The sequence below is a fragment of the Cryptomeria japonica genome, chromosome 3 (assembly GCF_030272615.1).
Source record: "Cryptomeria japonica chromosome 3, Sugi_1.0, whole genome shotgun sequence".
In the NCBI taxonomy this organism is placed as follows: domain Eukaryota; kingdom Viridiplantae; phylum Streptophyta; class Pinopsida; order Cupressales; family Cupressaceae; genus Cryptomeria; species Cryptomeria japonica.
This window is the reverse complement of record NC_081407.1, coordinates 760,255,826-760,327,914: the sequence shown is the minus strand read 5'-3', so window position 1 is coordinate 760,327,914 and position 72,089 is coordinate 760,255,826. Positions and strand designations below refer to the sequence as shown.

The 72,089-nt window shown below is 33.5% G+C and overlaps 1 protein-coding gene and 2 pseudogenes across 1 annotated transcript; all 3 read left to right on the top strand.

Annotated features, from left to right (window-relative positions):
- The first annotated feature begins 12,881 nt into the window (after positions 1–12,881).
- Positions 12,882–14,222, top strand: LOC131855878 (probable pectate lyase 18; annotated as a pseudogene).
- A 10,985-nt stretch (positions 14,223–25,207) lies between these two features.
- Positions 25,208–52,318, top strand: LOC131068863 (probable pectate lyase 22; annotated as a pseudogene).
- Positions 52,319–64,462: 12,144 nt separating this feature from the next.
- LOC131068864 (putative pectate lyase 14) lies at positions 64,463–65,478 on the top strand. Its single transcript, XM_058004142.1, has 5 exons — positions 64,463–64,469; positions 64,620–64,732; positions 64,934–65,037; positions 65,150–65,288; positions 65,371–65,478. Exons 1-5 carry the CDS (start codon positions 64,463–64,465, stop codon positions 65,476–65,478), a joined length of 471 nt encoding a protein of 156 aa, XP_057860125.1.
- Positions 65,479–72,089: the final 6,611 nt, after the last annotated feature.

Here is a 72,089-nt window from a genome sequence, read left to right as displayed (position 1 = left end):
GTGAACTTTGTTGAATTTATAGACCGTTGTATTGACTGCCTCTCTCCAATATACATGTGGTAGGTTTTCTTCTAATAACATACTTCTTGCTGCATCCAAGATAGTTTTGTTTTTCCTTTCAACAACTCCATTCTGTTGTGGTGTCTGAGGTGCTGATAGTTGTCTTCTGATTCCATTCACTTCATAGAATGTATTAAATTCCTTAGATGTAAATTCTCCTCCTTGATCTGATCTTAAACATTTGATTTTCTTACCGGTTTTATTTTCTACCATTGCTTTAAACAGTTTGAACTTTCCAAGTGCTTATGATTTTTCTTTGAGAAAAGTAACCCAACACATTCTAGAATAGTCATCAATGATTAGCATGAAATATCTATCACCTTGTAAAATTTTAGTTCTAGCTGGACCACATAAATCAGTGTGAAACAAATCAAGAGCATTATTTGATTTTTTTGGAATACTTTTGAAACTAGCTCTAACTTGTTTTCCAAATTGACATTACTTACATACTGTATTATGAGGTTTGACAATTTTAGGTAAATCTCTAACTGCCTTAGTAGTACTGATCTTCAGCATGCAATCAAAGTTTACATGACAGAGTCTCTTATGCCATAACCAACTTTCATTTATATGTGCAATTAAGCATGTCTTTTCATTGTTATTTAAATGAAAGATATTACCTCTAGTCTGATTATCGGTTGCAATTTCCAAACCAGTTCTATTCATGATTTTGCATTTCCCATTTTTTAATTGTAACTGAAAACCTTTCTCAACTAATTGACCAACACTTTAAAGATTATGCTTTAATCCTTAAACATAGTAAAGATTGTTAGTGTTATGCTTACCATCAAGAGATATTGTACCCTTACCTTTGATTGAACAAGATTTTTCATCTCCAAATCTCATTAAGCCTCCATTGTATTCTTGAAAGTTCAAGAATTTACCTTTGTCTCCTGTCATATGATGTGAGAATCCTGAATCAATGATCCATTCATCTTTTACTTCAACTTTAGTTGCCAAGGCCTGTACTACCGTTTGAGAAGTAGGTGCCAGTTGATCTTCTGTTATAGCAACAAAAACCCATCTATTGTCTGTTGGATCCGCATCAGAATCATCAGTCACACCTTCATCAGCAATGTAACAAGATTTGTCTTTATTCTTCTTAAATCTGTATCTCTGATATTCAGGGTTAGGCTTGTATGTTCTTCTAGCTTCTTCTCTTAGTCTAGCATGTCTATTAGGGCATCTTGAAGCCATATGACCAATCTTATTGCAGTTAAAACATTTAAAGCATTCTTTACCTTCATACTTACTTCCAACTGGACCTTTAGGCATTTTCCTTGCAAATAGTGCTTCAAGTTCTTCAAGTTATTCATTTTCTTTCCTGCTTTCTTCAAGTTCTCTTGCATAAAAGGCTTTCCAATCAGATTTGTCAAATTATGGGGTAGATGATGTTGATTCTTTGAAGGCCAAATCTATCTTTATTGTAGCAACAGGACCAAATTCTTCAATTTCAAAAGCTGAAAGTTTCCCAATTAATGTATCCCTATTAACTAATGTATTAGGCATTGTTCTTAACTCATTTATAGCAGTGAGTTTCATTTTATATGTTGGTGGAAATCCTCTTAAAAAATTTGAAACAATTTCATCCTCACTTAAGGTTCCTCCACAACATTTAATACCCAAAACAATTTCATTTACTCTTTCCATAAAAGTAGAAATCCTTTCATCTTCTTCCATTTTTAGATGTTCATACCTGACCCGGAAGCTTTCAAGTTTTCCAATTTTGACTATGGAATCTCCTTCATTTAGTGTTTCCAAATGATCCCAAATAGCTTTAGTAGTAGACCTATCTGATATTCTCATGATTTGTTGATCTGATAATGTGCTCAAAAGTGCTTCTCTTGCTTTGCAATCATTTTCCTCATCTTTAGTCAAGTTAGCTGGACTAGGCCGACCTTGTACAACAGTAGTATAACCATTCTTTGTAGCATCCTAGATGTCTTATCCAATGCAATTTATATTTGTCTCCATTCTGATCTTCTATAAGCCATAGTTGGTTCTGTCAAGATTAGGGTTGTCCTTCCTGAAATAATTAGTAGGCATTGGATCTCCTCAAGTTGTTAAACTTCTGAAAAGAGGACTAATCTCGGATACTAATTGTTAGGTCCTGGAGACAACTGAGAGGGGGGGTGAATCAGTTGTCTAATAAATTCAAACCAAAAACAACTTAACCAACTTAATGCTTAATATCGGTAAACCAGTTCAGTATATCGGTAGACAGATTTAATAGTTAATTGCTATACTGGTAAGGATTAGTGCATGAAACATAAAGACAAAGTCATCCACAACACATAAAACAAATATTTGTACGTGGAAACCCTATAAGAGGAAAAACCATGGTGGAAAACCTTACCCACAATCAGATGATACTACTGCAGATAGTAGGTGTACATAAATGGGGTTTGCACATGCAGAAAGACCAACCGCCAAGAGCTCACTAGTCAATCACAAAATGGGAGTCACACTAACTACAGTTGGATGGTTAAATCCAATAAGAATGTACTGCACAAAATAGAATCTTCATATGCTAGATTCAGTACTGGTGTAGATCTGATTGTCTTCACAAAAACCCTCCTTCAATCTTCAAATGATGTCTGCGTGTATAGCTCTGCTTATTCTCGCATATACCTTCACACAATCCTTTTTCGCATTCCACATTTGATCTTACAAATAAGATCTTACATTTATATCATAACCTAAGACCAATTTTAGTAGGTTGGCTCTACAAGATATTACAATAAAAACATTTTAAAAGTAATACAATATCCGATGCAATAACCGATTGAACATGTCGGCTTAATGCATTTACAACAATAATTAATCATCTCCATAGCGTGCCATGCTGATCTGGAAAAGATAAACCTGCCAGTGTAACCCTAGACCTATTTTTTGGTAACAGCAAATATGCAAATATGAATATACCTATAAACAAAGCTCCAGGACAAGATGTCCAAATGATGTTTTTGACATAACCATGTGTTTTCCATATCATTCCAAGTGCCAGTGATCATTATATCTTGCCGGTGTACTAGATACTGGTGACTGTGCATGACTCGCTTGCCGGTGAATGTTGCTGATTCTCCAAAGTGCCAGAGTTGATAAGAGTTTCGTAGGTGTTGACATCAATGACAAAACCATACCAAAATACCAACAGTACTAGTATCAAAACCAGATGGCAGTATCAGAATATGCACTGAATTTAGAGATGTCAACAAAGCCTGTCCCAAGGATGACTTTCCTTTACCCAATATCGACATAATTGTAGACCTCACAGTAGACCAAGCAATGCTATCACTAATGGACGGTTTTTCAGGCTATAATCAAATCAAGATAGCCCTAGAGGATCAAGATAGAATAGCATTTACCTGTCCCTGGGGAACATACTATTGGAATGTCATGCCTTTTGGCTTAAAGAATGCAGGAGAAACTTATCAACAAGCTATGACAACTATCGCATACCTTCATGGAAGAATATATGGATGATTTACTAGCTAAATCCTTCACTAGATCAGATCATTTAAGCATCTTAGAAAAGATTTTTGACAGATTGGAGAAATTCCATGTCAGGATCAACCCTAAGAAGTGTGTCTTCTTGGTTACATCGGGCAAGTTAATAGGCTATATAGTTTCACCTTAGGGTATTGAAGTGGATCCAACAAAGGTACAAGCCAATATGGAGATGCCACCACCAATGAACATCAATCAGCTCAGATCTCTACAAGGACGACTCTAATCAATCAGGCGATTCATCGCTCCATTAGTAGATAAAAGTCTCCCGTTCAATCATTTGCTACATAAAAATGTACCATTCAGATGGGAAGCCAAACGTGTAGAATCATTTTATCAAATCAAGCAATATTTAATGAACCCACCAGTTCTAGTACCACCAATAGCAGGGAAACCCCTTATTCTCTACATTTCAACAACAGACATGTCACTGGGGGCATTGTTAGCACAAGAAGATCAACAGGGAAAAGAACGAGCTATATACTACATCACTAGGACATTGAACGGATATGAACTCAACTATACATTCAATGAGAAGGCTTGTCTAACAGTGGTATTTGCCTCTAAAAAGTTTTGGCACTACATGCTAGCTCACACAATTACGCTAGTTGCAAAAATTGATCCTCTCAAATATTTACTCAGCAAGGCAGCTCTTACAGGCAGATTGGCTAAATGGGTCATGATTCTGAGTGAGTTTGATATCCACTACATAGAACGACGAGCTATCAAAGGACAAGCAATTGGAGATCAACTGGCTGAAGCACCCCTACATGGAAAACAACTTATGGAGATCGAATTTCCAGACATAGACATTCTTACTATCTCTACCAAACAATGAACCCTATACTTTGATGGATCCTATACTCAACATGGCTCAGATGCTGGCATTCTGTTCATCACTCCTAAAGGGCACACCATACCAAGATCATATCGGCTTATGTTTCCATGCACAAATAATGTTGCTGAATATGAGGCACTGGTTATAGGCATCAAAATGGCCGTAGAATGGAAAATCATAGAATTAAAAGTCTATGGAGATTCACAACTAGTCATCAATCAAATCAACAATGGCTATCAGACAAAGGATGACAAGCTACTACCATACAAGCAAATGGTGGATTATTTTAAACAATATCTTATACACATCACCTTCGAGCAAATACCAGGGTTGGATAACAGAGCAGCTGATGCAATGGCTACTATCACTTCACTACTGCAAATTCTAGAGCAACAGAATCGTTACGAGTTTCTGGTAGAGCAACTGTTCTCCCCAGCCTATGACCATTTTGATTCCCATGTTATCTATGCCTTGACTGGTTCGGACTCTCCATTATATGGACCGATATACGGCTAACTTAAGAGCAATATCCTACTCATTGACCTATCCCGAAACTAAAAATGCAACTTTATCCGACAAACCACCCGTTATACTCTTACTGCTGATACTTTGTACCGTCGAGGTCTAGATGGTACTCTTCTTCGTTTCCTTGATCATAATGAATCTTACTCTGATTTACAAGAGCTTCACGAAGGTATCTGTGGCACACATTCAAGTGGTCCTACTCTTGCTAAAAAGCTTCTAAGAATGGGATATTACTGGCCGACAATGGAGAAAGACTCTTACCACTTTGCAAAGAAGTGTCCTAAATGCCAAATCCATGGAAATCTTATACATGCACCAGCATAGGAATTGTAGCCATTCACAACATCCTGGCCCTTTTGCCAGTGGGGACTGGACTTGGTTGGCAAAATTCATCCTTCATCTTCAAATGGACACAAGTTCATTATAACTACAACAGAATACTTTACCAAGTGGATTGAAGAGGTCCCCATGACCACAGTAACTGGGAAACAAATAGCCTCTTTTATCCTTAATTATCTGATCTACAGATATGGCATTTCAAGCTCCATCATCACAGATAATGGATGAGTACCTTTTAAGAACCAAGATGTGCAAGAACTATGTGAAAAATTCAAACTCCAACATCATTTTTCTACACCTTACTACCCGCAGGGAAATGGTCAAGCAGAAGCATCCAACAAGACAATATTGAAAATCCTAAAGAAAAAAGTGAATGATGCAGGCAAAGATTGGCATGTACAACTCAATCCAGCACTTTGGGCATATAGAACTAGCATCTACACACCAATGGGAGCTACACCATATTCATTGGTATATGGATCCGAAGCAATTTTACCCTTAGAGGTAGAAATTTCATCTCTCAGAGTCTCTTTAAAAGGCCTAATTCCAGATGAAGAGTATCGGGTTAACCGACTGCAAGAGCTCAAACTTCTAGATGAACAATGTCAATGTGCCTACACTCATCTGAAAGCATATCAGCAACGCATGTGCAGGAGCTACAACCAAAAGGTCATTCCCAGAATTTTTAAAATTGGTGACCTAGTACTCAAGGAAAATCCTAGGAATCAGTAGGATCGGGAAAAGAAGGGGAAATTTGATCCTAATTGGTTAGGTCCCTATATCATCATATTAGCCTATAAATCATGCGGCTATTAGCTAACAACTTCAGAGGGAGATGTGCTTGATGAGACAACTAACAAAATCCATCTAAAGAAATACTACACTTGAGTAATCTAATGCACGGAAAAGTTAAAAAATAAAAAAACATATCAAAAAATCAAGAAAAGGCAAATAAAAAGGTAAAATAAAAGCAACTGGTGAAAACCTGGCAAACAAGCGCTATTGTGAGAGGATGACTCCTCTATCTATATCCATACCATTATATCCATAGTAAAGAACTCTCGGCCATCGCCCGACATTTTTATCATAATATCCATCTAGGACATACTTAGCGTAGTCACTATCCTGGTTTATCATCATATCCTTTCATCGCATCTCACCATGGCTTGGTAATCCTTGTACATGTTCACATTAAGAGGAACACCCAGCTAGGGGCAGTATTAATCACAACTTGCAGCACTCTCAAGCCATCAAAAACTTGTCGCAAACTCAGAACATCATATCCAGCAAACAAAACTCAGCAATCACAAACACCACACATTGATCACTTAACGGGATTCACAAAATATGATGGATGATTTTCTGAAGTATCAAATGTTGCATCTTGCATAAAGTTTTGACTATTCTTTCACTTATACTTTTTGAACTATTGGATCTTCTACATTCTCTCAACGATGAATCAAGCTAGATAAAGTCATGGGGACTCCAATATTTTTTTAGTTTTTTGTCTGTGAGGCGATCATTTGTATTGTGTAAATACTTGTCCCCAGATGTGATTCACAGCATATCACTGAAGACATGATTCCACTTTACGCATACAAAATGGTTTAATCTTGTCTGTTTATATGCAATCCGCACTCAGGTCATTCTAGTTCAATTATACCTTGATGCTTGTGCTATCTTGCAAAATCAAAAATCATGTAAATTTTTCTCAGGTCATTATGGTTCAATTATACCATTACACTTGTATAAATTTTCAACATATCCCAAAACAAATCAATGCTCAATGATGATACCTATCGAGAAAACAAACAACACGTGGCTATACAGGGATGATGAATGCAAAATGAGGATGCTCAAATCAATTAGTTGCATATCAATTTACAGTTAGTTGCATATCATTTTACAAGTAGTTCCATATCATTTTACAATTAGTTGCATATCATTATCATACATCTCATTTTCAATATACATCTCACGGCATATCATTATCATACATCACATTTTCAAGATACATCTCACAACATATCATTACCATACATCACATTTTCAAGATACATCTCACAACATCATCACATTTTCAAGATACATCTCACAACATCAACACATATCACATCACATGCATCCATCTAAGCATTGTAAACATCATAAATCATCACAAGCATATAGAAAGCACCATCCATAACACATCACATGAGGATAAAAGAAAATGGTGTCATATATATATATATATATATATATATCTGAAAGAGTGATCAATATACAAAATATGTCATGTCTATGCCAATACAACAAAATGATCAAAAATACAATAGAGACAATGTCTCTCAGGTATGACTATCTCTTGAGGGAGATGACCTCACTACAAATGTCCCAACACCTGGATCTCCAAGTGGATCATGTCGAGGAGGCCCTATCACACCTCTGCTCTCTGTCCTCGACCCAGTCTCTCGAGATCGATTCGATCTCAACGCTGTAAAACTCAGCACTCGACGCTCCCTAGGCACTGCATCCTCATAATGATGCTGGTAGTACTCCACCTCCTTGGCTCTCAAAGCCAGCTCTCTCAAGGTGTCACTCATCAGACCAGCTGTTGTCACTCTCTGCAAACTAGCTGCGAGCTCCTCTGCTCGACCTCATTGCTCTATCTCAGTATCACGCTCTATGGTTAGCTGAATGATTTGACACTGATGCACTAATAACTATGTCTACAACTGCTGCACTAATAACTGCAGAGATCTAATCTACGCATCCTGTAGATGCGTCGAAATCTACATCTACAGGGGTACCTATGAAGGGGTACCCCCTGTCCCTCTGCTTGCTCTCAGTACTGGTGGAGGTAGAACATCTGACCTCCTCCTCTGGGCCGGTCGTCTGAAGTCATCATACCCTCCCACTGCTGCTATCACCTCACCAACCCTCTCCTCACCCCTAGCTTTGATAGCCAAAGCTCCTCTTCCTCTATCCATCGCAACTCACCACACTGCTCTCTCCACCCGTATCCCTCTATCACCACCATCTCCACCCCTATCTCCTCTCCTCCCATGATCCAATCTCCCCCTATCCCCTCGATGACCTCGGCCTCCTCCTCCACCATCTTCACCATCATCTCCTCCTCCATCACCACCTCCCTCACCTACCTCCTCACCCACCTCTCCTCTTCTCCCTAGCCTCTCAGGCTGATCATCCTCATCATCAAAAAAAGAAGGAATCATCTTCACCGAATCTGATATCCTGGCCGCTGCACGTGCTACAAAAAGCCCTGCAAACTCGTCAGTCATCCCTGCATCCACTATCTCACGGGCATAATCCAAAATCTAGTCAGCTAAATGAAAGAACTCCTCCATGGCCGTCACACTATCAATCATAGGTCCCCAATCCAGAATGTCCTGTCTCTGTCGAGCATATAGGCATGCTCCCTATGGAATCCCCTACTGTCGGCCATACTACCGCAGAAACCTCTCAATAACAAATGGCATCCACCCTATCAGATACCTAGACATGTAAACATGAGGCATCTCCATCCCATCCTCTGCCATACCTCATAACTTGTATATGGTCGCCAAACGACCGTATCAATATCATCCAACACTCTCCTCCAGTGCTCTAGCTTGCCTAGCTTAGGCTAGACAACTATCCCTCGGTATCCGTATGTGTACGCACACCCAACAACCCTATCTCTATCCACCAATAGCCTCACTGCAGGAATATTCTCCCATGCCCATACCTATAGCAGTGTCACTCCAGCTGATAAACTGCTATAGCCCAGGTATACTACCTAATGCAAATCCCTATAAAAGTGGGCCAGCATAGCCAACCCCCATGCAAAGCGATGACCCTGCATCACCATGTCCTCTAGAATTAACCCCCACCCCACTGCCAGTCCCTTCGACCTACGGTCAGGACATAAGGAACCACCTATAAAACCTGTCAGTACTGATGGTAGGGGAGCATAATCCAAATCTAGGAACTCCTACTAGGGGATCTCGTATCCGCAAACTGTGTCATCCTACAAAATCCGATGCTATGCCTTTGTACCACCCTCCTCAGTCGGCTCATAGGGTAATAGCACCCCTACCACAAGAATCCACAAAATCCGGTAGCAATCCTCAGGCGTGACTATGATCTTGCCTGTCACCAAATGAAAGGTGTTCATATCATTGTGCCACCTCTCAGCTAATGTTGTCAATAAACCCTAGTTCACGATAAACTGAGGCATCTCTAATAATGAGGACAGACCACACCTTTCAATAATATCTTTGTCCGTTTGTGTCAATCGTGGTATCAATGACCATGGTCTTGAAAATTGCTCTCACGACTGAACCACTCCAATGCGATCTTGTCATGCAGCAAAACAAGTCCAATATTAGTTTCCTCATCAAAACATAGATATCAAAATCAAATTCATATAAAAACTTGAAACTTTGAACATCTAATCAAGTTCAACATCATATCAATCCATTTTCATATCAACTTATATCAGCTTGTAACACAACTCAAGTTTCATAATCATATCAGCTTGTAACACAAATCAAGTTTCACATTCATTGCAGCTTGTAAAACAACTCAAGTTCTGCATCCATATCAACTTGTAACACAACTCAAGTTCCACAATCATTGCAGCTAGTAAAACAACTCAAGTTCAGCATATATATCAGACTGAAACAATTCCTATCAAATCAAGTTCATATCCACCATCCCTATCAAAAACCATATCATATCAAATCAGCAACAAATCAATATTAACTTGAAACATTGCAAATCAAATCAAGTTATATCGAAACTCCTATTGGACAAACTTATCAATACAAAGACAACAGGCATGCAGACTGACTATTTTCACCTATCTTGGTAGAACTGGCATCAACACTACAAATTTTCTTCATCCAAAAATCACCCTTTACCAAAAAAATTTCTCCATGCGCTAAACAAGCTTGTCTACATGCTAAACTGCTTACTATGCACTACCTTGTCCTCTCAAAGTGCTACCCAATCCATCCTATGCGCTAGCCAACACCTACACACTATCCTATCCTATTTTTGCATGACCTAACCCACCCCAAGCGCTAAAACTACCCTATGCGCTATCCTACTTGGCTCTTGTGCTATAACCCTTACCCGCTACGCTAGGGTATAACTACGCACTACCTAAGCCTACCAATGCAACACCCTAGGAACCCTATGCGCTAAGTATCTCCTACGTGCTACCCATTTTTCCCTCTGTGCTACCTTGTGATCCTGGTGTGCTAACTGAATCCTAAGCACTACCCTAATTTACCGCTACGCTACCCTAAACTTTTTGGACACCACCTATTTTATTAAAACCTACGCACTACGAAACCTATTGCATGCATTGCGCTTTGACCCTGACGTGCTAAACCGATAATCCACATGACAAAATAAAAAACATGATAAAAAATGACAAAATAAAAAATCCAAAAGGGGTCAAAAAGGTTGACTTACTGGTGGTCCATACGCGACAGGCCTTCGATACCTCCGAACGCGCTCGAATCGATGAGAAGCATAAGGAACCAGCATGTTGACTTCTCTCAAAAAATCACTTTCTCTAAGGTCAACAAGCACAAATGAGACAAAAGAGATCACTTTTTCCCTTTATATAGGGTAAATCAAAATTAGGGTTACATGGAGGGATGTGTAAATTGCTCGCGATGTCTCCTACCACCCTACCAAATGTCAATATCGGGAGATGAATCAAATTACCACATTCAACACAGACAAATTTTTACAATGCAATAAAATTTATCAAATTTATCTAAATCAAATCAAAATTTCAAAATTTTTGATTCATCTCTCGAGGGGGCATTATCAACATCGTTTATCAAATCTAGGGCATGACATGAAAATATCAAAACAACATAAAAATTGATCATAACTAAATCATGACGACACATCATTTTCTTTGAATCAACATGTGCACACACATCACTTCAAAGAGGGGCAAAATGTAGACGTATAAAAATGACCATATTCCTAAATGAATATTTAATGTTCATTTTATTCCCATTCCTCTATTTAGTTAAATTTAATTTAACTAAATCACCCACATTCTGCTATTCAATTTATTTAGTTAAATTCACTAAAGCCCTTTGCATCATTTAATTAAATAAATAATTTTATTTAATTAAATCCCTTCTTCTTAATTTTTAATTAATTTTACATTTAATCAATAGTTTATCCCAAATTGAATAAATCTAATTTATTCAATTTGCCAAATTGCAACCAAATTAAAATAAAGCAATTTATTTAATTTAAATCTATTTTTCCTCACCCACTTGCATTTTCCTACATCTCCCACTTGCACCTTAAACCCTATTCCTAATTTCTACTAGAATCCATTTAATCCTAATCAATTAGCCCAAACTCATTCATTATCCCCTTTCCCAAAGTTTGAGGAGGTCACTTCTCAAATTTGGAGTAAAGTCTTCAAAAGGCATTAAAGCCTTTATCTATTCAACAAGCTAACTTACCCCCAAATTTGGAAGGACTCTTATGAATTTGTCCCCAATGTCTTCAAACCATTAATGGTTAACTAACCCTTAGTGGTATGGTTAGAGACTTTTTGACTAACTTAACCTCCATCTAACCCAGGGGTCTCATCAAGCATTCATTTCTTTGACCATGGTTATCCCTTTAACCTTTGCACAAGAGTTTACCCCTTGGATAAAAGCTTTATCCATTGGATAAACCTAACCTAACCTTAACCCTTACCTCCTAAGGTAACCATAAGGTCTTCTCAAGAATTTAATGCTTCTTTCATCTCCTCTCAACCAGTCTTATGTTGACAATTGTCACCATTTCATTGGTGAAAATTGTAAACATGGATTGATAACTTTCAATCCTGACCCTTGATTAACTCCTTCAATCTTGACCATCCATTTCCCTATTTTTACTATAAATAGAGCTCTCATTCCTCCATTTTAAGGATCCATGCAAGATTTTAGTATCTCATTTATGCTTAATTTTATCAATACATCTAGCTTCTCATTGTAATAGGAATTAATCTAATAAGCACTTAAGACTATTTCCTTTATCATTAGCTTAAATCATTAACTAGTATATCATGTAAGGATAGTATTGCTACTAATCTTTTCATCTTATAATCTAGTTTATTTCATTTTTAGGATCATGCATGGATAGGATGCATTTCATAATTCAAATGAATCATAAGCATACCTCGTTCTTGCATTCGTCATCCCTAATCAACTTTGCTTAGTGATTTGAGAGCAAAGGCATTGGCTTGAGGGACCTTGTGAGATAGAGAACCATGGAACCAATCTTGGGAAGTTGAGTCATTCTTCATGACTCCATAACTTGCACCAAGAAGTCCCGTGGGTGTGTGAACAAGCCTCTTTCGGACTGCATTTTCGCATTTTCAGTTTCATCGGCCCGCTTTTCCTGCACACAAATTCAATATAAGATAAATTCACCGCAGAAAAGATATTTAAGTCAGTTCAATTAATAAAACTTCAAAGTTCTAGCATTTTTTTATAGCTAGCATATGTTCAAGACACTTGAGATTATTTACAAATTTCAAGAACTACTATATAGGAGTCTAGATACTTTGAGAAGGTAGCTAAGCTCGTGAGGAATGGGGAACCCCATTGATGATTGTTGGCGTTGTGATCCCTACTGGGTTAGTAACTGAAAGAGACTAGCTGACTATGCTATCGGATTTAGCAAAAATGCCATCGCTGGTAATAATGGGAGATTTTATATAGTTACAGATCCAAATGACAATGACCCGGTCAATCCTCGACCTGGCACTCTGTGGCACACTATTATTCAAACTGAGCCTTGCTGGATTATTTTCCAAAGAGATATGGTTATTTAGCTCAAGGAGGAGCTTATCATGAACAGTTACAAGACAATCGGTGGTAGAGGTGCCAATGTTCATATAGAAAATTGACCTTGCGTTACAATACAATATGTGACCAATATCATCATACATGGCATCCATATCCATGATTGTAAGCTTGCAGGAAATACAAATGTGAGGAGCTCCCCGACTCATTATGGGTACAGAACCAGGAGTGATGGAGATGGAATATCTGTCTTTGGAGGAAGTGCAATTTGGGTAGATCACTGTTCGCTTTAAACTGATTGTTTGGTCTACCATAAATTTACTTTATTTATAAAAGGTTTCACTATTGTACTTTTATCACATGGATCTTAGAGTAGGGTACTAAAAGGCAATTATTAGACAGAAACATAAACAAATGTTAGTATTAATAAACTTTTCGATAGAGCGCTATTTCTCAAGTCAGCTATATATATTCTTTTTGTAGGTGATGCTTCTTGGACATAGCGATCCCTATACCCAAGATGTCAAAATGCAAGTAACAATTGCATTCAACCACTTTGGAGAAGGGCTTGTTCAGTGTATGCCTAGATTTGAATAAAATTTTATAACTATTGTGTATTCCTTTTACGAAGACCACGATACAACTTACTGAATTTTATTTGTTTAAGTTTAAGAAATGAATGTTATGATGCATATGCAGATGCCGACATGGATACTTCCATGTGGTGAACAATGATTACACCCACTGGGAAATGTATGCAATCGGGGCAAGTGCAAACCCCACCATTAACAACCAAGGCAATAGATTCCTTGCTCCTGATAATCGATTCCAGAAGGAGGTAAAAGATCCTTACAACTCATGTCTCTTATATATTTGGTATTCAAGGGATGTAGAATAGTTATGGTATGGGTAATGTGCAGGTGACAAAGCACGAAGATTCAACAGAAGGTAAATGGAGATCAATGGGAGATCTGATGTTAAATGGGGCATTCTTCACAGCATCAGGGGTTGGAGCATCCTCAAAGTATGCCAAAGCTTCAAGTATGGAAACAAGACCTTCCTCTATTGTGGGCTTTATAACTGCAAATTCAGGTGTTCTCACCTGCACTTTGGTCACTAATTACTAAATGGGAATATGTCAGTAATCTTCTTCTCAAATTTGAAGCGTAGTGGTGGAACATTAAGTCAATATGGTTTTTATTATTTTGATTGCCACTACAAAGAATTTTTAAGCTATGCTTCACAAGGACTATGGTATATAGATGTGAATAGTTGAATTTATGTCCATACCAGTATTTCAGATTACTAATTTGTGTGAGTTTATTTTTTAACTATTAACATGCCTTGTATAATTGCACATGACACAGCTAAATAAATTCACTCTAACGAGACTTGTATTGACCTTTCGAGTTGCGTTGCTTTATTACTATATTATTTAATATAAAATAGAGTATAATTAACTCATAGAAAGTGAGATATTTTAGAGTAGAGTTGCCTTTCCATTTAGGTTAATTAAAAACTAAATATAATTAATTTTTAATATATTAATTTAGATTAAATAGATTGAAAGTTGACAAAAATAAATGGTGTAAATTGATTTTTTTAAAGAAACCTAAGGGTATGGATATTTACTTATTACACTAATGTTTAAGATAATATTGATGCAGTGTATAGTCCACTCACTTCTATATCAAAAATAGATGATTTGAAAATTTTCATTGTCAAAGATTGTATACAAAATTTTAATTGAACTTATGTTAATTATGTGATTGTAGATTAATTTTATATTTTACATGTCTAATTTGTAACTCTAGACCTTATCTATCACAATATATAGTTTTTCTCTTTGATTTGCTAGATTCTATACTCCTCATTGATTGTTAAGGACTTGGTATATTTATAACTACATCATAAAGATAGTGAAATAATCAATGGTCATGTTCTCCTACTCCCTTAATTAGAATAGTTTTTTGATTGTGATAAAGATACTTAGATGTTGATTTTGATACGATATTTTTATTCCATTTAAAGTTCCAAATGAAAATGTTCATAAGTTCATTCTAGATACAAATGAATAGTTAATGATTGCTTAATGGTCAATTAATTTCTTTAAATTTGAAGCCATGCTAGATAATTCCATGTTTTACAAACTCAACTCCCAATGGCTATGAGGAAAGAGGAGAATTTTAAAATTTGAAACAAAATTATTTTTCCTTAAGATTCAAGCCAAGAAAGACCAATCCTCAATGCTACAAAAATGGTCCATTGTAAAAAGATATATAATACAATGATCATGGGTAAATGTATCCAAATATAGGACAAAAAATAATGGGAATGCATGAATATAAATATAGATAGGATATAGATAAGAATGGATATATATTGATGTATGGAAATAGGAGTAGGAGAACATAGATTGAAATTGGGGAAGGTGCCAAACTTATTAAAAATGGTTTTTGCATGCCAAAAATATTTTTTCTTTCTAGTGACTGAAAAATGAGTTTCTAATGCAAAATTTAGAATGGCTCCTATAAAAGTTTTTAAATTTTAACATTTGATTTGTAATTTTGTCCTCCAAGCTTTGATGTTTTTGAAAAAAAAGTCAATTGTGACTTTATCCAACCTTTTGGATGCTTTGGAAATGTTGAAATTTTTGCAAAAATTACCTAAATGCTACAATCACACAAACCTCCCAAGAATATAACTATGCAAAGTAGATTATAGGGAAGCTTATTCTTTTGTTAAGTTGTACTTATTGTTAGGGATATGCAAGGATGTAGGAGAAGAAAATACTTGGTTTTTTAATATTATAGCTATCAGTTAGTCTCAAATATATAAAAACTAGATATTAAAATTAACTCTACTAGACAACAAGTTCCAATACCATGTTAGATTTTTTGGGAAGTGATAATCGGGCTAAAATCTCATGTCTGACCTAGGTCATGCACAACTACAATTAATAGATAATCGAATATCAAATATTAGAGCCAAAATCTGAAATGAAAGAACAATATAGACAATGCAAGAGAACTTGAGAATACTCTTGATACACTCACCAAGCTACCAATAGGTGCATTAACTCCTACTACCCATAAAATATCAGAAGTTTTACCTACTTGATAAATTTCAAAATATGTATCATATCCTCCTTAAGTGAAGATAGAAAAGAGGTTATAATTAGTGGCATAAAAGCCAAAAGAGGGTGAGAAAATCAATTACCCTATAACCTACTAAAGGTAAGAACAAACTAGTGGTTATGAAAGGAAGCACAACAAGCCAAAAGAGGGTGTGTGACTCAATTACTCATGTGTTAGAAAGTGGTACATGTAGATTGTGTTTTTTTCTATGTTTGTTCACATTAACCACTCCTAATAAACCAAAGAAAGCTTAAATAATATTTGTAGGAAAAAGAATAACCCCTAACATATGGAAATAAAAAACCTACACTAACAACTACTATGTGGTAAAAGGCAAGGATTCATTAGCATATAAATTGAAGCAATACTTATATGGTGTCCAATGATCTCCAAAATTATGGTTTCAAAAGTTTAATTCATATGCTTTGTATTATAATCTAGTGTATTTCCTAGTTGTGTTGGTTGCCTATATAGTTGGTCGGATATTGAACTTTGGTTTTGGTGGGGTTAGTTTTATGTACTAGATGGTAGTGATCGGGGTGCCGATAATTGTTTCTTATTTCCCCTATTTTTTGTGTTATGTTGTTTATAGACTTTACTTTCTACTGTATTGGGTGTTGGGCCCCTTAGAAACTATTTAATTATTAAAAATAAAACTTTATGATGGTAATCAATCTCTTTTTATCAATTTATGCATAGATCATATGTTGATATTTGGTAACAATCAATGGATGATTAGAGATATGGTATATCAAATTTCATTACATTTCAATATAAAAAATTAGGGGTTCCTATATGCATCTTAGGCATTGAAAAGAGAGAGAAATAAGAAATGTTTGATTGGGATAGACTAAGTATGTTGAATTTGTGTTGTAATATTTTAGTATGGAGAATTATATACTAGGAAATGTTTCTATTTTTTTGGGTAATAAGTTATTAGTTAAGTAATATATACATCTTCATCATTAAATATAGAGTATATATTGCATGTTCCTTACACTAGTCTACTTCATATTCTAATTTATGTTATGTTTTACATAAAGCTAGACATTGATGATGCAGTGCGAGCCTTGGGTTATTATATGGCTAATATTGGCATAGAGCATTGAGAAACAATTAAGAGAGACTTAAGGTGAATGTAGAACACTAAATTATTATATCTTCTACTATGGTGATTACTCACAAGAGATTGTTGACTTAGATTGGATAGGAGATGTAGATCATGAAATATCTACTAGTGGCTATTTCTTTAGCCTATTTAGTGTTTCTATTACTTGAATGACCAAGTGATGGGTTGTAGTCAGTTATCCATTGTAGAGGTATAGTACATGACAAATAGTAATGCCTATAAGGAGGCAAGTTGGTTTTAGAGTTTTTTGTTGAATTGTTGGCCTTATTCGAGTAGTAGTTTAAATTCAATGTGAGAGTCAAGGTGTCATTAGCTTGACCAAAACCCAATTTTTTGTGTATAAATTAAGCATATAGATGCACAATACCATTTTTCTCATCACATGGTGGAGGATAGTAGATGATGATTGAAAATGTTGACTCTTTGGTGATTATTTTAGATGATTTGATGAAGCATGTAAGCACAAATAACATTAGATGGTGTAATAAATATAATGACCTCATAGTCCTTAATACTTAGATGCTAATATTCCCTTTATGCTTTTTCAAGGTATTTGAAATAAGTGGGAGAATTCTAGAAAACCATTGTCTCAACCATATTTTTTTCATATCTAATTATTTAATAATTAAATTTTACATGTATTTGTGTTGTCACTGTTAGTGTATGGTATGTTTCTACTATCATATTCGTGTTAGACTTGTACCATCCACTTAGAATTGGACAAGCTCTCACCTTATAGTTCTATATCAAAGGTAAAATCAGCTAAATTATGCAAGTCACTTTGGAAAGAGGGGTATATTAAGTTGAATGGCCTTCCTAAAGCTCCTTAATTTTGAACTTTTACCAAATAAAGGAGTACCAACAATCAAAATTTGACTACTTGAGCATTGTGATTATTTCATTGTGCATGCTTGCCTTCCATCCCCAACTAATAACTATACTCAGATTGGAGGACGTGCATGAATTTACTCATGAGATTTCATGGTATACATTATCATCGCACACTGAGTGCATTTGAGTATTATTTTTATTCCTTTAATTCTTCTAAACATACTTTCATCAAGATTTTATTTGCTTTTGGAAAAGAGGCTCTACTAGCCTTCCAGCTTACAAATAATGTAATGGCCCCATGCAAATTCATGTGGCTGCAAAAACTTTTCTTTCTTTTTATTTAAAAACTATATTTAAATTTGTGATACAAAAATAATTTCAGTTGATGGGGGATGGAGAAGACCACCAACTATAAGGAAATGTGGATTCCCATGTCTCACGACGAAGTCAAAAGCTACATGTGCTATATGGAGTTTGTTCGGATCTTTTATCGTCGAACAACATAGGAAAAACAACCATGCGGAATAGAATGTTGGAAAAGCCATGTGCCTTTTTTTCTACACACGACAAATTTGTTATTTCTGAAAAAGCATGGAGATAATCTTCAAGTGTGCACACATAACATCGATAGTCGGCTTTAATTTAAGTTTGATGTAGACGATTAGTGTCTCATACCTATCCTCATTACGACCAGTTGAATTGTTGGAAAGCACATAGTGAGGTCCGTATTGAATTTCTTTGTATTTACTAAATTTAAAGAATATAGACTAGAGTTGGATTTAGTTTATTTGACGCATTATATTTTATGCAGGTTGTAGAGGAGCTAGTGATGCTTGGTAGAATATCAGGTCAGTGGTAGTAATGGGACTGCTTTTCTACTTGAGACGCATGATATCCCTATAGTTCTTGGGCTACCTTAGAGAGCTGGAGGTGGCAGGAGGTTCTCATTGAATTGGCCTTGAAAATGTAACAGGCTATTCAGTTATTTCCGAACTGGGTATGTGAATGGAATCTCTGTGCTATCAGGGTCAATCAGTTTGAGATCTATGGAAAGATTTGACTAGAAGTAAAACATTAGGCATGAAGGATGAAGACTGGGTTGTGTTAGATAGGAAATATAGTAGTCTTATTTGGCTATGTCTGGGAAATTTATTCCACCTGAATGTTGTACATGAATCCTCTGCAACCCCTTTTAGAAAAGTTAGGAAAGTTGTACCACACCATATGGTTGGTGAACAAGCATCTTCTATGTAAGTGGTATTCTTTGAGGCTGGTTGATATGGATTCAGCTGTTGAGCACTTTAATTCATTTAACACTATTGTAAATGAAAGATGGAGGAAGAAGTTATAGGCATGGTCTTATGACATTCTTTTCTACACATATGGAACAATCTATTGATGAAAATTTGAAGCACTACTTTAAATTTTGTGCCTGATGAGGTAGTGTCTTATCTTCTCCCAAATGGCCTTTCTTAGAAAGAATAATACAACTGTCATAGCTTTCTTTCTTGGTGATAGCCTTATATGATGGCTGAGCTAAAAGAAGGATTTGGTATCTTAGTCTATGATAGAAGCAAAATATATTGCAATAGTTTCTTGTTGCATTTAGGTTTTATAGATAAAAAAGACATTGTAGAAGATGGAGACTGAATTTAAGGAACCCATGCCAATCTTTTGTTAAAATACAAGTACTATAAACATTTCAAATAATTGGGTAACACATTCAAGGAAAAGATTATATCTCAATAAAGTATCACTATCTAAGAGAGAAGGTTGCAAGGAAAGAAGTGAAGATAGAATATGTTGAAAAAAAGGAGAGATCATTACAAAAAAATTTCCAAAGTAGACAATTTAATATCTTGGCTAGAATTTGGGAGTGGTATTTTCCTCCTCTTAAATGAAGAGGAAGTTAGTATATGTTGAGGAGGAGTGTTGACTCCTCACTGCAAGTAGTCTTGGTGGTATTGTGAAAAAAAATTACAAAAGGTATTAGTAGATTAATTTTTCCGCACAAAAAGAGCAAGAGTTGAAGCCCAAGAATCAAAGTGGATATTTGTCATTGATGTCAAAGGGGGGGAAAGGAAGCCAAAATTCTACACCATTTGGGGAAGAAAGGATTGAGAGAGAGAGAGAGAAAGAGAGAGAGAGAGAGAGAGAGAGAGAGAGAGAGAGAGAGAGAGAGAGAGAGAGAGAGAGAGAGAGAGAGAGAGAGAGAGAGAGAGAGAGAGAGAGAGAGAGAGAGAGAGAGAGAGAGAGAGAGAGATTCCAAATAAAGGAAGTCAAAATTATCAAGAGCACAAAGCTAGACTTGAGCAGAATGAAAGTCCAATTACAATGGAAGCAAATTTTCTACACAAGGGGAGCCCCTAATTTCCATTATGAAGAGCATTTTATTAGTAGCATTTGTTGTGTTTGGCACCAATGACAAAGGGGGAGATTTTGTTGAAATTTATATTGTCATTAATGTCAAAGGAGGTAGTTAACGATGTATATAAATTATCATTATGTTACCCTCAATATCTAGTTTCCAAAAATTACAACAATTTTAACAAATATTATGTCATATCAAATAATTATTGATCTAGAAAAATAGAGTCAAGTTATGTTAAATACATCATTCAATATAGTATGTCACTATTATCATCTTAATCAATTTTTTATTGTTGAACGATTTGGAAGTATTTGTGATGTGTATATGAAGTCCATTCCTCAGAAACTATATCCACTAGCACAATATTTTATACCACATTCTATCATTGTTATATTTTGAGGCTTGTAGTTTGGAAGATAAATAAGGCTACACACAAAGAAAAATCTATTGAAGTTTCAAAGGTGGACTTCAATAACATGAAAAGTTAGGGCCAACATTATGCTCATAGAGATTGCTTCACAATATATTATGACTTTTTTGATGAATGGGTCAAATTATTGCACTATGAACCAACTATAGGAAGCATGTGAAAGTGTACTAGAGCCAACTATTTTTTTTTTAGTAAAGCATAGCATCATCCAACTCTTGTAGTAGCATGTTGGATATTGGTTTAAGCCTATTACATCTTTGGTCTAAAGTATGCATGTGGTAAACATGTGAATGTTGTGAATAAGTTATAAGATGAGTTGTGATTATATATAACGTAGGGATGCATAAGTGTAATTGGATTCATTTCAAGAGTAATTCTTGCTAGTAGAACTAATAACCATCGCAAAAGCTATGTAAGTTGTCTACTAAATTTTAGGTTAAGTGGGAAAAATCAATTGAAGGTCTCATCCACTTTGAGAGGGTTGTGAAAAATTGATTAGATCAAGTTGACGCTAAAGGTTCATCCTTGAAGGTCTGCATAGCATATCTTTCATGTACTATTATTGTATTTAAGGTTGGCGCCTCATCATCATAGTTGGTGTTCACTTCTTAGACTCGGGGATTGGTGTCTCCTATGGGTTGATGCATACAAAATATTGTAAGTTTATTATTTAGTTTATGAGGCTAGATTTGGATATTGGATCCAAGCAACTTTTCTCACCATGGTTTTCCCCTTAAGTTTCTACATAGATCTAGTATTATTTTCTGTTGATGTCCTCTTATCTTATCGTATCAGTTTCTATGATGTTTGGAGAAGTTATCAAGGGTAATTAATTTGGAATTGGTGTCTACTGATTACCATTCTCTTAGTATCTATGTGTTATTAATGCACATAATATATGCATTCTATTAAGAACAATAACCACTATTTCTTTTATTTTCATTCAAAAGAACTATCTAGATTTCCTGGACTTTGTGCAATCTTCTTATATTCATAATGTATCTTTGTTCAAGACAAAAATCAAATCCTTGTAGTAGTAACAAGTTATCCTATAATGTCTAAAAATGTAAAAGTTTATTGGTTATTTTGGATAGTTTAAAAATTTGGATTTATAAGGTTTGAATTTCATAAATACTTTTCCCTTGTAATAATTCTTTGTAAGTAATTAAGAATGATATTTTTGTATTAAAATTTATCTATTAATGAATTGTAATTCAATACATTAACTCACACTTTAATTATAATCATTAACATATTATTACTCATGGATTTACTTAGGTCAAACCAAGATTATAGTCAGTAATGCTTAGCTTGACTAAATCCATCCATTGATTATTACCATTTATTTATAATTAGATTAGTAGTAGATTAATAAAATAGATATTTATTTATATATTAATAAATGCATAGAGCAGCATATATCAATATAAGAATGCAAGTAGTTATTAAGAGAATTTAAGAAAGAGGTGTAGAGATGTTATTAAAGCTTAAACTTTATTAAGTTATAACATTAAATGTATAGAAGTAAATTCATTAGTCAACAATATAAACTTGAATATATTCTTTTTGTATATCTTAAGGTGAGTAAGTTATTATTTGAATACCTTTAGAATACTTTGTTTAGATTAAAAAATAGAAAGACTTTTTAAAATCAAAAGACTAATATATAAAATAGGATAATAACGATAGCAATGAGAGAAATGGACTCTTGGGTCAAGGGTAAGATGTAAGCCCTTATCCCTTACCACATAGAAATAATAAATTTTCTTTTTATTTTGTGATTGTTGAATATTGAACTCTGACTTAGTGAAAAATCTAAGGATAATATCATAGTTTGTTTTTTAAAATGTAAAGGATAAGGGTGGAATTTCATATTAATCTCATGTTGACATATTTGTATAGTTTCTTGACTAGATGATAGTTCCTTACAATTAAATGGTTAACCATCTCTAAAGTTTATGACTATATATAAATATTAAATGGATTTGATCTTATAATGTGATTGTTTGATCATGATAACACCTTTTAATCAAATGAGTGATTAGATGAATATGATATTGAATATTATAATGAAATCTAAGGTAGAAAGTTTATTCTAAGATAGAAAATATCTTCTATTATCAAAATATTTGAACCAATTAGATTTAATGAATTGAACTAAGTTATTTATGATAATCATTTCTTATCAATTTATATAATGTTAATGATATAATGTCTTTCATGATATTAGGTTAATTAGATAGATTGATAGTTACCTTTTCTTTTGTACTCTTATACATGTGTCTATATGAGTATTATACTCTCAAGATCATGTTTAGATAAATCTTGTTATTGGTATTCTTATGTACTTTTGATCGTTCAGAACTCATACTCTTTGCCATATGATAATATTGTTATATTAGTATGCGTGTGCGTGTGCGCGCCCCCCCCCCCCCCCCCCCCCCCACACACACACACAGAGTATCATGCTACATAGATTCCATCACTCCTACTTGTTTAAGATTTCTCGACATCTTTGTGTTGGGTTAGGTATTCTTCATGCCAAGAAGAGTTTGAGGGGAGTGTAAAGATTTGTGGTTGGGTAGATAACTTCTTCGATGATGCTCTCACCCAATGTGCTTGTTGGAGATAGTGTGTCAAGAGTTCCTGTTAGGGTTACCTTTATTTTTGTACTCTTTGTAATTGACCTTTTGATGTTATGTAAAGGAAATTGTTTCCTTATGATATGGCTTGTCAATGGCTTTTGTATTTAGACATCATGTTTCCATTCTAATATATTTGAACATGTTATTTTAAATGTTTTAGAATAATGCGTATTTTATGCGAGATGATTATTTTAATAATATGGAGCTCCTTATAGTTTGAAATTATTATTGTCTCAAAACATTGAAAAATATCAAAATTGACACATTACTAACTCATGTGAATACACATTGATATATTCAAAGCAATTTCACTCATAGTTGGGTTTGTTTCATGTAAGATAAACAAATTTACCAAATATTTAATATATGTTCAATGTGAGTACATATAAGAGGCATTTTTATAATTTATTATTTTTGTATTTATAATTTAATAACAAGTCATCTAGTGAAAAAATACTCTAATAATAAGAGGTGGTAGAAAATTTTGATAGAATTGATGATATAAGGACTCATGTTCAATTTTAATATTATTTTAAGTGGCATGGAAAGTGAGATGTCTACTTCTAAAAATGGTTTACAAATCCAATCACATAGAACTATTTGGACTTTTGCTGATGCTATTTAAATGACTTTTATTTGATAAAAAAATAAATCTCATATAATTAATTACTCCATCTAATAGTAAAAAAACATAAGTATTAGAAAGCCTTCTATTATTCACAGCTCCTTTTTCTAAGTAAGATCTACACAATTAGAAGTTCTAGAAATGAATGATCTTATTAGGTCAAAATAAATAACAATTAGTTCACCATTCATACTTCTTACAAAGCCTTCTCACTATTAAGTTGTGTGTGTCATACAATTCAATAGAATTAAAAGTTGAATTAATGCACAAAAATGTGTCAATAGTATCATATGTCTTTATTATTTTTAAAAGTTGAATATTTGGTTTGATTAAATATATATTTCAGGTTGAGCTAGCCATCCAAACTTAAAACATAGAATGATTCAACATATTATTTAAAAGTTCATATTATTAAATTGATATGTAGAATTAGAAATAATCAATCTTTTTCAAACTTAATAACCAAAGACAAATATGCTTATGGGCCATATCACTTTTGCCAATGTTTCTCATGTTTTAATGTGAAACCCAAAGAAGTGTTACTTCTGAATAACTCAATGGAGTCACCATGGAAAGCAGACACGAATAAAATGCCGCGTCCACCACATCCATGAAAGTTTCTATATCTATGTTTTTCAAATAGATTTGGAGAAAACTCTCAATTCAGAAAAACGTCGGAGTAAACATTCTAAGAAACGTTGGAGGAATGCTCTATCACATCATTACTCACTATTGTTTATGAGTATAGGTAAGGTCAAGCGCTATAGTCATGTGCATTACCACCGTAATAATCGCACTGAGATAACGTGCATACAACCATATTTTTAAACGGCGGGGTCAAGATTCCCCCTTCGCTACAGATTTTCCACATGATGATTTTGTATATAAGAGAGCCCAAAGCCATAGCATGTAATACAACCATTGCAGGTTTTCTCCTATCCAAAATGGCGAGCAGACAAGTCTTACAGCCATTGTTTCTTTTTCTTGCTGTCTTTTTCTTCAAGTTAGTAATGGTGGAATCAATAAGAAGCCCCTTCAATATGACTAAGGCTGAGAATAGCGATAAATATCATGTTGAGAAGCCGGAGCTTGTAGTTCAAATGGTAGAAAGGTAACCATCTCGCCTTTCAGATGATTTAGACATTTTAGAGAATTTATTTATGGTAGTATAGAAATGAAATCCAATATCTTATTGAATTTAGTACATTAGTATGAAATCCTAAATGACAAGGTTTATTATAAATGTTGGTATGCAGCAGTTATAGAACAAATTTCTATCACCCATATCATCATGCCATTGGATAATTAACAATTGTCGTCGTTGAGACAGATTCAATGAAAGAAAATTCACTGCAGAAAAGATATTTAAGTCAGTTCAATTAAGAGAATTTCAAAGTCCTAGCATTTTTTTATAGCTAGCATATATTACAGACAGTTGAGATTATTTACTTCAAGAACTATTGTGCAGGAGTTTAAATAATTCGAAAAGAAAGCTGAGCTCGTGCGAAACGGGGAACCCCATCGATGATTGTTGGCGTTGTGATCCTAACTGGGTTAACAACCGAAAGAGACTGGCTGATTGTGCCATCGGATTTGGCAAAAACGCCATTGGAGGTAAGAATGGCAGATATTATATAGTTACAGATCCAAATGACGATGACCCGGTCAATCCTCGACCTGGCACTCTGCGGCACGCTGTTATTCAAACCGAACCTCTCTGGTTATTCAGCTCAAGGAGGAGCTTATCATGAACAGTTATAAGACTATCGATTCCTTGCTCCTGATTATCGATTCCCCAAGGAGGTAAAAGACCTGTACAACTCATGTCTCTTGTATCTTTGGTATTCAACCGTTGTAGTATAGTTATAGTATGGGTAATGTGCAGGTTACAAAGCACCAAGATTCAACAGAAGGCAACTGGAGATCAGTGGGAGATCTTATGTGAAATGGGGCATTCTTCACAGCTTCAGGGGCTCTATCACTAATGTTCCTCTATTGTGGGCTCTATCACTGCAAGTTCGGGTGTTCTCACCACAGAAAAGGTTCCAGCTGTTAGACCAAATGCGTGCATTATAGACCAAATTCTTAGGAATCCCTCAATTCTTAGGAATCCCTCAATTCTGTTACGTCAAGCCAATGTTTGTTTATATTATCTCGATTGTCACTTAAAAGCATTTCTTAGGTAAATCTCGCAAGAACTGCAATATATAGATAGGAAATAGTTGAATTTATGTTCATACCAGTAATTCAAAAAACTAATTTATGAACACACCCGGTGTAATTGCATACGACGCAACTAAATATATTCACTTGCATGGGGAATTATTAACCTTTTACGTTTGACTGCTCCTATAAGATTTTTATTTAATATAAAATAGAGTATAACGATCTCACAAGAATGTCAGACATTGTAACGTAGAATAGCCTTTCAATTTAGGTTAATTAAATAAATATAATCAATTTATTATATATTAGTTTAGATTAAATAAATTAGTAGTTGAAAAAAATAAATTGTGTAAATTGATGTTATTTTAGGAAATTAAATGTATAAGGGTATGGATATTTTATTAATATACTTAATGATTAAGATAATATTTGTGCATTATAGATTCTACTCACTTTCATATAAAAAAAATAATAATTTGGAAATAGACAATGTCAAAAATTGTATACAAAATCTTAATTGATCTTAGGTTTTTTATGTGATTGTAGATTGATTTTACACTACACATATCTAATTTGTAATCTTGCACCTTTTCTATTATTATGTAGACTTTTTCTCTCTGATTTTACTATATTCTCTACTCCTCATTGATTGTTTTGATTAGATAAAGTAGGAGAGGGCCCAAACCTTTACATATCAACCTACCAAGCAGCACAGAGGGATCTCATAAGGAGTGAGAAAACCAACCAAATTGAGAAGGTCTAAATCCAACACATGCTGCCCAAAAAAGAAAAGCTAAAAACTATAAAAAGGCAAACTAGCAAGCCAAAGAAGGGACATAAGTGGAACAAGGCTACAAGAAACCTTAAGGAGATGGGAAAGTCCCAGATGTTTGAATCCAAACTCAATTCACGACCTCATGAGAGGAGTAGGTTGAGAAGAAGGAATAGAATTTTGCAAAGAATGTCTCCAATGATCCACAACAAGATTTCTGTTACCCTTATAAGATGAACCCAAGACAAAGGGAAAAATGTCAATCTTTTTCCTAATGATGCCTATCAAAGAGAACCCAATAGTAGGAGACAACAAAGGGCCTTTCACCGTATAGGGGCAATAAAAATAATTAAGATCCTTGGAGGAAGAAGAAGAAACCTACACCAAACTAGCTAGTTGAGGACGAACATTCACTAACTTCTAAACTACATTATAGGGATTGATCTTATGAGAATTGATGAAATTCATAGAGAAAATTCCCATATAGTGGAAATGACACAAATGAGAGTGATCAAAAAGAAAATATTAATCTCAAACTCTCAATCTAGAAGATAGCTTTATGGAGTTAGGCAACCTAAAACCCTCCTCCACACAAACACAAAATCTAGCAGAGCAATATCTTGATATAGATTTAGTGATCTCATCCACAAAACTGAGCTAACCAAAAGCTTTAGTATTGCCATGAAAAATATAGTCATCCCAGTACTCCGAAGGGAATTTTAGGAGCTTTATCCAAATAGGAAGTGAATTGAACATAGAAGGATCAAACCCAACAACCCATCTTTTCAAATTTAGGAACACCTTGTCAGAGAACCAAGGACCTCCTAAAATAACCCTCTCACTATCCTCCAAATAAATTATAGAAATAATAGACAACCATGTGAAAGACCCATTACCACATGAACAACAATAGACCAATGAATAGAAACCCATTCACGTATAGTCTCTATGTTAGGTCTTGGCCTCAAGAACTTACCAATGAGAGTAACCTGCAACCTATAAGAAGTCTTATCCACCCATTGACAAGGGATAGAAGGAACAAGGCATTGCAGGACTAGAGGAAGAGGCTTCAAACACCAAGTATAGTTAGTGGAGAGAGTCAACCTTTAAAGATCTACCAGACAAAAGTCATGGAGAAAAACATAATCTTTAGCAATGATAGCATTAGAACGGGATAGTTGAAGGGCACCTAAAGTCCTCCACCAACAAAGAGAGAGAGGAAGTAGGGGGAATAACACCATCTAGAGGAGAGGTGGTTGGAGGGACATTAAAGACATGCACAACATCTAGAGTAGAGTTGGAAGGAAGGACATCAAAGACACTCACACACATAGTGACATTAGCTTCAATAGGACTCGAAAGAAAGTCCCTAAGTAGTCAAAGATTAGAGGAGGGAGCATCATAGTAGCAGCCTAGCATAGGCTCAGGGAAAGAGCCAACACCAAGGAGCCAATAATCATACAGATGGAAAGTTATTGTTTACAACTTTATTTCAAGTATTATTTTGCCAAATTCTAACACTCAAGGAAAAAATTATGCATTTGTCTTAAAATGTTAAATTTGTCATACAAAAACAACTCTTCTGACAAATATATCTACTTTTAATGTAATTTATATAAAATTTGTGAAATATATGGAAATATACTGGATAGGTTATTTTTAGTGTTGGAATAAAACCTAGATATTTTTTTTTTCTTTCAATTGAGAGGAAGATGAGTTTCTAATACAAAATTAAAAAATAGTTCCATAGAATATTTCAAATTTAAACTTTGATTTGTAACTTTGTCCCCTAATCTTTGATTTTGGTGAAATAAAAGTCAATTATGACTTTCTCAGACCTTTTGGATGCTTTGGAAATGCTGAAAAAACTTCCAATATTACCAAAATGCTAGAATCAACCAAATCTCATAGGAACATAAATATGCAAACTAGAGTATATAGATGCTTATTTTTCCTTTAAATTGTCCTAATTCTCTAAGTCACCCATGGATGTAGGAGAAGAGAATACTAGATTTTGTAAAAAATATAGGTACCTATTAGTCTAAAATCTCTCAAAAAATCATATAATAAAATGAACTATATTAGACACCAAGCTTTGATACCATAATTTTGATTATGGGAAAATAGGTTTTTAGGGGGCTCGAAACCCTCAGATTTAACCAGAATCTGGAACCCACAGAACAACGCTTCTCCAGAAATCAAACCATGAAAACCAGCAGCCCTAACACAGCTGAGCTGATGAAAGCTAGCTGAACACCAGCACTGTCATAGGCAGAAAGAGCCAGCCAGACACTTAAGATATGATAAAGACAAAAAAAATTTGCCACATTGAAAAGGCTACAACCTTAACCTTAAGAAATAGTGATGAGGGTTAACAAGCATGCTCAACTAAACAACAAGAATATTCATGGCTCCCTTAACCTGTGATAAAGACTCTAGACACAAAAAAACCAGCCTAGGCCATAACCAAAAACAACCATTGCCTAAACAAGGCCCTTGAAAACTATCAGCTTACAAAACATGTTGAAAAGAAGCAAGGGGATTTTCAAAGGCTTCCTTAACCTTAGACCTGGGTTTTGAAATGGTTCCCAAAAACACAAAAAAGAGTTTTGAAGTGGCTCCCTCAACCACCTTGGATTGAAATAGAGGCCTTAAAATAACAACATCCAATCAAACAAGAAACACAAAAAAATCCACATCTATAGGAGAAGATAAAAGAGAGCTTGAAAGCATGGATCCATCAACCAGAAAATTGTCTGCCTCAAGAAAAAGCAGGCTCCCACAACCTGAAGAGATGGGTTTAGTAGTAGCACTCATAACCACCAGGGTGAACCCAGCATAAAGAACAACTTCCAATTGAAGAACAAAGTCCAAAAACTTAAGGAAAAACCCATTTCGCCTAGCTGGATCAAAGGGTTTTGGTAGGCCCCCATAACCGAAAGATCTCCTTTAGAACCTCAATAGTCTAGAAAGAGGACAACACCAGCCATCCGCTAGCACCACCCAACCTCCATGGCAACACTCAACTCTACCTCTATAGGAGAGAAGTTGTCTCTAGCACCGTCCTTCTTCACCCCTAAATAAGGAAGGGCCACCTCAATAAGGCAAGCTGGAGAAAAACCTAGGCTGCACAGAGAGGGTGTACTAATAGAATTTGCAAACAAAAACATGGCTGGGCTGAAGAGATGAACCCCTCAACAATTCTTCAACAAAGATTGAGGGAGCATAAAACACTCCCACCCTTAGGGCCTTGAGCCAAAGTTCCAAAAGAACATCTCCTACTTGGCAGAAAAAAGAGCAGCACCAGGAAAAAAAACCCTAAGTCCCAAATCATTAGAAGCCAAAACCTTAGCAAGGAGGCGAGAACAAGCACATACAGGGGCTTCCCTAGCCTCGAGATCATCTCAGGACACATCAATGCAGGGAACCCCAGAAACACTGCGGGGAGCCATCATCACCACAATCCACCAAATGACAAAATGATTTATGGCCAACGGCAGGAAAAGCATGGCAGGAAAACACCATTGCCCAGAAACCCTCACAGCAACCTCTCCGGTCTAAAACCACCAACCACTCTGCCAAAGCACAGAGCGAAGAAAGGGAAAAAGGGATGGCAGTAGGATCATGAAGGAACCCATGACATCCTACCCACCATCTGGGTCGCCTTTGTCCTCCTCCCCTGTAGCTTTGATACCATGTTAAATTCTTCAAAAAGTGCGAATTAGGTTAGGATTTTATGTCAATTATATATCACATTCAAATTCATTCAACAGATGATCAAAGATCAAAATTTCAGACTAGAGATAAAATATATAAAATGAAATAAGAATAGAGATAATGCAATATAATTTGAGAATACTCCTGATACTCTCATTGAGCTATCACTAATTAGTGAAGGTGAGAAAAGAGAGTTGTATACATAGAAAAATAACAGCATATATATCCAATAGTTACATTAACTTCTAAGAACCATAAAAGATGGAAAGTTTTACCTACTTGATAAATGCCATTTAAACATGTGGTATAGATTCCTTAACTGTAGATAGAGAAGAAGTTATGAGAGGTGGCACATTAAGCTAAAAGAGGGTGAGAAACCCAAGTACCTCATAACCTACTCAGGTAAGGACAAAGTCATGGTTATAAGAGGTGGCACAACAAGGAAAAAGAGGGTGTGTGATATAGTTACCCATTTGTGGGAGAGAGTGACACATCTAGCTTATATAGTTTGCCATATGCCTTCATATTAACCACTCCTAATAAACCTAAACAAGCTTAAATAATATGTGTAAGAAAAATAAATACCCCCTAATATAAGGAAATGAAAAACTCACAATAACAAGCGCTATGTGGTATATTGTAAGGATTCATTGGTGTATAAATCGAAGAAATATCTATACGGTCTCAAACAATCTCAAAAAATGTGGTGTCAAAAGTTTGATTCTTTTTAAAGTCAGAATCTATACTTGCTACAAACCATATCATTTTATATATTTTAACTGTATGGTAATCAATTTCTTGTTACCTGTTTGTGTATAAATTATATACTGATATTTGGTGACAATAAATGTATGACTAGAAATATAATATATCAATGTTCACTAAAATTCAACATAGAAAATTTGGGGTAGCTAAGTGTGTCTTAGGTATTGAAAAAGGAGAGCAAATAGAAAGCTTTGGTTCAGATAGGCTAAGAATGTGAATGTATGTTAAAATATTTAACTATAAAAAAATATATACTAGTAAATATTCCTATTTTGGTGGGGACTATGTTATTAGTTAAAAAATGTATTTGTCTTTAGCTATAATGATGGAGTATAGAATTCATGTTTCTTACACTCGTTTAGTTCATAATCTAATGTATGTTATGTTTTACATAAAGCTAGGCATTGCCAATATAGTAGGAGCCCAAATTTATTATATGGCTAATATTGGCATAGAGAAATGCGCAACACTGAATAGAGAGTTTATGTGAATGTGAAACACTACAAACTATTATATTTTCTACTTTTGGGATTACTCACAACCCTTTGAGATCCAAGGTTTTGTCAACTTAGATTGGATAGGAGATCTCAATCAAAAAATATCTACTAGTGGCTATTTTTTAAACTTATTTAATGTTGTTGTTAGTTGAATGAGCAAGTGATGGGTTGTAGTCATTTATCCATTATAGAGGCAAAGCACGTGACAATTATTAAAAATTAGAAGGAGACAATTTAGTTTAATTTTTTTTTTTTCAATTATTAGGCTAACTCAAGGAGTAGTTTAGATTGGATGTGAGAGGCAAAGTGTCATTATCTTTGAGAAACACAACTTTTCATATGTAGGTGGTGCATATAGATGCACAATATCATTATTCTCATGACATGGTGGAGGATAGTGGATGATGATTGAAAACACTAACTCTTTGGTGAGTATTTTAGATGATTTGATGAAGCATGTGAGCATAAATAACTTTAGATGGTGTAGTAAATATAATGGCCTCATAGTCCTTAATAGCTAGATTGATCATTTTGGAAGGTGTTTTAAATAAGTGCAAGAAAATTGGAAAACTATTCTCTTAAACTTTTTTTTGTAATGTTCATGTCTAATTATTCAATGGTTAATATTCACATCTATTTCTCTCATCACTAGTCAGTGTAGGTCATGTTTGTACTATCTTCTTCCTTTTAGACAGGTGCTATCTGCCTAGAATTGGACACAATCTCACCTTAAAGTCCTATATCTATGAGAAAATCAGCTAAATTAAATCATCCCAATGAAAATTCTAAATTGTAGACAACTAGGTAACCTTGATTCATTGGTAAATAATCTTAATGAATTAGTACCATTAGTGAAGTTTTCACTCAAAGAATGTGCCATCATGCTCACCATTTTTTTCTCATTTAATTCAACTACAACCATTTGGTATGTGTTCTCTTTAGCTACCTTTTTAATCCATTCCCTCTTAATCTTAACAAATAAATGAAATAATTTGACATAATTAATCTTAATAAATAAATAAATATAAAAAATAATTACTAAATACAGACTACTTCTCTAAACTAACTTTGTATGCTAAACTTTTAAACACTTGAAAATATTGTTAGCTATTGTAACATTTGCATCTAAATTTCGTTCCTTCTTAAGGTAAGCCTAACTGGACGAAAGAAAAGAATGTATATGGAGGATCCCAATGATTCTATAGAAAGCGCCAGAGGAGCATTACTTATTTCTCTTTCACTATCGATCGACGTATCATATCTAAAACCAGACGTATATCTTCAAAACTAAGAGTTGCTTTTGCACATGTTCGCGAGCAATTTATATCCATTTGCATTATTGAATTTCTATTCTAGTTGTCAAATCATGAACACAAATTATGCCAATCGGTTTGTAGAGAAGGTATATTAACTTCAATGTCCTTCAGACTGGTCCCTAATTTTGAACTTTTACCAAATTAGGGAGTACCAACAATCAAAATTTGACAAACTTGGGCATCTTGATTATTTCATTGTGCATGCCCACCTTCCATCCCCACAAAAGAACTAACAACTATATGTAGATTGGAGGGTGTGTATGAATTTACTCATGAGATATCACAGGCTACATTTTTCGATACTCGACGTGCATTTGACTATTATTTTTACTCCTTTCTTCTCGCATACTTTGGTTAGTGTTTTATCTTGTTTTGAAAACAATGTCGTAGTAGGCTTTCAGCTTACAAATGATGTAATGGCCCTGTGTATATTCATTTGGCTGCAAAACCTTTTGCTAGCTTTTATTTAAAACCTATATTTAGATTTGAGATACAAAAAATAATTTTAGTTTATTAGGAATGGATCAGGAGGCCACTAGCTGAAAGGAAAAGTGGATCCAACATCCCACAAAGAGCCATGACTTTTGAAAGAAGTCAAAAGCTACGCTATATAGACATGGAAGCTTGCGGGTGGGTTCTTGTCAAAATCTATTGGCTACCCCATGTGCTATATGAATCTTGTACTAATCTTGTATCATCGGACAGTATAGGAAAAACAACCATGAGGAGAGATCATTGGAAAATCCATGTGCATTTTTTCTACACGAGAGTGAAATTTGTTGCTTATTTATGAAAAACGTGCATATAATATTCAGGCACTCACACATAGTCGAGAATCAACTTCAGTTTAAGATTGACATAGATGAATGGTGTCTCATACCCATCCTAGTTACGACGAATTGGATTGTTGGCCACCATGTCAGGAGTTCGGTATTGAATTTCCTTGTAGTTTATCCAATTCAATAGAATATAGGTTAGACTTAAATTTAATTTAGTTGACGCATTATAGTTCACGCAGGTTGTAGTTGAGCTAGTGATGCTTGGGAGAATCTCGAGTCCAGTGGTAGTAATGGGATTGCTTATCTATTTGAGAGGCATGATATCCATGCAGTTCTTGGGGTACCTAGGAGAGGGAGATTTTCTTTCAATTGGCTTTGCAAACGTAACCGGCTTTTCAGTTATATCCAAACTGGTTATGGGAATGGAACCTTTGTGCAGTTTGGCACAGTTGGTTAGAGATTTATGGAAAGCATTCCTTAAAAGTAAAACATTACATGTGCAGGATGAATACTGGGTTGTGTTAGATAGGAAATTTAGTAGTCTTGTTTGGTTTTTCTTGGGAAATTTAGTGCTTCTGAATGTTGTAGATGAATCTTCTACCGGCCTTTTGAGAAATGATTGGAAAGTTGTACCAGTCCAAATCATTGGTGAATAAGCATCTTCTATGGAAGTAGTATTTTTTGAGGGTAGGTGATAGGGATTAGGATATTGAACAATGCATTTAATACCATTGTATACTAACTATAATTTTTTATGTAAAGATGGAGGAAGAAGATATATGCATTGTTCTATTATAGTTTTTATTGGTAGACTTGTGAGACAATCTAGCAATGGCCATTTGATGCACTAATTCAATTTTTTTTTCTTTTATTTGCATGATAAGGTAGTGGACTCTCTTGTCCCAAATGATGTAAGTTGGAAAGATTCTAAATCAGATGGTCTAAGGAAAAGAAAAGAAGGATAAGAAAACAAGACTAGATCTAAGTCTCAAGGGAGATCTGAGTCTCCTAGAAAATAAAAGGAAATATGTTGGAGATGTTGTAAGAAAGGTGGAATCAAGAAGGAATGCAAGTAGAACTATAAATGAAAGAATGAATTAAATGGGGAATTATATTTTAAATCCTTTTAGGCTGAATTAAAAATGTGGTACAGATTTTCTTACACATGCATGTGAGGATGAATGGATGGTTTTCTTTGTGTGCTTCTTTGTACATGACTTCTCCCAACGAGTGATTTTCTAACTATGAGAAATTTAATGGTAGAAAGATCTTTCTCAGTGTCAAATCGTTTCTAAGTATTGTTGTGCATAGTTGAGTCAATATTAGATCTTTTGATAGGAGGATACAATTTATTTTGGGAGCTTTGCACATTCCAAGTTCGACACAAGATGTATTGGCTAGTAGTAATATAAATGATGTGAGTGTGTAATTAGTGTTCATTGAGTGATGTTGTTGGCAAATGGACTTTGGTTTAGAACTCTTTTCGACCTTTATGTTAGCACCCATATTAGTTTAGTGATACCTCTTAATATATGCTTACAAGACCAATAATTATAGAAAAGGGAATTTAGGAATTGTAGTAAAGGCACACATGTCAAAGACCTATGGTAAGGTTGAATGTTGCATGGGTTCACATGTTCTCACCTTAGAAACCAAGCTACTAGCTAAGAGGAATATGTTGTGGCATGGCCACATGGGCCACATTGCTGTAAAGGGTCTTAGGAATTAAAACCCAAATCTTGTATAAGAGTTAACTAATTATTTTCTTGATTCAAACTATTGTGAATATCAAATTTATTGAAAAAAAATAATGTTCAACTTTATTCATAGTGATGTGTCAAGTCTTGTAGACATGCTTGATTGGAAAAAACCATGTATTATTTTACTTTAATTGATGATATCTCAATCAAGATGTGGGTCTATATTATAAAGAATCAATCCAAGGTCTTCATTAAATTTGAAGAGTGTAAGGATCTTTTAGAAAATTAGGCAAGTAAAATGATCAAACCGTTGAAAATAAATAATGGTAAATAATTTATTTATAAGTAAAATTTGATAGATTCAATAAAAAGCAATGATATTAAATGTAATATTACAACTCCATAGACTTCTAAAAAAATAGAGCTGTAGAGGAAATGAGTAATTTTCTAAGGGAAAGGATGATAAGTATGTTTAGTGGGGGCTAGTTTAGAATAGGGAGAGGTGATTAGTACTACATGTTACTTAATTAGTTGGTCCCATTCATTAGCAATTATCGATGAAAACAACATTGTGGTTTGGATAAGAAGAAAGAGCACAATTAAATATCCTTTAGTATTTGGTTGTGATGCATATGTACTTGTGTTCTCATAAAGAAGGGGTCAAAATTGTAATATAAAGTAGTAAAGTGTATATTTTTTAGTTATGGTAAAGATAAAATAACACAAGTTATGATTGACATAATGTGAAATTTATTATATAGCTAGAGTATGATCTTGAGAGAGATTGGGTATTCTTCAATAGTTGAGCAACTAGATGGGAGTGTTAATTCTACAATGCAATGATAACCAAAGGCCAAGATAATTACACTTGAAGGTGAAATAAAATTTTTGGATGTAATTTATGAGGATGCTAGTATAAAGAGATTAAAGAAATTAAAATATAAAAATAAAATACTAATTATGGTGAAAATATTTTATAACAATATTCCTTTATAAGGGTACAACCACCTAAAACAACTTGGATTTGGATAGCTCCAACAGGCTTTAACAAGAACATACTATTTCACATGATGATAATAACTAACCTACACCTCCTATATGCACCTTACTTATGTCTTGGATGACATCCAAGCTAACTTTGATATGTACTTATAACCCATAGGACAATCTAAATAGCTATATATGATTATAATAATGATTATATAATTTTGAAGAGCTAAAGTAGCTACAAGATAAATATTCATAACCTAATACATGCTATAAGGAGAGAAGAGTTATGGGAAGGATAACTAGAAGATACAAAGTATAAGGAGTTATAATGGACTGTAATTAATGCATTGAGATATAAATATAGGATACTTGGTTATCGAGCCCAATATTGTGTATTATGTTTTCTTTCTATTTAAGTACCTAAAATAGATCCAAAATAAATTTCAAAATTACTTCTATAGAACTAAGTTTGGGGTTATTAGACTACAATTGTAGTCTAAACCCTTTGAGAAAAAAAATCTAGCCTATCTCCTTTAGATTTCTTGCTACTATTAGTTTCATTGCTAGGAAATTGGTTAGGTTATGTTGGGGTTTCTTCTAGGAATAAAGTTTTCAAATTGTAACCATTACCAATCAAGAAGAGAGCAAGAGATAAAGGATGACAAACAAGGGTGTGTGTTAAGGAAATTAGGCCAAAGCAACATCCACAAATATTTAAAGAGTGAAGGGAAAAGATGGATGAAGAGATGAAAGACATAACCCTTGATAAGGGAAGAAGATTTCTACAAGAGGAAGGGGTTTCAATTTTACCTGGATGGATAACTAATGCAGCCATAGTATTTGATAATTTGAGATCCAATTGGAATATGTAGGTCAAACTAAATGCATATGTTGCTGATTAAATTTATACTAGATCAAGATAATATTGATGATAAATCTCTATTTGTTTGGGCATTATACCAAATATGAAAAAGGCTACTAACAATATATGATCCAAGTAATATTTATGGACAACTTCTTGTGCAAATAATTAAGGACACAAATCTAGTGCATGCAAATAACTTGATAATTAATGCAACAAATTTTACTAAAGATCATGTGGAAAAATTAATAAAGTAAAACACATGGTGCAAGGCAAATAATTAATACTTGAGAGAATAAAATATGTAGCTAAGGGATAAGTTGGGATCTTCTACAAGGCCTCTCCCATTGCCATCAATTGATGCATCCAATTATTCAAGAGAATACTCTTAGAAGTCTCGATAGAAAAAATTCATTGGAAAAAAGAGATTGAGAAGCTTTAGATTGAGAAGCTTAGAAAAAGAGAAAAACAACTAAGCATGGAGCTAAAGACATCTAAATCTAACATGGTCATAGAATTAGTGAAATTAAGATTTAAAAAAATGTTGACACATGTTGAGAAATTTTGGCTAATATATGTTGGGACTAGGAAGGATTTTGATGAGTAGAAGAGGTAAGAAATGAAATAAAAAATGGGACCTTTGACTATTTTAGATGTAATGCTCAAAACAAAGGGAAGAAACAATAAAGAGGTGCATGAAAAGATTACAAATGTAACTATCGGTAGCATGAAGAAGATAGACAAATAGATGCAACAACAAAAAAGTTTCATGATAAGCCTGTAAGAAGCTCAAAAGATATGACCAGATAAAGGATACATTGATCCCTTCATTCCTCAAGAAAGATACAATACTATTAAAAGAAACCAGAGCTTGTAGCTGAGATTGTAGAATGGTAAGAATGTTGCGTTTCATATACTTTAGATAATTTATTAAAGGTGGTATGGAAATGAAATGTAATGTCTCACTCCATTCAGTACATTAATATGAAATGCTAAATCGCAAAGTTTATTATAATACGTTCTATTCATTCTTATGTTGTTGCTTGGCATTTTATTTACTGTATATTCTATACTATTATTCATTTATCTATACTTGGCACGTAGCTGTTATAGACCAAATTTCTTTTCACCATATCGTCATGTCATCAGATAGTTAATAATTGACGTTGTTGAGATATATTCAATATAAGATAAATTCACCACAGAAAATATATTTAAGTCAGTTCAATTAATAAAAATTCAAAGTTCTAGCATTTTTTTATAGCTAGCATATGTTGAAAAGAGATTATTTACAAATTTCAAGAAATATTGAACTCGTGCGAAACAAGGAATCCCATTGACGATTGTTGGCATTGTGATCCCTACTGGGTTAATAATAGAAAGAGAGTAGCTAACTGTGCTATTGGATTCGACAAAAATACCATCAGAGGTAAGAATGGGAGATTTTATATAGTTACGGATCCAAATGACGATGACCCGGTCAATCCTCGACCTAGCACTATGCGAAATGTTGTTATTCAAACTGAGCCTCACTGGATTATTTTCTAAAAAGATATGGTTATTTAGCTCAAGGAGGAGCTTATCATGATCAATTACAAGACAATCGATGGTAGAGGCACTAATGTTCATATAGCAAATGGACCTTTCATTACAATACAATATGTGACCAATATCACGATTGTAACTGCAGGAAATACAAATGTGAGGATCTTCCCGACTCATTATGGGTACAAAACCAGGAGTGACAGAGATAGAATTTCTTTGGAGGAAGTGCAATTTGGGTAGATCACTGTTCCCTGTCAAGCTACGCAGATGGACTGATAGATGCTATAATGGGATCCACTGCTATAACCATTTCAAACAACTTTTTCACTCACCATCACATGGTGCTTTAAACTACTTGTTTGGTCTGCCATAAATTTACTTTATTTATAAAAGGTTTCACTATTATACTTTTATCACATGGATCTTAGAGTAGGGTACTAAAAGGCAATTATTAGACAGAAACATAAACAAATGTTAGTATTAATAAACTTGTCGATAGAGTGCTATTTCTCAAGTCAGCTATATATATTCTTTTTGTAGGTGATGCTTCTTGGACACAATGATGCCTATACCCAAGATGTCAAAATGCAAGTAACAGTTGCATTCAACCACTTTGGAGAAGGGCTTCTTCAGCATATGCCCAAGTTTAAATAAAATTTTATAACTGCTGTGTATTCCTTTTACGAAGACCACGATACAACTTGTTGAAGTTTATTTGTTTAAGTTTAAGAAATGAATGCTATGATGCAGATGCAGATGCTGACATGTATACTTCCATGTGGTGAACAATGATTACACCCACTAGGAAATGTTTGCAATTGGGGGAAGTGAAAACCCCACCATTAACAGCCAAGGCAATAGATTCCTTGCTCCTGATAATTGATTCCAAAAGGAGGTAAAAGATCCTTACAACTCATGTCTCTTATATATTTGGTATTTAAGGAATGTAGAATAGTTATGGTATGGGTAATGTGGAGGTGACAAAGCCCAAAGATTCAACACAAGGTAATTGGAGATCAATGGGAGACCTGATATTAAATGGGGCCTTCTTCTTAGCATCAGGGGTTAGAGCATCCTCAAACTATGCCAAAGCTTCAACTATGGCAGCAAGACCTTCCTCTATTGTGGTTTCTATAACTGCAAATTTAGGTGTTCTCACCTGCACTCCGGTCACTAATTACTAAAGGGGAATATATCAGTAATCTTACTCTCAAATTTGAAGCGTAGTGGTGGAACGTTAAGTCAATATGGTTTTTATTATTTTGATTGCCACTAAAAAGAATTTTTAAGCTATGCTTCACAATGACTGCAGTATATAGACATGAATAGTTGAATTTATGTCCATACTAGTATTTTAGAAAACTAATTTGGGTGAGTTTATTTTTTAACTATTAACACGTCTTTTATAATTGCACATGACATGGCTAAATAAATTCACTGTAACAGGACTTGTATTGACCTTTCGAGTTTCATTGCTCTATTATTATTTTATTTAATATAAAATAGAGTATAATTAACTCATAGAAAGTGAGATATTTTAGAGTAGAGTCGCCTTTCCATTTAGGCTAATTAAAAAGTAAATATAATTAATTTTTAATATATATTAAACAGATTGAAAGTTGACAAAAATAAATGGTGTAAATTGATTTTTTTAAAGAAACCTAAGGGTATGGATATTTACTTATTACACTAATGTTGAAGATAATATTGATGCAGTGTATAGTCCACTCACTTCTATATCAAAAATAGATGATTTGAAAATTTTCATTGTCAAAGATTGTATACAAAATTTTAATTGAACTTAAGTTAATTATGTGATTGTAGATTAATTTTATATTATACATGTCTAATTTGTAACTCTAGACCTTATCTATCACAATATATACTTTTTCTCTTTGATTTGCTAGATTCTATACTCCTCATTGATTGTTAAGGACTTGGTATATTTATAACTACATCATAAAGATAGTGAAATAAGCAATGGTCATGTTCTCCTACTCCCTTAATTAGAATAGTTTTTTGATTGTGATAAAGATACTTAGATGTTGATTTTGATATAATATTTTTATTCCATTTAAAGTTCCAAATGAAAATTTTCATAAGTTCATTCTAGATATGAATAAATAGTCAATGATTGCTTAATGGTCAATTAATGTCTTTAAATTTGAACCCATTCTAGATAATTCCATATTTTACAAACTCAACTCCCAATGGCTATGATGAAAGAGGAGAATTTTAAAATTTGAAACAAATTTATTTTTCTTTAAGATTCAAGCGAAGAAAGATCAATCCTCAATGCTACAAAAATGGTCCATTGTAATAAGATATATAATGCAATGATCATGGGCAAATGTATGCAAATATAGGACAAAAAATAATGGGAATGCATGATTATAAATATAGATAGGATATAGATAAGAATGGATATATATTGATGTATGGAAATAGGAGTAGGAGAACATAGATTGAAATTAGTGAAGGTGCCAAACTTATTAAAAATGGTTTTTGCATGACAAAAATATTTTTTCTTTCTAGTGAGTGAAAAATGAGTTTCTAATGCAAAAATTAAAATGGCTCTGGCCTGTAAAAGTTTTTAAATTTTAACATTTGACTTGTAATTTTGTCATCCAAGCTTTGATGTTTGTTGAAAAAAAAGTTAATTGTGACTTTATCCAACCTTTCAGATGCTTCGGAAATGTTGAAAATTCTGCCAAAATTACCTAAATGCTACAATCACACAACTCTCCCAAGAATCTAACTATGCAAAGTAGATTATAGGGTTGCTTATTCTTTTGGTAAGTTGTACTTATTATTAGGGCTATGCAAGGATGTAGGAGAAGAGAATACTTGGTTTTGTAATATTACAGCTATCAGTTAGTCTCAAATCTATAAAAACTAGATATTTAAATTAATTGTACTAGACAACAAGTTCCAATACCATGTTAGATTCTTTGGGAAGTGATAATTGGGCTAGAATCTCATGTCTGGCCTGGATCATGTGCAACTGCAATTAATAGATAATCGAATATCAAATAGTAGAGCCAAAATCTAAAATGAAAGAAAAATATAGACAATGCAAGAGAACTTGAGAATATTCTTGATACGGTCACCAAGATAAGAATAGGTGCATTAACTCCTACTACCCATAAAATATGGGAAGTTTTACCTACTTGATAAATGTCAAAATATGTAGCATATCCTCCTTAAGTGAAGATAGAAAAGAAGTTATAATTAGTGGCCTAAAAGCCAAAAGAGGGTGAGAAAATCAATTACCCTATAACCTACTAAAGATAAGAACAAACTAGTGGTTATGAAAGGAGGCACAACAACCCAAAAGAGGGTGTGTGACTCAATTACTCATGTGTTAGAAAGTGGTACATGTAGAAATAAAAAACCTAACATATGGAAATAAAAAACCTACACTAACAACTACTATGTGGTAATAGGAAAGAATTCATTAGCATATAAATTGAAGCAATACTTATATGGTGTCCAATGATCTCCAAAATTATGGTTTCAAAAGTTTAATTCATATGCTTTGTATTATAATCTAGTGTATTTCCTAGTTGTGTTGGTTGTCTATATAGTTGGCTGGATATTGGACTTTGGTTTTGGTGGGGTTGGTTTTATGTACTAGATGATAGTCATCGGGGTGCCGATAATTGTTTCTTCTTTCCCCTATTTTTTGTGTTATGTTTTTTATAGACTTTACTTTTACTATATTGGGTGTTGGGCCTCTTAGCAACTATCTAATTATTAAAAATAAAAATTTATGATGGTAATCAATCTCTTTTTATCAATTTGTGCATAGATCATATGTTGATATTTGGTAACAATGAATGGATGATTAGAGATATGGTATATCAAATTTCATTACATTTCAACATAAACAATTAGGGGTTCCTATATGCATCCTAGGCATTGAAAAGAGAGAGAAATAAAAAATGTTTGATTGGGATAGACTAAGTATGTTGAATTTGTGTTGTAATATTTTAAAATGGAGAATTATATACTAGGAAATGTTTCTATTTTTTTGGGTACTAAGTTATTAGTAAAGTAATATATACATCTTCACCTTTAAATAAAGACTATATATTGCATGTTCCTTACACTACTCTAATTCATATTCTAATTTATCTTATGTTTTACATAAAGATAGATATTGGTGATGTAGTGGGAGCCTTGGGTTATTATATGGCTAATATAGGCATAGAGCATTGAGCAACAATTAAGAGAGACTTAAGGTGAATGTAGAACATTATAAATTATTATATCTTCTACTACGGTGATTACTCACAAGGGATTGTTGACTTAGATTGGATAGGAGATGTAGATCATAAAATATCTACTAGTGGCTATTTCTTTAGCCTATTTAGTGTTTCTATTACTTGAATGAGCAAGTCATGGGTTGTAGTCATTTATCCATTGTAGAGGTATAAAATATGACAATTAGTAATGCCTATAAGGAGGCAAGTTGGTTTTAGAGTTTTTGTTGAATTGTTGGCCTTATTCAAGCAGTAGTTTAAATTCAATGTGAGAGTCAAGGTGTCATTATCTTTGGCAAAACCCAATTTTTTGTGTATAAATGAAGTATATAGATGCACAATACCATTTTTCTCATCACATGGTGGAGGATAGTGGATGATGATTTAAAATGTTGACTCTTTGGTGATTGTTTTAGATGATTTGATGAAGCATGTAGACACAAATAACATTATATGGTGTAATAAATATAATGGCCTCATAGTTCTTAATACTTAGATGCTAATATTCCCTTTATGCTTTGGCAAGGTGTTTGAAATAAGTGGGAGAATGATAGAAAACCATTGTCTCAACCATATTTTGTTCATATCTAATTATTTAATAATTAAATTTTACATGTATTTTTGTTATCACTATTAGTGTATGGTATGTTTCTACTATTATATTCATTTTAGACTTGTACCATCCACTTAGAATTGGACAAGCTCTCACCTTGTAGTTCTATATCAAAGGTAAAATAAGCTAAATTATGCAATTCACTTTGAACAGAGTGGTATATTAATTTGAATGGCCTTCCTAAAGGTCCTTAATTTTGAACTTTTACCAAATAAGGGAGTACCAACAATCAGAATTTGACTACTTGAGGATCATGATTATTTCATTGTGCATGCTTTCCTTTCATCCCCAACTAATAACTATACATAGATTGGAGGACGTGCATGAATTTACTCATGAGATTTCATGGTCTACATTATCGTCATGCATGGAGTGCATTTGACTATTATTTTTATTCCTTTAATTCTTCTAGGCATACTTTCATCAGGATTTTATCTGCTTTTGGAAACGAGGTTGTACTTGCCTTCCAGCTTACAAATAATGTAATGGCCCCATGCAAATTCATGTGGCTGCAAAAACTTTTCTTTCTTTCTATTTAAAAACTACATTTAGATTTGTGATACGAAAATAATTTTAGTTGATGAGGGATGGAGGAGACCACCAACTATAAGGAAATGTGGACCCCACATCCCACAAAGAAGTCAAAAGCTACATGTGCTATATGGAGTTCGTTCTCATCTTTAATCATCAAACAACATAGGAAAAACAGCCATGCGGAACAGAACGCTGGAAAAGCCATGTGCCTTTTTTTCTACACACGAGAAATTTGTTATTTGTGAAAAAGAATGGAGATACTCTTCAAGTGTGCACACATAATGTTGAGAGTTGACCTTAATTAAAGTTTGACATAGATGATCAGTGTCCCATACACATCCTAACTACGACTAGTTGAATTGTTGCAAAGCATGTTGTGAGGTCGGTATTGAACTTCTTTGTATTTACCAAATTTCAAGAATATAAACTAGAGTTGGATTTAGTTTAGTTGGTGCGTTATACTTTATGCAAGTTGTAGAGGAGCTGGTGATGCTTGGTAGAATATGAGGCCAGTGGTAGTAATAGGACTTCTTTTCTACGTGAGACGCATGATATCCTTGTAGTTCTTGGGCTACCTTAGAGAGTTGGAGGTGGCAAGAGGCTCTTGTTGAATTGGCCTTGAAAATGTAACAAGCCATTCAGTTATTTCTGGACTGGGTACAGGAATGGAACCTCTGTGCTATCAGGGTTAGTCAGTTTGAGATCTATGGAAAGATTTCACTAGAAGTAAAAGATCAGGCATGAAGGATGAAGATTGGGTTGTGTTAGATAGGAAATATAGTACTATTATTTGGCTATGTCTGGGAAGTTTATTGCTCCTGAATGTTGGACATGAATCCTCTGCAACCCCTTTAAAAAAAGCTAGGAAAGTTGTACCACACCATATCATTGGTGAACAAACATCTTCTATGTAAGTAGTATTCTTTGAGGGTGGTTGATATGGATCAGCTGTTGAGCACTTTAATTCATTTAACACTATTGTAAATGAAAGATGGAGGAAGAAGTTATAGGAATGGTCTTATGACGTTCTTTTCTACACACATGGAACAATCTATTGATGAACATTTGAAGCACTACTTTAAATTTTGTGCTTGATGAGGTAGTGTCTTCTCTTCTCCCAAATGGTCTTTCTTAGATAGAATAGTACAAGTGGAATAGCTTTCTTTCTTGGTGATAGCCTTATATTATGGTTGAGCTAAAAGAAGTATTTTGTATCTTAGTCTATGGCAGAAGCAAAATATATTGCAATAGTTTCTTTTTGCATTTAGGTTTTATAGATAAAAAAGACATTGCAGCAGATGGAGATTGAATTTGAAGAGACCATGCCAATCCTTTGTTACAAAGGAGAGATCATTACAAAAAAATTTCCAAAGGAGACAATTTAATATCTTGGCTAGAATTTGGGAGTGGTATCTCCCTCCTCTTAAATGAAGACGAAGTTAGTATATGTTGAGGAGGAGTGTTGACTCCTCACTGCAAGTAGTCTTGGTGGTATTGTGAAAAAAAAATTACAAAAGGTATTAGTAGATTAATTTTTCCTCACAAAAGGAGAAAGAGTTGAAGCCCAAGAATCAAAGTGGATATTTGTCATTGATGTCAAAGGGGGAGAAAGGAAGAAAAAATTCTACACCATTTGGGGAAGAAAGGATTGAGAGAGAGAGAGGTTCCAAAGAAAGGAAGTCAAAATTATAAAGAGCACAAAGCAAAACTTGAGCAGAATGAAAGTCCAATTACAATGGAAGCAAATTTTCTACACAAGGGGAGCCCCTAATTTCCATTATGAGGAGCATTTTTTTAGTAGCATTTTTCATGTTTGGCACCAATGACAAATGGGGAGATTGTTGAAATTTATATTGTCATTAATGTCAAAGGATGTAGTTAAGGATGTATATAAATTATCATTATGTTACCCTCAATATCCAGTTTCCAAAAATTACAATAATTTTAATTAATATTATGTCATATCAAATAATTATTGATCTAGATAAATAGTGTCAAGTTATGTTAAATACATCATTCAATATAGTATGTCACTAGTATCATCTTAATCAATTTTTTATTGTTGAAGGATTTGTAAGTATTTGTGATGTGTATATGAAGTCCATTCCTGAAAAACTATATCCACTAGCACAATATTTTATCCCACATTCTACCATAGTTATATTTTGAGACTTGTAGTGTGGAAGATAAATAAGGCTACACACAAAGACAAATCTATTCAAGTTTCAAAGGTGGACTTAAATAACATGAAAAGTTAGGGTCAACATTATGCTCATAGAGATCACTTCACAATATATTATGACTTTTTTGATGAATGGGTCAAATTATTGCACTATGAACCAACTATAGGAAGCATGTGAAAGTGTACTAGGACCAGCTAATTTTTTTTAGTAAAGAATAGCATCATCCAACTCTTGGAGTAGCATGCTGGATCTTGGTTTAAGCCTTTTACACGTTTGGTCTAAAGTATGCATGTGGCAATCATGTGAATGTTGTAAATAAGTTATAAGATGAGTTCTGATTATATATAACGTAGGGATGCATAAGTGTAATTGGATTCATTTCAAGAGTAATTCTTTCTAGTAGAACTAATAACCATGGAAAAAGTTATGTAAGTTGTCTACTAAATTTTAGCTTAAGTGGGCAAAATCAATTGAAGGTCTCATGCACTTTGAGAGGGTTGTCAAAAGTTGATTAGATCAAGGTGATGCTAAAGGTTGATCCTTGAAGATCTGCCTATCATGTCTTTCATGTACTATTATGGTATTTAAGGTTGGTGCCTCATAATCATAGTTAGTGTTCACTTCTTAGACTAGGGGATTGGTGTCTCCTATGGGTTGATGCATACAAAATTTTATAAGTTTATTATTTAGTTTATGAGGCTAGATTTGCATATTAGATCCAAGCAACTTTTCTCACCATGGTTTTCCCCTTAAGTTTCTACATAAATCTAGTATTATTTTGTGTTGATGTCCTCTTATCTTGTCTTATCAGTTTCTATGATGTTTCGAGAAGTTATCAAGGGTAATAAATTTGGAATTGGTTTCTACTGATTACCATTCTCTTAGTGTTTATGTGTGATTAACGCACATTATATACGCATTCTATTAAGAACAATAACCACTATTTCTTTTATTTTCATTCAAAAGAACTATCTAGATTTCCTTGGATACGACCTTCTATTTATGTCACTTTGTGCAATCTTCCTTTATTCATAATGTATATTTGTTCAAGACAAAAATCAAGTCCTTGTAGTAGTAACAAGTTATCCTATATTGTCTAATAATGTAAAAGTTTATTGGTTATTTTGGATAGTTTAAAAATTTGGATTTATAAGGTTTGAATTTCATAAATACTTTTCCTTTGTAATAATTCTTTGTAAGTAATTTAGAATGATATTTTTGTATTAAAATTTATCTATTAATGAATTTTAATTGAATACATTAGCTCACACTTTCATTATAATCATTAGCACATTATTACTCATGGATTTTCTTAGGTCAACCCAAGAGTATAGCCTGTAATCCTTAGCTTGACTAAATCCATCCATTGACTATTACCATTTATCTATAATTAGATTAGTAGTAGATAAATAAAATAGATATCTATTTATATATTAATAAATGCATAGAGTAGCATATATCAATATAACAATGCAAGTCGTTATTAAGAGAATTTACGTAAGAGGTGTAGAGATGTTATTAAAGCTTAAACTTTATTAAGTTATAACATTAAACATATAGAAATAAATTCATTAGTCAACAATATTAAAGTTGAATATATTCTTTCTGTATATCTTAAGATGAATTAAGTTATTATTTGAATGCCTCTACAATACTTTGTTTAGATTAAAAATAGAAAAACTTTTTAAAATCACAAGATTAATATATAAAATAGGATAATAAGGATATTAATGAGAGAAATGGACTCTTGGGTCAAGGGTAAGATGTAAGCCATTATCCCTTACCATATAGAAATAATAAATTTTGTTTTTATTTTGTGATTGTTGAATATTGAACTTTGACTTAGTGAAAACTCTAATGATAATATCATAGTTTGTTTTTTTAAATGTAAAGGATAAGGCTGGAATTTCACATTAATCTCATGTTGACATGTTCGTATAGTTTCTTGACTAGATGATAGTTCCTTACCATTAAATGGTTAACCATCTCTAAAGTTTATGACTATATATATAAATATTAAATGGATTTGATCTTATATTGTGATTGTTTGATCATGATAACACCTTTTAATCAAAGGAGTGATTAGATGAATTTGATATTGAATATTATAATCAAATCTAAGGTAGAAAGTTTATTCTAAGATAGAAAATATCTTCTATTATCAAAATATTTGAACCAATTAGATTTAATGAATGGAACTAAGTTATTTGTGATACTCATTTCTTATAAATTTATAACATGTTAATGATATAATGTTAGTGAATTTATGCATCATATAATAACTCATGAATTAGTTGTTAAGTATATCATTTAGAAGATTTAAGAATGAATTAGCATTTAATATGTCTTGCATGATATTAGGTTAATTAGATAGATTGATAGTTACCTTTTCTTTTGTACTCTTATACATGTGTTTGTATGAGTTTTATACTCTCAAGATCATATTTAGAGAAATCTTGTTATTGGTATTCTTATGTACTAATGTGTTTGAAATCCGTTTTTATGCTGGATTTTATTATCAAGAAGATAATAATTGTTATATGCTTCTATTTTACTTAGAGAGAGAGAGAGAGAGAGAGAGAGAGAGAGAGAGAGAGAGAGAGAGAGAGAGAGAGAGAGAGAGAGAGAGAGAGAGAGAGAGAGAGAGAGAGAGAGAGAGAGAGAGAGAGAGAGAGAGAGATAAAGAGTATATCATGCTACATAGATTGCATCACTCCTACTTGTTTAAGATTTCTTGACATCTTTGTGTTGGGCCAGGTATTGTTCATGCCAAAAAGAGTTTGAGGGGAGTGTAAGGATTTGTGGTTGGGTAGATAAGTTCTTCGATGATGCTCTCATCCAATGTGTGCTTGTTGGAGATAGTGTGTTGAGAGTTCCTGTTAGGGTTACCTTTATTTTTGTACTCTTTGTAATTGACCTTTTGATGTTATGTAAAGGAAATTGTTTCCTTGTGATATGGCTTGTCAATGGCTTTTGTACTTAGGCATCATGTTTCCATTCTAATATATTTGAACATGTTATTTTAAATGTTTTAGAATAATGTGCATTTTATGCTATATGATTATTTTAATAATATGGAGGTCCTTATAGTTTGAAATTATTATTGTCTCAAAACATTAAAAAATATCAAAATTGACACATTACTAACTCATGTGAATGCACATTGATATATTCAAAGCAATTTCACTTGTAGTTGGGTTTGTTTCATGTAAGATAAACAAATTTACCAAATATTTAATATATTTTCAATGTGAGTACATATAAGAGGCATTTTTATAATTTATTATTTTTGTATTTATAATTTAATAACAAGTCATCTAGTGTAAAAGTACTCTAATAATAAGAGGTGGCGGAAAATTTTGATAGAATTTATGATATAAGGACTCATGTTCAACTTTAATATTATTTTATGTGGCATGGAAAGTGCGATGTCTACTTCTAGAAATGGTTTACAAATCCAATCACATAGAACTATTTGGACTTTTACTGATGCTATTTAAATGATTTTTATTTAATAAAAAAATAAATCTCATATAATTAATTACTCCATCTAATAGTAAAAAAACATAAGTATTAGAAAGCCTTCCATTATTCATAGCTCCTTTTTGTAAGTAAGATATACACAATTAGAAGTTCTAGAAATGAATGATCTTATTAGATCAAAATAAATAACAATTAGTTCACCATTCATACTTCTTACAAAGCCTTCTCACTATTAAGTTGTGTGTGTTATACAATTCAATAGAATTAAAAGTTGAATAAATGCACAAAAATGTTCCAATAGTATCATATGTCTTTATTATTTTTAAAAGTTGAATATTTGGTTTGATTAAATATATATTTCAGGTTGAGCTAGCCATCCCAACTAAAAACATAGAATGATTCAACATATTATTTAAAAGTTCATATTATTAACTTGATATGATGTAGAAATAGAAATAATCAATCTTTATTAACTTAATAACCTTAAATTAATATATAAATATCTCTATTATATCTAATTATCCTCATGACGTCACACATAGCAAATAAAGCTCCAATTATTTTCACTTCGACCTATCTTTCTCTAACGTAATCATCGATTCATTTTTTATGACTCTTCATTACATATAAATTTTCATTTTAATAATTTTTTACTCGTATCTATTTTATATACCATAGCCCTTACTATTTCCTTAGACACTGCATAACTTAACTTCCTATTTAGATCATCTAACACACAGTATTCATAAATTAGGAACTCCTTTCACCATAATATATATATATATAACGTCTGTATGACATCATCCCACCATTAGTCGCATGATGATATATGTTTTATTGCGTTAACATAAAGAGGTTTATCCTACAAATATATATTTACAATCTATTAAGTTTCGATATGTTAGATTCCTTTGGAATTCTAATTTTTTCCACGATAAAAAAAATGAAGAGCGCGGGAGCCATGTGAGTGCAAAAGTACTTCTAACTATTCGTAAGAAATTTGGGAACAACATGCGAGAATTTTATACCAAATTTTGTCGCCCATCCCCGTGCAAATTGGGGAAGATGAAAGTCATTTATAACCAAAGACAAATATACTTGTGGGCCATATCACCTTTGCCAATGTTTTAATGTGAAATCCAAAGAAGTGTTACTTCTGAATGCCGCGTCCACCACATCCATGAAACGTCTATGTTTCTATATCTATGTTTTTCAAATAGATTTGGAAAAAACTCTCAATTCAGAAAAACGTCGGAGTAAACATTCTAAGAAACGTGCATTACCACTGTAGTAATCGCACTGAGATAACGTGCATAACTCAATGGAGTCACCATGGAAAGCAGACAAGAATAAACCATATTCCTTGCACAAAGACCACGAATATACAACTTGCTGAAGTTTATTTGCTCAAGTCTTTAAGATATTAACATTATGATGCAGATGTCGACATGGATACTTTCATGTGGTGAACAATGATTACACCCACTGGGAAATGTATGCAATCGAGGGAAGTGCAAACCCCACCATTAACAGCCAAGGCAACCGATCCCTTGCTCCTGATTATCAATTCCATAAGGAGGTAAAAGACCTATACAACTCATGTCTCTTATATGTCTGGTATTCAACGGTTGTAGTATAGTTATAGTATGGGTAATGTGCAGGTTACAAAGCACCAAGATTCAACAGAAGGCAACTGGAGATCAGTGGGAGATCTTATGTTAAATGGGGCATTCTTCACAGCATCAGGGGCTAAAGCATCCTCAAGCTATGCCAAAGCTTCGAGTATGGCGGCAAGACCTTCCTCTATTGTGGGCTCTATCACTGCAAGTTCGGGTGTTCTCACCTGCAGAACAGGTTCCAGCTTTTAGATCAAATGCGTGCATTATAGACAAATTCTTAGGAATCCCTCAGTTTTGTCACTTTGCAAGCATGAGCACACGGAATGAGGCTTCTTAGTTATTTTAGTTTTGTTTGCTGAGACTCTCCTGTCATCTTTCACTAAAGACGAATATATGGAAAATATCGAATAATATTTTTCTCAAATTTGAAGCGTAGTGGTAGAACGTCAAGCCAATGTTTGTTTATAATATCTCGATTATCACTTAAAAGCATTTCTTAGGTAAATCTCACTAGAACTGCAATATATAGATAGGAAATAGTTGAATTTATGTTCATACCAGTAATTCAAAAAACTAATTTATGCGAATGTTTCTTGAAACTATGAACACACCCGGTGTAATTGCATATGACGCAATAGTCAATGTCAAAAATAAATTGTGTAAATTCATGTTATTTTAGGAAATTAAATGTGTAAGGGTATGGATATTTTATTAATATATTTAATGATTAAGATAATATTGGTGCATTGTAGATTCTGCTCACTTTCATATCAAAAAAAACATAATTTGGAAACAGTCAATGTCAAAAATTGTATACCAAATCTTAATTGATCTTAGGTTTATTATGTGATTGTAGATTGATTTTACACTACACATATCTAATTTGTAATCTTGCACCTTTTCTATTATTATGTAGAATTTTTCTCTCTGATTTTACTATATCCTCTACTACTCATTGATTGTTTTGATTAGATAAAGTAGGAGAGGGCCCAAACGTTTACATATAAACCTACCAAGGAACACAGAGGGATCTCATAAGGAGTGAGAAAACCAACAAAATTGAGAAGGTCTAAATCCAACACATGCTGCCCAAAAAAGAAAAGCTAAAAACTATAAAAAGGCAAACTAGCAAGGCAAAGCAAGGACATAAGGGGAACAAGGCTACAAGCAGCCTTAAGGAAATGGGAAAGTCTCTGAAGTTTGAATCCAAACTCAATTCACAACCTCATGAGAGGAGTAGGTTGAGAAGAAGGAATAGAATTTTGCAAAGAATGTCTCCCATGATCCACAACAAGATTTCTCTTACCCTTACAAGATGAATCCAAGACAAAGGGAAAAATGTCAATCTTTTTCCTAATGATGCCTATCAAAGAGAACCCAATAGTAGGAGACAACAAAGGGCCTTGCACCATAGAGGGGCAATAAAAATATTTAAGATCCTTGGAGGAAGAAGAAGAAACCTACACCAAACTAGCTAGTTGAGGAAGAACATTCACTAACTTCTAAGCTGCATTATAGGGATTGATCTTATGAGAATTGATGAAATTCATAGAGAAAATTCCCATATAGTGAAAATGACACAAATGAGAGTGATCAACAAGAAAATATTAATCTCAAACTCTCAATCTAGAAGACAAATTTATGGAGATAGGCTCCACATAAACACAAAATCTAGTAGAGCAATATCTTGATATAGATTTAGTGATCTCATCCACAAAATTGAGCTAACCAAAAGATTTAGTATTGCCATGAAAAATATAGTCATCCCAGTACTCTGAAGGGAATTCTGGGAGCTTTATCCAAATAGGAAGTGAATTGAACATAGAAGGATCAAACCCAACAACCCATCTTTTCAAATTTAGGAACACCTTGTCAAAGAACCAAGGACCTCCTAGAAGAACCCTCTCACTATCCTCCAAATAATTTATAGAAATTTTAGACAACCATGTGAAAGACCCATTACCACATGAACAACAATAGACCAATGAATAGAAACCCATTCACGTATAGTCTCTATGTTAGGTCTTGGCCTCAAGAACTTACCAATGAGATTACCCTGCAACTTGTAAGAAGCATTATCCACCCATTGGCTAGCGATAGACGGAACAAGGCATTGTGAGACCAGAGGAAGAGGCTTCAAACACCAAGTATAGTTAGTGGAGAGAGCCATCCTCTTAAGATCTACTTGACAAAAGTCGTGCATAAAAACTTAATGTTTAGCAATAATAGAATCAGAAGGGGATAGTTGAAGGGCACCTAAAGTCCTCCAACAACAAAGAGAGAGACGAAGTAGGGGGAATAACACCATCTAGAGGAGAGGTGGTTGGAGGGACATTAAAGACACGCACAACATCTAGAGGAGAGTTGAAAGGAAGGACATCAAAGACACTCACACGCATAGTGACATTAGCCACAACAACACTAGAAAGATAGTCCCTACGTAGTCAAAGATTAGATGAGGGAGCATCCCAGTAGGAGCCTAGCATAGGCTCATCGAAAGAGCCAACACCAAGGAGTGAATAATCATATGGATGGAAAGTTATTGTTTACAACTTTCTTTCAATTATTATTTTGCCAAATTCTAACACTAAAGGAAAAAATTATGCATTTTTCTTAAAATAGTAAATTTGTCATACAAGAACAACTCTCTTGACAAATATATCTACTTTTTATGTAATTTATACAAAATTTGGGAAATATATGCAAATATACTAGATAGATTTTTTTAGTGTGGGAATAAAACCTAGATATGTTTTTTTTCTTTCCATTGAGAGGAACATGAGTTTCTAATACAAAATTAAAAAATAGTTCCATAAAAGATTTCAAATTTTAAACTTTGATTTGTAACTTTGTCCCATAATCTTTGATTTTCATGAAATAAAAGTCAATTATGACTTTCTCAGACCTTTTGGATGCTTTGGATATACTGAAAAAACTTCCAATATTACCAAAATGCTACAATAAACCAAATCTCATAGGAACATAAATATGCAAACTAGAGTATATAGATGCTTAGTTTTCCTTTAGATTATTTGCATTCTCTAAGTCATCCATGGATGTAGGAGAAGAGAATACTAGATTTTTAAAAAAATATAGCTACCTATTAGTCTAAAATCTCTCAAAAAATAATATAATAAAATGAACTATACTAGACACCAAGCTTTTATGCCATCTTTTTGATTATGGGAAAACAGGTTTTCAAGGGACCAGAAACCCTCAGATTTTATGAAGATCTGGAACGCACAAAACAATGCTGCCCCAGAAATCAAACCATGAAAACCAACAGCCCTAACACAGATCAGTTGACAAAAGCTAGCCAAACACCAGCACTGTCGTAGGCAGAAAGAGCCAGCCAGACACCTAAGACAAAAAAAAATTTCCACATCGAAAAGGCTACAGCCTTAACCTTAAGAAATAGTGATGAGGGTTAACAAGCACCCTCAAGTAAACAACAAGGATATTCACAGCTCCCTTAACCTGAGATAAAGACTCTATACACAAAAAAACTAGCCTAAGCCATAACCAAAAATAACCACTGCCTAAACTGTGCCCTTGAAAACTATCAGCTTCTAGCTAGACAAGATTAAACATAAAAGACAAAACATGCTGAAAAGAAACAAGGGGATTTTCAAAGGCTTCCTTAACCTTAGACCTAGGTTTTGAAATTGTTCCCAAAAATGCAAGAAAGGGTTTTGAAGTGGCTCCCTCAACCACCTTGGATTGAAACAGAGGCCTTAAAATAACAACATCCAATCAAACAAGCGACACAAAAAACTCCACCTCTATAGGAGAAGACAAAAGAGAGCTTGAAAGCATGGATCCATCAACCAGAAAATTGTCTACCTCAAGAAAAATCAGGCCCCCACAACTTCAAGAGATGGATTTAGCAGTAGCACTCATAACCACCAGGGCAAACCCAGCAAGAAGAACAACTTCCAATTGAAGAACATACTCCAAAAACTTAAGAAAAAACCCATTTCGCTTAGTTGGAACAAAGGGTTTTGGCAGGCCCCCATAACTGAAAGATCCCAAAGAAAGATATCGTTTAGAACCTCAACAGTCTAGAAAGAGGACAACACCAACCATCCACTAGCACCACCCAACCTCCATGGCAGCACTCAACTCCACCTCTATAGGATAGAAGTTGTCTCCATCACCATCCTTCTTCGCCTCTGAATAAGGAAGGGCCACCTCAATAAGGCAAGCTGGAGAAAAACCTAGGCTGCTTAGAGAGGGCCTACTAATAGAATTTGCAAACAAAAGCATGATTGGGCTGAAGAGACCAACCCCTCAACAAATCTTCAACAAATATTGAGGGAGCATAAAACACTCCCACCCTCAGGGCCTTGAGACAAAGTTCCAAAAAGAGCATCTCCTCCTTGGCAGAAAAAAGAGCAGCATCGGGAAAAAAAACCCTAAGGCCCAAAACATTAGAAGCCAAAACCTCAACAAGGAGGAGAGAACAAGCACAGAAAGGGGCTTCCCTAGCCTTGAGATCATCTTGGGACACATCAATGCAGGGAACCCCAGAAACACTGCGAGGAGCCATCATCACCACAGTCCACCAAATGACAAAATTGTTTATGGCCGATGATAGGCAAAGCATGGTAGGAAAATGCTATTGCCCCCAAACCCTCGCAGCACCCTCTTTGATCTGAAACCACCAACCACTCTGCCAAGGCATAGAGCAAGGAAAGGGGAAAAGGGATGATAGTTGGATCGTGAGGAAACCATGACATCCTACCCACCATTTGGGTCACCTTCGTCCTCCTCCCTTGCAGCTTTGATACCATGTTAAATTCTTCCAAAAGTGCGAATTAGGTTAGGATTTTATGTCAATTATATATCACATGCAACTTCATTCAACAGATGATCAAAGATCAAAATTTCAGAGTAGAGATAAAATATAAAATATAAAATGAAAGAACAATAGAGACAATGCAATATAATTTTACAATACTCTTGATACTCTCATTGAGCTATCACCAATTATTGAAGGTCAGGAAAGAGTGTTGTATACATACAAAAATAATGGCATATATATCCAATAGTTGCATTAATTTCTAAGAACCATAAAAGATGGAAAGTTTTACCTACTTGATAAATGCCATTTAAACATGTGGCATAGATTCCTTAACTGTGGATAGAGAAGAAGTTATGAGAGATGGCACATTAAGCTAAAAGAGGGTGAGAAACACAACTACCCCATAACCTACTCAGGTAAGGACAAAGTAGCGGTTATAAGAGGTTGCACACCAAGGAAAAAGAGGGTGTGTGACTCAGTTACCCATTTGTGGGAGAGAGTGACACATCTAGCTTATATATTTTGCTATATGCCTTCATATTAACCACTCCTAATAAACCTAAACAAACTTAAATAATATTTGTAAGAAAAATAAATACCCCCTAATATAAGGAAATGAAACACTCACAATAACAAGCGCTATGTGGTAAAAGGTAAGGATTCATTGGTGTATAAATTGAAGAAATATCTATACGGTCTCAAACAATCTCAAAAAATGTGGTGTGAAAAGTTTGATTCCTTTTGAAGTCTGAATCTATACTTGCTACAAACCATATCATTTTATATATTTTAACTGTATGATAATCATTTTCTTGTTACCAATTTATGTATAAATTATATGATGATATTTGGTGACAATAAATGGATGACTAGAAATATAATATATCAATGTTCACTAAAATTCCACATAAAAACTTTGGGGTTGCTAAGTGCATCTTAGGTATTGAAAAAGGAGAGAAAATAGAAAGCTTTGGTTCAAATACACTACAAATGTGAATTTATGTTAGAATATTTAAGTATGAAAAAATATATACTAGTAAATAATCCTATTTTGGTGGGGACTATGTTATTAGTTAAACAATGTATTTGTCTTCAGCTATAATGATGGAGTATAGAATTCATGTTTCTTACACAAGTTTAGTTCACAGTCTAATGTATGCTATATTTTACATAAAGCTAGACATTGCCAATATAGTAGGAGCCCAAATTTATTGTATGACTAATATTGGCATACAGAAATGAGCAACACTAAATAAAGACTTTATGTGAATGTGAAACACTACAAACTATTATATTTTCTACTTTTGTCAACTTAGATTGAATAGAATATCTCAATCGAAAAATATCTCTTAGTGGCTATTTCTTTAAACTATTTAATGTTGTTATTAGTTGAATGAGCAAGTGATAGGTTGTAGTCATTTATCCATTATACAGGCGAAGCACATGACAATTATTAAAAATTAGAAGGAGACAATTTTGTTTACGATTTTTTTTTCAATTATTAGGCCAACTCAAGGAGTAGTTTATATTGGATGTGAGAGTCAAAGTGTCATTATCTTCGAAAGACACAACTTTTCATATGTAGGTGGTGCATATAGATGCGCAATATCATTATTCTCATGACATGGTGGAGGATGGTGGATGATGATTGAAAACACTAACTCTTTGGTGAGTTTTTTAGATGATTTGATGAAGCATGTGAGCATAAATAACTTTAGATGGTGTAGTAAATATAATGGCCTCATAGTCCTTAATAGTTAGATTGATCATTTTGGAAGGTGTTTGAAATAAGTGTGAGAACATTGGAAAACTATTCTCTTAAACTTTTTTTTGTAATGTTCATGTGTAATTATTCAATGGTTAATCTTCACATCTATTTCTCTCATCACTGGTTAGTGTAGGGCATGTTTCTACTATCTTCTTCCTTTTAGACAGGTGCTATCCACCTAGAATTGGATATCATCTCACCTTAAAGTTATATATCTATGAGAAAATTAGCTAAATTAAATCATCCCAGAGAAAATTCTAAATTGTAGACAACAAGGTAACCTTGATTCATTGGTAAATAATCTTAATGAAGTAGTACCATTAGTTAAGTTTTAACTTTAAGAATGTGCCATCATGCTCACCAATTTTTTGTCATTTAATTCAACTACAACCCTTTGGTATGTGTTCTCTTTAGCTACCTTTTTAATCCATTCCCTCTTAATCTTAATAAATAAATGAAATAATTTGACATAGTTAATCTTAATAAATAAATAAATATAAAAACTAATTACTAAATACAGACTACTTCTCTAAACTAACTCTGTATGCTAAACTTTTAAACACTTGAAAATATTGTTAGCTATTGTAACATTTGCATCTAATTTCTGTTCCTTTCGAAGGTAAGGCTAACTGGACGAATAGAAAGAATGTATATGGAGGAGCCCAACAATTCTATAGCAAGTGCCAGAGGAGCATTACTTTTTTCTCTTTGACTATTGATGGGCGTATCATATCTAAAACCAGACGTATATCTTCAAAACTAAGAGTTTCTTTTTCACATGTTCGCGAGGAATTTATATCCATTTACATTATTGAATTTCTATTCTAGTTATCAAATCATGAATTCAAATTATGCCTGTTCCCTAATTTTGGACTTTTACCAAATAAGGGAGTACCAACAATCAAAATTTGACAAACTTGGGCATCTTGATTATTTCATTGTGCACGCTCGCCTTCCGTCCCCACAAAAGAACTATTAACTATACATAGATTGGAGGGCATGCATGAATTTACTCATGATATATCATGGGCTACATTTTTTCGATACTCGGCATGCATTTGACTATTATTCTTACTCCTTTCTTCTTGCATACTTTGGTCAGGATTTTATCTTGCTTTGAAAACGATGTCGTAGTAGGATTTCATCTTACAAATGATGTAATGGCCCTGTGTATATTCATTTGGCTGCAAAACCTTTTGTTGGTTTTTATTTAAAACCTATATTTAAATTTTAGGTATAAAAAATAATTTTAGTTTATTAGGAATGGATCAGAAGGCCACCAACTATAAGGAAATGTGGATCCAACATCCCACAATGAGTCATGACTTCGGAAAGAAGTCAAAAGCTACGCTACATAGACATCAGAAGTCAAAAGCTACACTACATAGACATCAAACCTCATGGGTGGGTTCTTGTCAAAATCTGTTGGCTACACCATGTGCTATATGGATTTCGTTCTGATCCTATATCATCAAAAAATATAGGAAAAACAACCACAAGGAGACATCGTTGGAAAAGCCAATTTGCATTTTTTATACAAGAGAGAGAAATTTGATGCATATTTGTGAAAATTGTGCATATAATCTTCAGGTGCCCACACATAGTCGAGAATCAGCTTCAGTTTAAGATTGACATAGATGAATGGTGTTTTATACCCATCTTAATTATAACGACTTGGATTGTTGGCCACCACGTAGGGAGTTTGGTATTGAATTTCCTTCTAGTTTATCCAATTCAATAGAATATAGATTAGACTTGGATTTAATTTAGTTGACACATTATAGTTCACGCAGGTTGTAGTTGAGCTAGTGATGCTTGGCAGAATCTCGAGCCCACTGGTAGTAATGGGACTGCTTATCTATTTGAGAGGCCTGATATCCATGCATTTCTTGGGGTACCTAGGAGAGGGAGATTCTCTTTCAATTGGCTTTGCAAACATAACTAGCTTTTCAGTTATTTCTAGACTGGTTATGGGAATGGAACCTCTGTGCAGTTTGGCATAGTTGGTTAGAGATTTATGGAAAGAATTCCTTAAAAGTAAAACATTACGTATGCAGGACAAATATTGGGTTGTGTTAGATAGGAAATTTAGTAGTCTTGTTTGGTTTTGCTTGGGAAATTTAGTGCTCCTGAATGTTGTAGATGAATCTTCTTCCAGCCTTTTGAGAAATGATTGGAAAGTTGTAAAAGACCAAATCATTGGTGAACAAGCATCTTCTATGGAAGTAGAATCTTTTTAGGGTAGTTTAATAGGGATTTTTTTATTGAACAATGCATTTAATACTATTGTATACTAACTATAAATTTTCATGTAAAGATGGAGGAAGAAGATATATGCATGGTAATGTTATGGTTTTTATTGGTAGACTTATGAGACAATCTAGCGATGGCCATTTGATGCACTAATTCATTTTTTTTCTTTTGGTTGCATGATAAGGTAGTGGATTCTCTTGTCCCAAATGATGTAAGTTGGAAAGAATCTAAATTAGATGATCTAAGGAAAATAAAAGAAGGATAAGAAAACAAGACTAGATCTAAGTCTCAAGGGAGATCCGAGTCTCCTAGAAAATCAAAGGAAATATGTTGGAGATATTGTAAGAAAGGTGGCATCAAGAAGTAATGCAAGTAAAACTAGAAATGAAAGAATGAATTAAACGGGGAAATATATTTTAAATCCTTTTAGGCTGAATTAAAAATGTGTTATAGATTTTCTTACACATGCATGTGAGGATGAATGGAAGATTTTTTTGGTCTGCTTCTTTCTACATGACTTCTCCCAATGAGTGATTTTCTAACTATGAGAAATTTGATGGTAGAAAGATATTTCTTAGTGTCAAATCATCTCTAAGTATTGTTGTGCTTAGTTGAGTCAATATTCGATCTTTTGATGGGAGGATACAATTTATTTTGGGATCTTTACACATTCCAAGTTTGGCAAAAGACCTATTATCTAGTAGTAATATAAATGAAGTGAGTGTGTAAATAGTGTTCATTGAGTGATGTTGTTGGCAAAGGGACTTTGGTTTAGAACTCTTTTCCACCTTTATGTTAGCACCCATATTAGTTTAATGATACCTCTTAATATATGCTTACAAGATCAATAATTTTAGAAAAGGGAATTTAGGAATTGTAGTAAAGGCACACATGTCAAAGACCTATGGTAAGGTTGAATGTTGCATGGGTTCACATGTTCTCACTTTAGAAACCAAGCTACTAGCTAAGAGGAATATGTTGTGGCATGGCCACATGGGCCACATTGGTGTTGAGGGTCTTAGGAATTAAAACACAAATCTTGTATAAGAGTTAACTAATTATTTTCTTGATTCAAACTATTTTGAATATCAAATTTATTGAAAAAAATAATGTTCAACTTTATTCAAGCTACATAATTCTAGTGTGATTTTTGATGTTATTCACAGTGATGTGTCAAGTCTTGTAGACATGCTTCATCGGAAAAGACCATGTATTATTTTACTTTAATTCATGATATCTCAATCAAGATGTGGGTCTATTTTATAAAGAATAAATCTAAGGTCTTCATTAAATTTGAAGAGTGTAAGGATCTTTTAGAAAATTAGGCAAGTAAAACGATCAAACCGTTGAAAATAAATAATGGTAACTAATTTATTTATAAGTAAAATTTGATAAATTCAATATAAAGGAATGATATTAAATGTAATGTTAAAACTCCATAGACTTCTAAAAAAATAGAGATGTAGAGGACATGAGTAATTTGCTAAGGGAAAGGATGATAAATATGTTTAGTGGGCGCTAGTTTGGAATAGGGAGAGGTGATTAGTACTACATGTTAGTTAATCAGTGGGTCCCATTCATTAGCAATTATCGATGAAACCAACATTGTGGTTTGGATAAGAAGAAATATCACAATTAAATATCCTTTAGTATTTGGTTGCGATGCATATGTACTTGTGTTCTCATAAAGAAGAGGTCAAAATTGTAATATAAAGTAGTAAAGTGTATATTTTTTAGTTATGGTAAAGATAAAATAATACAAGTTATGATTGACATAATGTGAAATTTATTATATAGCTAGAATATGATCTTGAGAGAGATTGGGTATTCTTCTATAGTTGAGCAACTAGATGGGAGTGTTAATTCTACAATGCAATGATAACCAAAGGCCAAGATAATTATGCTTGAAGGTGAAACAAAAGGTTTGGATGTAATTTATGAGAATGCTAGTATAAAGAGATTAAAGAAATTTAAATATAAAAAAATTAAATATTAAATATGGTGAAAATATTTTATAACAATATTCCTTTATAAGGGGACAACCACCTAACACACTTTGAGTTGGATAGCTCCAACAGGCTTTAACAAGAACATACTACTTCACATGATGATAATAACTAATCTAGACCTCCTATATGCATCTTACTTATGTCTTGGATGACATCTGAGCTAACTTTGATATGTACTTATAACCCATAGGATAATCTAAATAGCTATATATGATTATAATAATGATTATATAATTTTGAAGAGCTAAAGTAGCTACAAGATAAATATTCATAACCTAATACACGCTATAAGGAGAGAAGAGTTATGGGAAGGATAAATAGAAGATACAAAGTATAATGAGTTATAATGGACTACAATTAATGCCTTGAGATATAAATACAGGATACTTGGTTATCAAGCCCAATATTGTGTATTATGTTTTCTTTCTATTTAAGTAATTAAAATAGATCCAACATAAATTTCAAATTTACTTCTATAGAACTAAGTTTGGGGTTATTATACTACAATTGTAGTCTAAACCCTTTGAGAAAAAAAATCTATCCTATCTCCTTTAGATTTCTTACTACTATTAGTTTCATTTCTAGGAAATTGGTTAGGTTGTGTTGGGGTTTCTTCTAGGAATAAAGTTTTCAAATTATAACCATTACCAATCAAGAAGAAAGCAAGAGATAAAGGATGACAAAAAAGGGTGTGTTTTAAGAAAATTAGGCCAAAGAAACGTCCACAAATATTTAAAGAGTTTAAGGGAAAAGATGCATGAAGAGATGAAAGACATCACCCTTGAAAAGGGAAGAAGATTTATTCAAGAGGAAGGGGTTTCAATTTTATAAAGAGGTGCATAAAAAGATTACAAATGTAACTATCGATAGCATGAAGAAGATAGACAAATGGATGCAACAAAAAAAAAGTTTCATGATAAGCCTGTAAGGAGATCAAAAGATATGACCAGATAAAGGATACATTGATCCCTTCATTCCTCAAGAAAGATACAAGACTACTAAAAGTAACCGAAGCTTGTAGCTGAGATTGTAGAATGGTAAGCATGTTGCATTTCAGATGCTTTAGATAATTTATTAAAAGTGGTATGGAAATGAAATGTAATGTCTTACTCCATTCAGGACATTAATATGACATGCTAAATCCCAAAGTTTATTATAATATTATACATTTATCTATACTTGGCATGTAGCTATTATAGACCAAATTTCTTTTCGCCATATCATCATGTCATCGAATAGTTAATAATTGACGTTGTTGAGATAGATTCAATATAAGATAACTTCACCGGAGAAAAGATATTTAAGTCAATTCAATTAATAAAACTTCAAAGTTCTAGCATTTTTTTATAGCTAGCATATGTTCCAGACACTTGAGATTATTTACAAATTTCAAGAACTACTATACAGGAGTCTAGATACTTCGAGAAAGTAGCTGGGATCGTACGGAACTGGGAACCCCATTGACAATTGTTGGCATTGTGATCCCTACTGGGTTAATAACAGAAAGAGACTAGCTAACTATGCTATCGGATTCGACAAAAACACCATCAAAGGTAAGAATGGGAGGTTTTATATACTTACGGATTCAAATGACGATGACCCGATCAATCCTCAACCTGGCACTCTACGACACGCTGTTATTCAACCTGAGCCTCACTGGATTATTTTCCAAAGAGATATGGTTATTTAGCTCAAGGGGGAGCTTATCATGAACAGTTAAAAGACAAGACAAGCCATCGTTGTCAAGTTGCATAGATGGGTTGGTCGATGCCATAATGGGATCCACTGCTATAACCATTTCAAACAACTTTTTCACTCACCATGACAAGGTGCTTTAAACTACTTGTTTGGTTTGCCATAAATTTACTTTATTTATAAAAGGTTTCACTATTATACTTTTATCACATGGATCTTAGAGTAGGGTACTAAAAGGCAATTATTAGACAGAAACATAAATAAATGTTAGGATTAATAAACTTGTCGATAGAGCGTTATTTCTCAAGTCAGCTATATATATATTCTTTTTGCAGGTGATACTTCTTGGACATAGCGATGCCTATACCCAAGATGTCAAAATGCAAGTAACAGTTGCATTCAACCACTTTGTAGAAGGGCCTGTTCAGCGAATGCCCAGGTTTGAATAAAATTTTATAACTACTGTGTATTCCTTTTACGAAGACCACGATACAACTTGCTGAAGTTTATTTGTTTAAGTTTAAGAAATGAATGTTATGATGCAGGTGCAGATGCCAATATGGATACTTCCATGTGGTGAACAATGATTACACCCACGAGGAAATGTATTCAATCGGGGGAAGTGCAAACCCCACCATTCACAACCAAGGCAATAGATTCCTTACTCCTGATAATCAATTCCAGAAGGAGGTAAAAGATCCTTACAATTCATGTCTCTTATATATTTGGTATTCAAGGGATGTAGAATAGTTATGGTATGGGTAATGTGTAGGTGACAAAGCCCAAAGATTCAATAGAAGGTAATTGGAGATTAGTGGGAGATCTTATGTTAAATGGGGCATTCTTCACAACATCAAGGGCTGGAGCATCCTCAAACTAAAACTTCAAGGGTTGGGGTTGCTAAGTGCATCTTAGGTATTGAAAAAGGAGAGCAAATAGAAAGCTTTGGTTCAGATAGGCTAAGAATGTGAATTCATGTTAGAATATTTAAGTATGAAAAAATATATACTAGTAAATATTCCTATTTTGGTGGGGACTATGTTATTAGTTAAACAATGTATTTGTATTCAGCTATAATGATGGAGTATAGAATTCATGTTGCTTACAGAAGTTTAGTTCACAGTCTAATGTATGCTATGTTTTACATAAAGTTAGACATTGCTATTATAGTAGGAGCCCAAATTTATTATATGACTAATATTGGCATAAAGAAATGCGCAACACTAAATAAAGACTTTATGTGAATGTGAAACACTATAAACTATTATATTTTCTACTTTTGGGATTACTCACAAACCTTTGAGATCCAAGGTTTTGTCAACTTAGATTGGATAGAAGATCTCAATCGAAAAATATCTACTAGTTGCTATTTATTTAAACTATTTAATGTTGTTATTAGTTGAATGAGCAAGTGATAGGTTGTAGTCATTTATCCATTATAGAGGCAAAACACGTGACACTTATTAAAAATTACAAGGAGACAATTTTGTTTAGATTTTTTTTTTCAATTATTAGGCAAACTCAAGGAATAGTTTAGGTTGGATGTGAGATTCAAAGTGTCATTATCTTTAAAAAACATAACTTTTCATATGTAGGTGGTGCATATAGATGCACAATATCATTATTCTCATGACATGGTGGAGGATAGTTGATGATGATTGAAAACACTAACTCTTTGGTGAATTTTTTAGATAATTTGATAAAGCATGTGAGCACAAATAACTTTAGATGGTGTAGTAAATATAATGGCCTCATAGTCCTTAATAGTTAGATTGATCATTTTGGAAGGTGTTTGAAATAAGTGCGAGAACATTGGAAAACTATTCTCTTAAACTTTTTTTGTAATGTTCATGTGTAATTATTCAATGATTAATCTTCACATCTATTTCTCTCATCACTGGTTAGTGTAGGGCATGTTTGTACTATCTTCTTCCTTTTAGACAGGTGCTATCCGCCTAGAATTGGACATGATCTCACCTTAAAGTTCTATATCTATGAGAAAATCAGCTAAATTAAATCATCCCAATGAAAATTCTAAATTGTAGACAACTAGGTAACCTTGATTCATTGGTAAATAATCCTAATGAGGTCGTACCATTAGTTAAGTTTGAACTTTAAGAATGTGTCATCATGCTCACTAATTTTTTCTCATTTAATTCAACTACAACCCTTTGGTATGTGTTATCTTTAGCTACCTTTTTAATCCATTCCCTCTTAATCTTAATAAATAAATGAAATAATTTGACATAATTAATCTTAATAAATAAATAAATATAAAAAATGATTACTAAATACAGACTACTTCTCTAAACTAACTCTGTATACTAAGCTTTTAAACACTTGAAAATATTGTTAGCTATTGTAACATTTGCATCTAATTTCCGTTCCTTCCGAAGGTAAGCCTAACTGGATGAATAGAAAGAATGTATATGGAGGAGCCCAACGATTCTATAGCAAGTGTGAGAGGAGCATTACTTTTTTCTCTTTGAATATCGATGGGCGTATCATATTTAAAACCAGATGTATATCTTCAAAACTAAGAGTTTCTTTTTCACATGTTTGCGAGGAATTTATATACATTTGCATTATTGAATTTCTATTCTAGTTGTCAAATCATGAACGCAAATTATGCCAGTCACTTTGCACAGTCGCCTTCAGACTGGTCCCTAATTTTGGACTTTTACCAAATAAGGGACTACCAACAATCAAAATTTGACAAACTTGGGCATCTTGATTATTTCATTGTGCATGCTCACCTTCCATCCCCACAAAAGAACTAACAACTATACGCAGATTGGAGGGCATGCATGAATTTACTCATGAGATATCACGGGCTATATTTTTCGATACTCGGTATGCATTTGACTATTATTTTTACTCCTTTCTTCTTGGATACTTTGGTTAGGATTTTATCTTATTTTGAAAATGATGTCGTAGTAGCCTTTCATCCTACAAATGATGTAATGGCCCTGTGTATTTTCATTTGGCTGCAAAATCTTTTGCTAGTTTTTATTAAAGCCTATATTTAGATTTGAGATATAAAAAATAATTTTAGTTTATTGGGAATGGGTCAGGAGGCTACCAGCTATAAGTCAAAAGCTACACTACATAGACATCGAAGCTCGCGGGTGTGTTCTTGTCAAAATCTGCTGGCTACCCCATGTGCTAAATGGATTTTGTTTTGATCTTGTATCATCGGAAAATATAGGAAAAATGACCACAAGGAGACATCTTTGTAAAAGCCAATTTGCATTACGACGACTTGGATTGTTGGCCACCACATAGGGAGTTTGGTATTGAATTTACTTGTAGTTTATCCAATTCAATATAATATAGATTAGACTTGGATTTAATTTAGTTGACGGGTTATAGTTCATGCAGGTTGTAGTTGAGCTAGTGATGCTTGGCAGAATCTCGAGTCCAGTGGTAGTAATGAGACTGCTTATCTATTTGAGAGGCATGATATCCATGCAATTCTTGGGGTACTTAGGAGAGGGAGATTCTCTTTCAATTGGCTTTGCAAACGTTACCGGCTTTTGAGTTATTTCCGGACTGGTTATGGGAATGGAACCTCTGTGTAGTCTAGCATAGTTGGTTAGAGATTTATGGAAAGCATTCCTTAAAAGTAAAACATTACGTATGCAGGATGAATATTGGGTTGTGTTAGATAGGAAATTTAGTAGTCTTGTTTGGTTTTTCTTGGGAAATTTAGTTCTCCTAAATGTTGTAGATGAATCTTCTACTAGGCTTTTGAGAAACGATTGGAAAGTTGTACCAGACCAAATCATTGGTGAACAAGCATCCTCTATGGAAGTAGTATTTTTTGAGGGTAGGTGATAGGGATTCAATTATTGAACAATGCATTTAATACTATTGTATACTAACTATAATTTTTCATGTAAAGATGGAGGAAGAAGATATATGCATGGTCCTGTTATGGTGTTTATTGGTAGACTTATGAGACAATCTAGCGATGGCCATTTGATGCACTAATTCAATTTTTTTTCTTTTGGTTGCATGACAAGGCAGTGGACTCTCTTGTCCCAAATGATGTAAGTTGGAAAGATTCTAAATCGAATGGTCTAAGGAAAATAAAAGAAGGATAAGAAAACAAGACTAGATCTAAGTCTGAAGGGAGATCCGAGTCTCCTACAAAATCAAAGGAAATATGTTGGAGATGTTGTAAGAAAGGTGGCATAAAGAAGGAATGCAAGTAGAACTAGAAATTAAAGAATGAATTAAATGGGGAATTATATTTTAAATACTTTTAGGCTAAATTAAAAATGTGTTATAGATTTTCTTACACATGCATGTTAGGATGAATGGAAGATTTTTTTTGTGTGCTTCTTTCTACATGACTTCTCCCAACGAGTGATTTTCTAACTATGAGAAATTTGATGGTAGAAAGATCTTTCTCAGTGTCAAATCGTTTCTAAGTATTGTTGTGGATAGTTGAGTTAATATTAGATCTTTTGATGGGAGGATAAAATTTATTTTGGGAGCTTTGCATATTCCAAGTTTAGCACAAGACCTATTAGCTAGTAGTAATATAAATGATGTGAGTGTGTAAATAGTGTTCATTGAGTGTTGTTGGCAAAGGGACTTTGGTTTAGAACTCTTTTCCACCTTTATGTTAGCACCCATATTAGTTTAGTGATACCTCTTAATATATGCTTAAAAGATCAATAATTGTAGAAAAGGGAATTTAGGAATTGTAGTAAAGGCGCACATGTCAAAGACATGTGGTAAGGTTGAATGTTGCAGGGGTTCACATGTTCTCACTTTAGAAACCAAGCTACTAGCTAAGAGGAATATGTTGTGGCATGGCCACATGGGCCACATTGGTGTAAAGGGTCTTAGTAATTAAAACACAAATCTTGTATAAGAGTTAACTAATTATTTTCTTGATTCAAACTATTGTGAATATCAAATTTATTGAAAAAAAATAATGTTCAACTTTATTCAAGTTACATAAGTCTAGTGTGATTTTTGATGTTATTCATAGTGATGTGTCAAGTCTTGTAAACATGCTTGATTGGAAAAGACCATGTATTATTTTACTTTAATTGATGATATCTCAATAAAGATGTGGGTCTATTTTATAAAGAATCAATCCAAGGTCTTCATTAAATTTGAAGAGTGTAAGGATCTTTTAGAAAATTAGGCAAGTAAAATGATGAAACCGTTGAAAATAAATAATGGTAAATAATTTATTTATAAGTAAAATTTGATAGATTTAATAAAAAGGAATGATATTAAATTTAATATTACAACTCCATAGACTTCTAAAAAAATAGAGTTGTAGAGGACATGGGTAATTTGCTAAGGGAAAGGATGATCAGTATGTTTAGTGGGGGCTAGTTTGGAATAGGGAGAGGTGATTAGTACTACATGTTACTTAATTAGTGGGTCCCATTCTTTAGCAATTATCGATGAAACCAAGATTGTGGTTTGGATAAGAAGAAAGAGCACAATTAAATATCCTTTAGTATTTGGTTGTGATGCATATGTACTTGTGTGCTCATAAAGAAGAGGTTAAAATTGTAATATAAATTAGTAAAGTGTATATATTTTAGTTATGATAAAGATAATATAATACAAGTTATGATTGAGATAATGTGAAATTTATTATATAGCTAGAATATGATCTTGAGAAATATTGGGTATTCTTCTATAGTTGAGCAACTAGATGGGAGTGTTAATTCTACAATTCAATGATAACCAAAGGCCAAGATAATTAATCTTGAAGATGAAACAAAACATTTGGATGTAATTTATGAGGATGCTAGTATAAAGAGATCAAAGAAATTAAAATATTAAAAAATAAAATATTGATTATGGTGAAAATATTTTATAACAATATTCCTTTATAAGGGGACAACCACCTAACACACTTTGAGTTGGATAGCTCCAACAGGCTTTAACAAGAACATACTACTTCACATGATGATAATAACTAACCTAGACGTCCTATATGCACCGTACTTATGTCTTGGATGACATGCGAGCTAAGTTTTCATGTGTACTTATAACCCATACGACAATCTAAATAGCTATATATGATTATAATAATTATTATATAATTTTGAAGAGCTAAAGTAGCTACAAGATAAATATTCATAACCTAATACATGCTATAAGGAGAGAAGAGTTATGGTGAGGATAACTAGAAGATACAAAGTATAAGGAGTTATAATGGACTGCAATTAATGCATTGACATATAAATATATGATACATGGTTATCAAGCCCAATATTGTGCATTATGTTTTCTTTCTATTTAAGTACCTAAAATAGATCCAAAATAAATTTCAAAATTACTTCTATAGAACTAAGTTTGGGGTTATTAGATTACAATTGTAATCTAAACCCTATGAGAAAAAAACTCTAGCCTATCTCCTTTAGATTTCATGCTACTATTAGTTTCATTGCTAGGAAATTGGTTAGGATATTATAATGATTAAATGATGAAAAAATAGGAAAATAGAATAATTAGTAAGATGATGAGGAAATATGAAATTAGAAGAATAAGATTAATTAACTTAATTAAATAATTAAAGAATTATTTAATCAATTAGAGGAATAATTAGTACATGATCAATGAGACATTTTTAGGTGTCTACATTTGCCCCTCTTTGAGACAAAGTCAGAATGACATTGTTTAAAAGAAAATGAAAAATTTTGCGCCAATATGCCTTGGTACTGCTATATAGTGTAAATATGCCCCCTCGGAAAAGGTGGTCGGAAAATTCCAAAATTGAGACCATGTATTCAATATCAGTTTAATGAGCAAGCGTGTGAAATTTCATGCGATTTCGAGATCATTTGAGTAGGCTAAAAGGTGTTTGAAGCTGGCAAGGACCAGGGGCGTCGAGGTGTCAAAAAACCCTAATTTTGAGCTATAAATAGAGATTTTAGGTTTTCATTTGCTCATTTGCATTTTGGTAATTCCTTGGTTTTCTCTACAATTTGTGTGCTTTTTTCTGAGTATTGGATCATCATGGCTAGTTATAGAGCTCAATTTCGCCTGTCTAACTGAGTATGTTCATATCAGAGATCTCTTGGGATTGGCGGCATGGTATTTTTCCAATTTTTATCCTAATTTATGCCTGTATTATGCTTGTTTCCAAAAAAAAAAATTCCTAATCAATTTTTGCATTGTGTCACGCAATCGCTTGTCGATGTTTATGCATTAGTATTAAAAATGCCGCATTCGCTCATTTATTTATGCATAAGTATTTATTGTTATGCAAGAGCTCATTTCATTATGCATTAGCTTTAAACATCACGCAAGAGTCATAATTGTACCGCATTAGTCATAACTATAATGAATTCATTGTATGTGTAATTTTTTGTCGTGCGTTTGAAAATATTTTTTTGTTTCTTGGGATCCGATATTTGATATTTTGAACATTTTCTCATTGTAGGAGAACATTGGAGTGTTATACTGCCGAAAGAGCAGACCTAGTGGACTTGATCTTCTAGCTAACTT

Bases quoted from the DNA above. Each gene is read 5' to 3' on its own strand.
- LOC131068864 (XM_058004142.1), top strand. The intron at 64,733-64,933 runs GTGCTTTAAACT...TTCTTTTTGCAG, and splicing joins TTTTCACTCACCATGACAAG to GTGATACTTCTTGGACATAG. The intron at 65,038-65,149 runs GTTTGAATAAAA...ATGCAGGTGCAG, and splicing joins CCTGTTCAGCGAATGCCCAG to ATGCCAATATGGATACTTCC.